Raw genomic sequence first — 72,089 nt, forward strand, 5'->3', positions numbered from 1 at the left:
TACTCATTTGCACACACACAAATGTCTCGGGTTAATCCTAGACAATGAGTTCAATTGGAAACAACATTTTCAACACTTACGTCACAGGGCCGACGTATACATCAAGGTTACTCACCAGAATTGGGGAGCGTATCAGGTTACATCTATATCATTGTACAGAGCAACAATTCGGTCGTATATGGATTATGGGACGAACCTCTTCGAAACAGCATCCGTCACTACTCTGGCACAACTCAATACTTTACAATTTCAAGCCTTACGTATCTATCTGGGTGTGATAAAACTACTTCGACAAATGCCCTCCTAGTAGAACCGAGTGAATCTCCGTTGATAGTACGGCAACTAATTTTGGCTCAAAAATACCTTCTCAAAAAAGTAGCACTTTTAGATAAACCGCTTGTCCAAAAAAGTGCAATAACTCTACGAATATCACTTAATGCGACGTCCTATAAATCGTCTAAAACCAGCGCTATATTAAGCCTAGGAAACACTACACGTATATCGAGACTCCTGAGAAACCTCACACCACCTCCTTTCATATTTTCCCTAGCCAGCATAATTTTCACACCTCAAATCATTACCCCAACCGCTCCAAATTACAGCCGAGCAAAGAATGCCCAAGAATGCACAGCGCCGGTCGCGAAAAATTGCGGTGTATCCTTTCCGCGAGAAACATTAGTACATACGGGGATGGATCCAAGACCCAGCATGGTGTCGGAGCTGGGTTTTTGTCTAATTCACACGTCACTGAGCAATACCGATTACATAACACATTTTCAATTTACTCACCTGAATTATTTGCCATTCGGCAAGCCCTCCCCTCATGTTTTTCTAAAGCTACCGTTCACACCGATGCCCTGGATGTGTTACAATCTCTATCTTCTCTAACTTCTCCCCAAATTGATGTTTATAATATTAAGCATCTCCTCTACGCTGGAACAATAAGGGGTGGACGAAGTCTTGGTTCAGGAGTACAAGATGAAAATAAATAAGTCCAAAACAAAAGTAATGGAGTGCTGTCGAACGAATGCAGGTGATGCAGGAAATATTAGATTAGGAAATGAAGTCTTAAAAGAAGTAGACGAATATTGTTGCTTGTGAAGTAAAATAACTAACGATGGCAGAAGTAAGGAGGACATAAAATGCAGACTAGCACAAGCAAGGAAGAGCTTTCTTAAGGAAAGAAATTTGCTCACTTGAAACATTGATATACGAATTAGAAAGATGTTTTTGAAGACTTTCGTGTGGAGCGTGGCATTGTATGAAAGTGAAACATGGACGATAACTAGCTCAGAAAGAAAGAGAATACAAGCTTTTGAAATGTGGCGTTACAGAAGAATCCTGAAAGTGAGATGGATAGATCGAATAACAAATGCAAAGATACTGAATCAAATTGGCGAGAGGAGATCGATTTGGCTAAATTTGACGAGAAGAAGGGATAGATTGATAGGACACATCTTAAGACACCCAGGACTTGTGCAGTTCGTTTTTGAAGGAAGTGTAGGTGGTAAGAACCGTAAGGATAGACCAAGGTATGAATATGACAAGCAGATTAGAGCAGATGTAGGATGCAGTAGTTACGTAGAAATGAAAACGTTAGTATAGGATAGGGTGGCTTGGACAGCTGCATCAAACAAGTCTATGGACTGATGACTCAAACAACAAAATCAATATCAGATTTGTGTTAATATGTCAACCATTCATTTCAAGGTAAAGCTACTTTTTGGTGAGAGGGTATGGTTGAGGATGTACTCAATAACATGGTATTCCATAATAGAATAGAATAGAATAGAATAGAATAGAATAGAATAGAATAGAATAGAATAGAATAGAATAGAATAGAATACTCCCGTCTCCCATTTCCGGATAGCCTGAAACTGGGGAGAGAGCATTCGTTTATTTCAAGTCATTAAGTTTGGTACATGACTTACATTTCCTTCTAAAATTTCTTTGACTATTACTATATTAAATATAATTTATTTTGTCCTAGACGTTAACAATATTATATAGTCTAGGACAACATGTATCTTCCCCTTTCTTAGCTTATTTAATACAACAATTACTATATTACTACGTTTGATAGTAACTAAACCTACTAGTGGTACTAACTCATTAACTATAATATAAACTAGCGACCTACTACTACTGTCAGGCCGCGCCATCACCCCTGGTGAGAGAAAAGCCACCATCCCTGTGATGGCTCGACCGGCCCCACCCATGGGGCCCAAAAGATGAACCCCCGCTACCTCCACCAGATGACAGTGCAGCTCTCTTACCATTCGATTTGCGGCCGGCCACTTGGGGCTGGAACCGCTCTCGTCCTGTTCCCCGCCTCTCTCATTCCTCATCCCACATATATCTCCATCCTTCTTTGGGGTAGGCTCGTCCTACTCCACCCTGTTACGAGCATGCCTTCCTCTCCTTTATATATTTCCTATACATAAGTAGTGAGAAAGCAGCACAAGCCCTCATTTACACCACTAAGTCCCCCCAAAATATTTATTTCTCCGTATGTCAGTTCCCCAACATACTAACAATAGCGGTACTTTTAGTTAGTGCTAATCTCTTTTCATATCTTTCTGCCACATGCTTCTTAAAATACAAAAAACTTAGCTATTCTTCCTGGGGCGATCCATTCTTTATTTAACAATTTAGCTATTGTATAAAATTCCTTCTCTCTTTCTACTTTTAATTTATAATCATCACCAAAATATTTAGTTCTCAGTGCATTAGTTCCCTTACATGTCCTCAATAAATGAGCCTCTTCCATTATTTCTCCACAGAATAAACAATGATTTTCATTTTGGTTCGCTCTCAGTCACTTATTTTTATATAACCACATTAGCCACCACAACACACCTCTTAGTTCTCTATTTGGGATTTCTTTCTTATTGGCATGTTTGAATAATTCCACAAAATTCTGCTAGTGTTCTTTAGGTTTCGCATTCTGCCCTAATCATCTGTTTCTCTATGTCCCTCACTCTAATGGTTAATTTTTTAATGAATCTCTACTCTTTACTGTCCATCTCTTTGTCCCAATATTATCTCATTCCTATTTTATCTAGCATACTTTTCACTTTCGATAGCCAAAGATCATCATCTAAGTGTTTCATCTGGTGTTGGCATGCTAGATTCAATATTTCCCACCCCTCTCCCCTTCTTAATCTTAACCAATATTTTACTACTTTCCTGCTTATATCTGCTTATATGCTGATATCGTCACATATACTTCTAGCTCCACTATTTGCTGTGCATCCTGGTAGACCCATTATTATTTTACAGAATTTATTACCCATTACATCTAGTTCTTTTATATCTACTTCGATACCCTGTATTTCTACACCATACAGTGATCTTGATGCCACAAGAGCATTAAAATATTTTTTTGTAGCTTGTATTCCATATTTGGCATCTTCATTTCTAAAGACCTTATATTTGATAGGGCGGCCCGTCCTTTCAATTTGGCACGTCTTATCTGTTCCTTCCACATACCGTTCGATGTTATTATGATTCCTAGATATTCTAATTTATTTACAACTTCTAATTCATCACCTTCTAACCACCGGTGCCGTTCGTTTCTCTTTAATATATTTCCTCTTTTACAAACCATTACTTTAGTTTTCTTGATATTTATTTTCAAATTCCATGTACTACAGTATTCGGCCGTTTTCTTCACTATTTTGCATACCGATTGTCGTTAGTAAGAGCAGCAGGATGTCGTCTGCGAAGACTAGGCCAGGAATTTCTTTGTTGTTTAAGCAAGGGCTTGTCCTACCCCTTTTCCCTGACATCCATTTCATCATTAATAAAAAGCAAAAACAGAATTGGTGATAGTTTACATCCCTGCTTAAGTCCAATATTCGAGTGTATCCTGCCTACCATTAGATTTTCCTTAACTTTAATCGAGCATGTAACTTCTGCGTATAATTCTTCTATGGCTTTAATCATTTTATTTGACATCCCTATTCCAGCCAGCTTCGCAACGACCGCCCGTCTGCTAACCGAATCAAAAGCTTTTTGTAGGTCTATTGCTGCAACATATAATCTACCACCTTTCCTCCTTATGTATTTATCCATTAATGTTTTAATTATAAATATATTGTCTGTAGTTCTCATTCTTTTCCTGAATCCTGATTGGTACACTGAGAGTATAGAGTAATCTTCTACCCATTTCATAATTCTTTTAGCTAAAATACCGGTGTAAATCTTACTGTTTGTATCCAACAAGGTAGTACCCCTATAGTTGTTCGTGTTCGATCTTTCCCCTTTCTTTTATATATCGGGCAAATTACTCCTTCCTGCCAAGATCTGGGAATTTTTCTGCCATCAAAGATTTTGTTAAATATTTTAGTTATTATTTCGTGCATCTGTCTGTTATTTCCTATCTCTTTCCAAAATTCATACGTAATTCCATTAGCAGCACCTGATTTTCCGCCCTTCGCTATTTTCAATGTATCTAGTACCACATCTCTGGTTATTATATTGTCTAGTACAGACAGAGGAAACTCCACATGTCGCAGTATACCAGTCTCATTTTCCTTCCTTTCGCATGTGTCTTTACCCCCTAATAACCCCTTAAAATACGTTAACTACTCCTCATTGGATATGCTTACTTTATTACAGCTGTTATAATCTTTACATATTGTGCTAATTCTTTTCCATACTTTCTTAGTTTCATTTTCTGTACAGTACTTATGTAATAATTTTGTCTCTTTGTCCTGCCAGTTCGTTTTCTTTCGCTTATTAAATCTCTATATTCCTTCCTCTTTTAACAAAAATCTGCTCGTAAATCCTGACATCCCTCATTTCTGTACATTTTCAATGCCTTGATCACTTGATTTTTCTTTTCTTTACACTCCTCATTATACCATACATTTTGTTTATATTGCCTTCCCTTACAACCATTTTTAACAGCTACTCCTATTGATCTTTCATGCATTCTTATTGCTTTATCTATGTTATTATCCTCTATCATATACTCAATACCTATCTTCAAAATTTCAAAGGTTTTACCCCTATAGTAGTCCCTAAATTCCTCTCTCTGTTCCTCACTCCACCTGTATCTTAATAATTTTTCTGTTCGTAGTTGAAATATTGTTTACCTTCTCGTTTACCTTCATCTCTCAGTAATCGAATAGCAACTGGTAAATGATGAGACGCTGTCCAATTTTTTACCTGAATGTCCTTAATATACATTAAAGCCTCTCTAGAAGCAACACCAAGTCTTTAACATTCCCTCCTGATTCGACTATGTATGTTAGGTTACCTGATTCGTCCCCGCGACCAGCCCCCATTCCTCTATTGCACACATTTCCAGTCATTTCTCTCCATTTTTGTTACACTCTTTGTCCTTGCTTCTCCTTCTTTCTATTAATATTTCGTCAGTTTCTTTATCGTATAATGGATTATTTACGCCAACCCTTGCGCTGAAATCACCCATTATAATTATTCCCGCTTCTTCACTTCCTAACTTAATCTGGTTTACAACATCAATAAGCTCTTCAAACAAGTTTTTCTTCTCAAACGGTGACACTGATAGGTGGTTGTAACAAAACCAATGAAAATCTCCCTCCCACTCTGGTTTCCTTTCTTTACTTTTACCCAAATCCTTTCTTCACATCCCGATTCCCATAGCTATACTTGCTTACAAATTTCGTCTTTTACAATCACTTATATCCCTCCCGGGTAACGAAAATTCAGACATATTTTATGTTTCGTTCTACTCCAGACCTATAAACCTAGTATTTGCACATTTTTGAGAGGCGACAACCAATTCTCAACTATCCCAATAATCTCACTATCTCTCATTAGATCTATAAATTAATCATTTCCCAGTTTGCTTAATATACACTCGATATTTATTAATCCCACGACCCAGTCTAGTTATTTGATCGTGGGTATATCTGATGTCGCCAAGGCCTTACTTCTCGTCATTCGTGCTTTTTCTAACTGTATAATGGATCCACTTGGGGAGCTAACTATTTCCCCTTTTAACCCCCTAGCTACCTCAGACCTTGTCAACACTTTTTTGCCCAAATGTCTTTCAAATTTCACGCTGGCTTACGTTTCTTTTCTTTTCTCCCTTGATGTCTTGCCTCCTAGGGACCACCTCTTCTTCTTGAGTTAATCTCCTGAGTTGGTGATGCCTGGTTTCGATCACCGCGTCATATAGTTCACTGTCCCTGCTTAGTTGGTTGCCACACACACTTGCTGACTCGGATCTATTGCTGTCACTCACTAGACCGCTGGCCTTCCTCATAGCTGACGCATCAGGGCAATGTCCCAACTCGCGGAGCTGACTAACAGTCCATATACTACTCCAAGAATCGGCCGCTATTATAAGTCTGCTTCCACGGATAAATGCCTTTAGGCTCGAGTGCCGCCCCTTCCCTCGATGAAAACGTAATATTCGCATATTTTCACTTTCTTCTTGGTCCAATTCTTTCTTAATCCATATTTTTGTGCCCTTCAAGTTTTTGGTGTTTCCAAAATTTTTCGAGCCTTCAAATTAGATACCATACCTACTTTTACTATTTTTTCCATATTCCTTCCTAATCTAAAGGCACTATCGATATCACTCTCGTTGCACTCGACCCTCAAACTCTCCCTGATTAGGGAAAGTATTCTGTCTAACATATCGTTAAAGTTCTCTCTTTCTGTTTCTACCAGCCCGTAGATTATTATGTTTCTCTTCCTCTCTTCCTTCGCTCGTGTCTTTTCCTTTTCTTCGAGGTTCCTTAACCTTTCTTCTAGCTCCAGTACTTTCGTCCTCATTCCATCTATTTCGTTTTTATTCTGCAGTACGCTTTCTTTGATATCCTTCAGTTCTGATTGTATGAATGTCTTCAAATCCTTGAAATCATTTTATCTTCCGTTAACATTTCCTTGGTCTTCTCCGCTTGGCATTCTTGCATGGCCTCCTTGAGCTTCTAAATATCTTCTCATGACAGCCCAGGGCCAGGATTTAGCTCCAGTCCACCGATCACTAGTAGCACCATCACCACAACTAATGAAAATACTATTTGTGTAATGCTGAAACTCTTTTTCACAATTTGAGATGATTTCACCTTCCATCTTCCCTGCCATCTGCCAATAGTACACCTGTATTGATCAACTGAAACTCCCATGTTAGCACACCCCTATACTTTTCACACGTTCAGCACTACGTCCGTTCACCTCGCGAGCTGAATTGCAACAGTATTCCATACTAACTAGGGGTATCAGATCATGATTTACAACATATTACGTACATGAAAATTAAAATATATGAATTATAATCTATTGGGAATGGAAGTAGTACAACTGCATTATAATCGTCATAAGAGGTGAGGGGTTGGGATAGGATAGGTGATAGAGAGGGAATAGGATGGAAGGGGGAGGAAGGGAGGAGTTGTGGTGTGCATAACCGCATGTGCGTTACTGCGGCGGAAGTCACTTCTCTGCGCTCGCTATCAGTTATTAATAGTAACGTATTGCACACAAAGCGCATTGCGGCACCATCCCTCATTCGGGACTTAAAGTACAATGTCCATCAGGCTTGCAACAGAAATTTATTATTGAGTTTCACCCCTATCCTATTATATCCTCTTTGATCAAGGCTGAACGCATACAAACATACTTCACAAACTCAAAACTTGTAAAATAACAAACAACTTTCATCTTACAATGTAATGTCACTTTATTGCAAATCTTGTTCTGTATTCACAAAATTACGCAAGCGTGATATTACAAGCTACCAGTTGTGCCTCAAAACTTCCGAACCCTTCACAAAAAAGATAGGTTAGAAACTCAACATGGTGCAGCCTGAACGGTGTCACAATGCACTACACATTTACACAATGTTTGCCCATGTCAGCGTATTTAATAATAATAATAATAATAATAATAATAATAATAATAATAATAATAATAATAATAATAATAATGATAATAATAATAATAATAATAATAATAATAATAATAATCATAATCATCATCATCATCATCATCATCATCATCATCACCATCACTCGAATGAGAATTACGTTTTAGTGTATTTCACACTTTGCTATGCTCAGTCAGTGTTTTTGGTCTGTTTTAACATTTTACGAGGTAGTAACTATTGCACACATCATTACACAATGAAGAAACACAGTTATCCGCTCGGTTGTGGAATTTTGCTATACACTTATTTTTTGGTAGAATACATGTATTGCATTTAAGCGATTAGAAAGACTGTGAACGCAATATAATTGATCAAGTTCGCCATTCCACAACAACACAGAATCTTCAATAGTAAGCAGATAAAAACGATACATATTCGAACGATCGTAGTCGCCACTGCTTACTATAGGCTATCCATTTAGCTATTGATGGTAGTGATTTTTTTTTTGCTAGGGGCTTTACGTCGCACCGACACAGATAGTTCTTATGGCGACGATGGGATAGGAAAGGCCTAGGAGTTGGAAGGAAGCGGCCGTGGCCTTAATTAAGGTACAGCCCCAGCATTTTCCTGGTGTAAAAATGGGAAACCACGGAAAACCATCTTCAGGGCTGCCGATAGTGGGATTCGAACCTACTATCTCCCGGATGCAAGCTCACAGCCGCGCGCCTCTACGCGCACGGCCAACTCGCTCGGTGGTAATGATTACTTCACATTCGAGATCAAATTTTTTAAATGTTTATTAAGTTTTCTTTACAATTTTATTCCTGGCATAAAAGACACGCCCTAGATTCATGTTATAAAAACTTATAAACTACTTCTATAACGCGGATAAATATGGTATGTCCATTTCATCTGGCAGAAAAACAAATTTCCAGATTGTTTTCTTAATTCCCTGAAATCCCAGGTTTTCCATATGGGTGGACACCCCATTCTTAAACATTTCAAAAAACATATTCCATTAGACATTTATATTTTTAAAATTTATGCAAAATTTTAATTTTACATTTTATATTTAAAGCTATGCTACTCAAGAAACTTATTGTTCACATGAATGGTTAACCCATGAAAAGGATGAAATATTATGGATAAAATTAGTTTGTGATAACATGAGGGAGGTGGGAATTATAGGAACATATAGGCCTGGAAGAGAGGAAAGAGACATGGAAATATTTGAGAAAATAATAGATTATAATCATAAAAACAATAATAATAATGATATGGTAATGATTGAGGGAGATCTAAACTTGCCTGAAGTTGAATGGAATGGAGCTGCAAGTGAAGCCTATGAACAGAAATTGGCAAATAAGTTAATTTGGGAGGGAGGATTTACACAAGTAGTACAAGAACCGACTCGCCTCAATAACTTGCTAGATGTATTCTTGGTTAAACCATGGGAAATTGATGATAAAACTGAGGTAATTGAAGGAATAGGTGACCATAAGGCTGTAATAATGGATGTAGGACTCGTACCAAAAATGCTAAATAAGAGGGTCACACAAGACAAGAAATTATACAGAAAAACTAAACTTGATGAATTTGGGACTTACCTTAAATCACAATTCAGTAGTTGGATAAGTGAAGGGCGTAATGTGGATACACTTTGGGATGAATTTAAAGGAATCATTTGGGAAGGAGAGAAGAGATTTGTACCTGTTAAGAAGGGTAAAATGACCTCAGACCCTGTTTAATATACAAGGGAAATAAGAAAATTAAAAAGAAAATGTAGATTAGTAAACAGGAAAATTAAAGAGTGTAGGGAGAATAGAGAAACTAGAAAACAGCTAGTGAGAGAATTGAATAGAGTGAAAAAGGAAGCAAAAGACAATTATATGAATGGCATACTTCTAGAGGGTAATGACCACAAAGGGAAATGGAAAAAGCTGTATTCATATATTAGGAATCAAAAAGGAAAACGAATCCAAATTCCTACAATGGTGGGAGAATGGGGTGAACACTATTCAACAGATACTGAGAAAGCAAATCAATTTAGTAGGGAATTCAGAGATTCAGTACAAGGTTATCAGGAGTTGGAAACAGTAACAGAAGATAGAGAGGGAGAGACACATAGGGAAACAAGAAGCATCTCATTCACAAATGAAGGTATTTTCAGAGAAATCCAACTGCTTCAGCAAGGAAAAGCAGGAGAAAGTGATCAAATTACTGGGGAGGTATTAAAGACAATGGGGTGGTATATAGTGCCTTATTTAAAATTTATCTTTGACTATGTCATAAATAATAGTGTAACACCAAAGGAATGGAAGGAATCTATAATAATACCAATTTATAAAGGAAAGGGTGATAATAGGAAACCAGAGAACTACAGACCAATCAGCCTGACCAGTATAGTTTGTAAAATACTGGAGAGTTTAATAGCAAAGTACATCAGAGTGATATTTGATGACATGGGCGCCCGCAGGATCTTTTCCAGGGGGGGGGGGCACATTAACAATTTTCTTGAATATAAAACCAATATAACGTCAGCAACATTAAATTGTTTACAGAATTTTCCAGTTATAACAGATGCTAGATGACTGTCAGTAAGTTCAGTTTATGAAACAATCTGGTATGATATTAAACAATTGAACATCAACATGTTTAGAATTCCAGGGGGGCAAGTGCCCCCCTTGCCCCCCCTTGTGTGCTCCCATGTTTGATGATAAAAATTGGTTCATGAGGAGCCAGTATGGATTTAGAAATAAATTTTCTTGTGAGGCACAACTGGTGAGATTTCAGCAGGACATATCAGATCAGTTGGATTCAGGAGGCCAGTTAGATTGCATAGCCATAGATCTTTCTTTATTTTTTTTGCTAGGGGCTTTATGTCGCACCGACACAGATAGGTCTAATGGTGACGAAGCCATAGATCTTTCCAAGGCCTTTGATAGAGTGGAACATGGAATATTATTAAAGAAATTGGTGGGAATATAATTGGACGTAAGAGGTACAGTTGGATAAGAACGTTTCTAAATTCAAGGGTTCAGAAAGTCAAAGTAGGAAATAATATATCACAGGAAGAGAAAGTTGGGAAGGGAATTGCAAAGGGTAGTATAGTCGGTCCGTTACTTTTTTTAATATATTCATATGATTTATTGAACAATGCAGATAACATAAATGTTTATAGGGAAATAAATAAATAAATAAATAACATTGAGGATTGTTCTGAATTACAAAGGGACCTTGAAAGTATCCAACAATGGGTTGAAGAAAATAATATGAAGGTTAATGGAGGCAAATCAACTGTTACAAGTTTTACAAACAGGAGCTTTAAAACTGAATTTGAATATACTTTGGATGAGGTAGTTATCCGAAAAGATGGCAAGTGCAAATACTTAGGTGTGAGATTTGAAAGTAATTTGCACTGGAAAGGTCATGTTGATGACACTGTTGGGAAAGCATACAGATCGTTACATGTCATAATGAGGCTACTTAAAGGATGGAACAAGGAAATAAAAGAAAAAAGTTACTTAAGTATGGTTCGTCCATTATTAGAATATGCAACCATTGTTTGGGATCCTCACCAAGAATACCTAATAAAAGAAATAGATAGTGTGCAGAGGAAAGCAGCAAGATTTGTAACACGAGATTTCAGGAGAAAATGTAGTGTATCAGAAATGTTAGAGGAACTTGTGTGGGAAACTTTAAGTAAGAGAAGTGAGAAGTCTAGACTTATAGGATTATGTAGAGTATATAAAGGAGAAGAAGCATGGGGAGAAATCCGTGAGAGGCTTCAGTTGGAAAATAATTATATCGGCAGAACTGACCCCAACTATAAAATTAGAAGGAATTTTAGCAGAAGCGATAGGGGTAAATTTTCATTCATTGGGAAGGGTGTGAAGGAGTGGAACAGTTTACCAGTGGTAGTGTTTGATCCTTTTCCAAAATCTGTACAGATATTCAAGAAGAGAATAAACAGCAACAGAGAAAATAAATGAAGTGTTAGAGGGCATTCGACAAGTGCAGGTTATTGTAAATAAAAAATGTGTGTGAATGAATTAATTCCATCCCCTGGTCTAAGGAGTTTGAACAGCCAAAGTATGGGACTGCCTGTAGGGGTGAAGTACAGTGGGGACTTCGAGTGCCCTGGGACCGCTACGGTGGCTGCGAACGCCCTTCAGGAACTCTGAAAAGTGGTGGCAAAAGGGGCTCTTGTTAAGACGCAACAGGTCGTTATGCTACTTAAGTTCCAAAATGGGTAAAGAAATAAATCAGTTTAATAAGTGCAATGTAAATGTTAATCTTATACCAGCTGTATAGTGTTATTTGAAGTAATTCCACATACTGTATATGATTTGACTATGTTTGTAAGTATAGGAGATATTTTAAGTAGAATTTAGTAAACAATATAAATTTATTAAGGATGTGCTGTGTGTTTAATAGAAAAATTTGTTAGCGTAAATTCTATGAAATTTGTATTCTAGGAAAATTGTCTTCTTCTCTTGTTAATTTAAAATTTAGTGCTTGACAATAATGCATTTTAGTGTACCATTTGCCACCGAGGTAGGCACCTCATTTGCAAATAAAGAGACTTTGATTTGATTTGATTTGATGGTTTATTGTAGACAGTCTTTTGCAATATGCCAAAAATGCAGGTAACAGATTTGGCAGATTCTGATAGTAAGCGTCTCATGTGGTTGATAAGATCGGGATGAGGAGTTTGAAAAAGTTATTTTGATTGGGGGAAAATGGTTTAAAAGAATGTAAACAGCCTTTGGGAAGGGTTTAGAGCATTTGTTGAGGTTTGTGAGAACAGGTAGGTATCTTTAAGTATCTTTAAAGTGGTAAAGAATATTGAAAACACACTACATTATAAGAGAGAATTACATATATTAATACGGAGGTGCAGGCTAGAAAGGAGTGGTTGCGGAAGTAAGGAGAGTTTGAACAACCTTATCAGAAATTTCAAAATAGCTACGGAAATCATGATGGCAAGCGTAGTAGGCAGTCACATGTCATTTTAGCAAAAAGTGAAATGTGTATGTACGTACTTCAATGTAGAAGCTGGTTCCAGGAACAACATTCTAGGAATCATTAATACACAAGGGGAGTGTGAGAAATTACAGAAAGCAGAAGTATTTAGTCAGCAGTATGTAAGGATAGTTGGATATGAGGTAGAGGAAGTGACTGGTACTAGTGTAGTAATAAACTAATGAAACATCCCCATGATAACAAAGATATTTACAAAAAGATATAAAAGTTGATAACTAGAAAAACAGCTGGAATTGGTAAGATTTCTGGGAATATACTAAAGGCAATGTGTTGGGATATCTGAAGTACATATTTGGTTACTGTTTACATGAGGGAGTTACACCAAATGAATGGATATATGTTAAATTAGCCCCTGCAAACAAAGGCACGTGTGGCAAACAGGGTATAATTCAAGTATATGAGACCCTCACTAGGAAGACTTGATCATTGTTGGCTGCTACTCAATTCTGGTTTTACAATTCTCCTGCTTACAATCCAGAGCTCTTTGTGCTCGTACTTTTGATTAGGGAAAAGCCAGCTGTAATATGAAACATGCAATCACACAGGCCCCATTCAATGGATGGGGGAGGACGAGGCTGCACATGACACAGTATGCGTAACTGTCCTTAAACCTTTTCATACCCGCAACGTTCTTGCTCAAACAGTTCAACAGCAATAGATGTGGTTTGGCACCAAAGCAGGTGTGTCCCAGGTGTGAGGATTGATATTTATGACCTTCAAGGTTCCTCTACGCTGGTCTTTATAATGCTTCAAAATGGGCTCTTGTGCCTGAGGAAATCTCACCATGAAGGAATTGGCGAGGAAAACTTGTGTCGCTCATACAGCACATATGCTCAGTCCATTAGCCAATGATACAGGCTACCACATTGTTCTTGCACTCTTTCTCAAGAATTGCAAGATTTGAGTCAAGATCCTCCAATTTCATATTTTTAAGATTGAAAAAGTTTCTGATGATGAAAACGTTAAAGTTTCTTGATATCACGGTGGAATAGGGTCCAGTTTTCAGATCCACAGAGCAATGTTGTGATGATGACTGCTTTATACAGCATGATTTTGGTATGAACTGTTAGGTCTTTGTCCTTAAAGACCCGCTAGGATAGCCAACTACATGCCAAATGAAAGGTATGGACGCTTTTTTCCACATCCTCTTCTGAGGTACTTGCCAATTTTCCCAGATTGAAAGTATTAGTATGAAGTCTTGTCTTTAAGGATATGTCTCTCCTTGAATAAGCTCTCATGGAACTTTGTGAAGTTCAGGTACTTTTCTACGTTTTAATTTGTTAATAGCCTCACCGAATACCTAGTTATGACAGAGGCATTGCCATCCATGTCTGCGGGGGCTGTTGAGGCGCATCTCTGAGGAAGACCTTAGCTGAGGTAGAGTTACGATTTAAAAGAATGAAGTGATGTTGTTTCCAGCACTTCAGTATGTCCTTGCTATCAGTAAAGGTGGCAGCACTATCGGCTATTTTAGCGTTCTTACTGAAGAACTAATTGGTCCATGTCGTTCTTTAATCCTTGGATATACACTGACGGACAGAGCAAATGCAACACCAAGAAGGAGTGGTCAGAACTTTATGCCAATTGCAGGGTAGACTGACGTCACTGAGGTATGCTCATGATGTGAAATGCGCCGCTGTGCTGCGCACGTAGCGAACGATAAATGGGACACGGCGTTGGCGAATGGCCCACTTCGTACCGTGATTTCTCAGCCGACAGTCATTGTAGAACGTGTTGTCGTGTGCCACAGGACACGTGTATAGCTAAGAATGCCAGGCCGCCGTCAACGGAGGCATTTCCAGCAGACAGACGACTTTACGAGGGGTATGGTGATCGGGCTGAGAAGGGCAGGTTGGTCGCTTCGTCAAATCGCAGCCGATACCCATAGGGATGTGTCCACGGTGCAGCGCCTGTGGCGAAGATGGTTGGCGCAGGGACATGTGGCACGTGCGAGGGGTCCAGGCCCAGCCCGAGTGACGTCAGCACGCGAGGATCGGCGCATCCGCCGCCAAGCGGTGGCAGCCCCGCACGCCACGTCAACCGCCATTCTTCAGCATGTGCAAGACACCCTGGCTGTTCCAATATCGACCAGAACAATTTCCCGTCGATTGGTTGAAGGAAGCCTGCACTCCCGGCGTCCGCTCAGAAGACTACCATTGACTCCACAGCATAGACGTGCACGCCTGGCATGGTGCCGGGCTAGAGCGACTTGGATGAGGGAATGGCGGAACGTCGTGTTCTCCGATGAGTCACGCTTCTGTTCTGTCAGTGATAGTCACCGCAGACGAGTGTGGCGTCGGCGTGGAGAAAGGTCAAATCCGGCAGTAACTGTAGAGCGCCCTACCGCTAGACAACGCGGCATCATGGTTTGGGGCGCTATTGCGTATGATTCCACGTCACCTCTAGTGCGTATTCAAGGCACGTTAAATGCCCACCGCTACGTGCAGCATGTGCTGCGGCCGGTGGCACTCCCGTACCTTCAGGGGCTCCCCAATGCTCTGTTTCAGCAGGATAATGCCCGCCCACACACTGCTCGCATCTCCCAACAGGCTCTACGAGGTGTACAGATGCTTCCGTGGCCAGCGTACTCTCCGGATCTCTCACCAATCGAACACGTGTGGGATCTCATTGGACGCCGTTTGCGAACTCTGCCCCAGCCTCGTACGGACGACCAACTGTGGCAAATGGTTGACAGAGAATGGAGAACCATCCCTCAGGACTCCATCCGCACTCTTATTGACTCTGTACCTCGACGTGTTTCTGCGTGCATCGCCGCTCGCGGTGGTCCTACATCCTACTGAGTCGATGCCGTGCGCATTGTGTAACCTGCATATCGGTTTGAAATAAACATCAATTATTCGTCCGTGCCGTCTCTGTTTTTTCCCCAACTTTCATCCCTCTCGAACCACACCTCCTTGGTGTTGCATTGTCACTGTCAGTCAGTGTAAGTATCGCAGGTCTCTGACGTTGAATGATCTTTGAACTTTGTAATGTTATGGACTCGCCATTCATCCGCCAACCAACGTAGTACGTCACCGCATCGTCTTTCACAATTATCGGTAATGAATATGAACACAGTCCACGCTGGCAGCATCTGAACTGAACACCAGACTCCGTACATAAAATTTTGTCTTGTCATGGATTGTAAATGTCACGAGAAAACGCACTTCCAACAAATCAGTAACCTGCAGATGGAACATACATGAACACTTGATATTAAACAGTATAAATCAGATGATGATAGTGAAAGTTCTACTGCCATGTTGTGTTTATTTAATACAGCTTAACTACAAGAGAGTGTGGTTGCCTAACATGTCAAATTTCATTAATATCAGGTTTCTGTAACTTATTTCCTGTGGCTATAATTCTACCAACATGAAGAAAGCCCTTATGAATTTAGATTTGGTTGTTATTTAATTTTTACCCTAATGTAGTTTCACTACATGCTACATAGTACCAGTATTTCGCTTATCTTCATATATGTTCTCCATTTAATTCTTCAGTAATTCTACTTATTACCTAGTGATATATACCAGAATAAATGGTTTCCCCATGAATGGTTTATATAAGACTTAAATCCTAGCGTTTAGGTCTGGCATTATTCTAGAATTTGCCCGGCCGAGTCGGGGATTTTAATCTTCATTGGATAATTCCAATGGCCCGGGGGACGGGTGTTTGTGCTGTCCCAAACATCCCTGCAACTCACACACCACACATAACACTATCCTCCACCACAATAACACGCAGTTACCTCCACATGGCAGATGCCGCCCACCCTCTTCGGAGGGTCTGCCTTACAAGGGCTGCACTCGGCTAGAAATAGCCACACGAAATTAGTAGTAGTAGTAGTAGTAATACTAAATTTCCTGCTTTTGCTATACTAGCTAGTGATACTCAATGTGCCTTGCAGTCGCTACATTTAATGATGCTCTTCCGTTTCAAGAAAGTAACTTAAATCATTCCGATTTTCTCCTTGAAAATACTCAAGGTCCAAATTCCTGGGTATGTTCTTTAATAGAATGCACACACTTTAATCTTAATCAGAATCAAAATAATACTTCTACGCGACACAAAATGGAGTCTGCTAATAAGAAACATGAATTTCATTTGCAAGAGAATATTTTCCAGACGAAATCAACTCCGGTAATCCATTCTATGAAAACCGGATCCTAACATACCTCTCTACTCGTCACAGCCTTCAAAACAAACTCACTTGATGCACAACCCTTCATGTTCTCTTCGTAAGTTTTCGTTTCTTGATTTCCTTAATTTTCATATTTTCAAAAGTCATTAAATCAAATACCAGAACTGTCTGGTATTGATCCTAGATCTTTAGTAGTATGGTCACTCTATGTCAAATTAATTTAATAAAATTGACTTAGTCCCATTTTTGTATATCATTAGTTTGTCCTATCCTAAAACATTGTCCAACTTCAGTATTTTTTGGCTTGCGAACATTTATCGGCTTCCTGACTGGCCACAGGTTTTTGTACACTTCTGTACAGTACAACCATTTATTAACATATGAATTTCGCTTCAACTTCAGTCAGGAATTTATAAGGCGGCATCAGCTTCCTTCTGAAACAGCTTACAACTATTTCGATTCTGTCATCACTTATAGCGATGTTCTGGCTATAGTTTCACAGCCTCAAGACTATCTAACATCCATCCGTTTATTTTACGTGGGTCCTCCCCATCGCATTACCACAGGTTTCAGGAGTACCTCTGGCTCAACCTCAAAGACATTACCGACCTACGGTTCTGCAAGTTGTACTTGCGCCTTGCAGTACGTACCCATGGCCGGTAGGTAGTAATGTTCGGTCTTTGAATGTTAAAAGCTTAGCGTAAAATCGTGAAAAATCGTATATATATTCAACTATGGCAATCCACATCACATATGACTGTTACGCTATTAGCCCCAGTTAAGAATTGCTGGTACATCTAATACACTGAACGTATGTTGAACATAAAAGCTTGAAATTTTCTTCACCAAACGAAAACGAAAAATAATTCATGCAGTAGAGAGTTAAGAATGATGAACCCAGTAAAAAACTAAACCTAGTAATACTTTTCCACCTGGAATTTATTCTGCTTCGATTCCCACCTAACCCTCAAAAACCGATTGTATTTAAGTTTTAGGTACCATTACCTGCTCATTGTGGTAATACCCGTATTTTCATGATATTAGATGGTTTGTCATAATTTCTAAGTCTTTAGTCATGGAGGAAATTAACTTCGAATATTATTGTCAATCTCCTTCAAGACCAATCTTCTTTCTAATTGAAATCCCTAAAACATTGGTCTCTGACAATGCAATGATTTTCACCTCTCCGAATTTCCACGATTTGTGCTCCTTAGGCATCAAAAAGGTATTCACAGCCCCATACAATCCGAAAAGTAACCTTGATGAGCGATACCACCTCAGTATTAAAATTGTATTATCTATCTTCTATTCGGACCAGCAAAAGTACTGGGACACTAAGGGCCGGTTATGAGTCCGGTTTTTAAAAGTCTATAACTAAGATAATCTAGGATAAATTTAAACCAGGGTTTTAAAATGAATTGCTAGGTCAGTTTTTAGTTCTGGGTGAAGTTATGACGGACTAACCTAAATCCCCTTCTAAATGTAACCTCAAACTAGTTTAGTTCAGGACTAAGAGCAGAGATGGAGTTAAATTTTACTGTTTGCTAGCTCATTCTGAGGAGAAACAAGTGATTGCAATATTGTGTAGCACATATGAATTCATTATTTGTATCCTGTTTGTGGTGTTCGTGTCTGTGCTTTTATTCGGCGTGAAAACATGTCTCAAAATGGAAAATGCAACTAAGAACCAATCTTTGCAAGTCTGAAGAAGAGTACTTAACCGTACTAGTATAAAAAGGCGCATGTTGAAAGCAAATTACACGACAAGAAAAAAGAAGACGTTAGGAATGGAACATGTGAAAAAAATTGCACAGAGTTCAATTCCAACTCAGAAAACATGAACATTCCGGAATTTTCATCAAGTAAATGATTTATTAATATGGCAATTAAATGGTTGAAATAATTTTCATACAAGATGGAAAGTTAGAATATAAAGGTTCATTTTAGAATCAATGCATTCATTTTTTTAATTAAGCCAGCGCTGACTTATATGAGATGTTATGAATAATGATTGATTTTAAACACCGATGAAGGAATTTTAAGATAATTTCAGTTCTCTATTCTTTCATTCATGAGTAATTTAATAAATTTCTTCTTTTAACTTGTTTTTATTAAGTGAGTTATGATTTGTAGATGTTAGCTGTAGATTGACTTAGTTATTAAGATACTGTTCATTTGATTTGCTTCGAGTCTTTCGATAAATGAATGATTTATTTGAAAATGCGATAGGATGGATACGTTCATCAGTATTTATCGCGTGCGGTCCCCGTCTTCTCTTGGAACTCACGTTAAACCATTTTTACGAAGAATTGCCCTGAGAGAACATCACCTACCGGAAAATTTTTACTGGGTCGTACTTGGACGCGGGAAGGGCGCACCACTTATAAAAGATAGCGCATATCGTACTTGGCAAGAGGATCGACACTAAACTGTCAAGAATAAAGGAAGAATGTATCATCACCTACAACCTCACATCCCTCCCAAACCTTGGTACATGAGAGGGTCATATTCCCGTCGCCGCATCCCAAATATTATTCGTTTGTGTTTCAATCATGCCCTCACACCTCAAAACATAGTTTTCACATTACCAATCTGCCTAACTGCTTATATGGTGCCCGAGATGGGGATGCCAACAATTTATTCGTTCAATGTCCTATATATTCTTCCGCTCGTCGAATGTTTTGGTACTGCCTTGCGCGGCTTAAACACCCTTGTCCAACCAGTGTTTCCAGATTGTTTCATAATCCGAACCCTGCAATTATTATACGATCGATAGGTTTATTGATGATTCCAAACTTGTTTAGTAGACTTCAATATCACATTAAAATTTCTGAAGGTCATACGCTCCCACTTCAACTAGTGTGTTCTGTAATTATTTTTGTGATTTTTGACACAATCTTATTGGTGTGCCTATGCATACGAGATTTAATATGTGATGTGGTGTTAGTAGTCTACATCTTTTGTGGGAGTCTATCCCATAAATCAAGACGTATAACTGGGAGAAATATAGGAGCCAATAACCTTCACCAAGAAGAAGAAGAGGAAGAACACAAAGAATCAAAGTTACTGACATACAATCCCTTTTAGAAAGTGATGATGATGATGATGAAGAATGTAGCTCTTTCAGTGATATTAGTAGTAGTATGAGTAGTGCTAATAAAGGTACTTATGAACATCAATAATTTACTTCTCGCAACCCAGTACTCACTACATTCGGCTGCGCGCGGAACTACTGTCGTTTGTTTACATGCTCGCGGCATTTTCGTGATGGATGATGTCTAGCGCTGCTCAATCCTGCCAACCTCTGAACTTAGGAACTAATGTTTCAGTTGTGCTCTGATAGCTGGCGGTGGTCATTATTGTTACACGATTCGAAGCGGCCCTAGGCCACTAGTTTCGTGTGGAAACATGTTTGGTCTGGACTGGGTCTTGCCGTGCGCACGTTAGGACAGGATCTGGACTGGTTCTTGCCGTACGGACGGTCAGGATAGGATCTGGACAAGAACATTGGTCTGGACGGTTAGGAGTCGCGAAACGGCCCTAGGCCTCTAGTTTAGTGTGAAAACACGATTGGTTCATATTGTTTCCTTTACATGGTGTTCTTGTTTGTGCATTTATTAAGCGGGGTTAGATAGCGCAATGTGTTTTTCAGCATTAATGGCAATGGCATCACATTCTCTTCACGTTGACCAGTAAGAATGAAAGTAACTATCTTAGCCATGGGCGATGGTGGATGCTGCTCTTTATTAGATTATAAAAGTAAATGTACTTCTGGGAGCGGTATGGTGGGTTCCTAGGCATCGCAATGAATACATCTCTCCTCTAAAAGGAAGTCCAAGTAAGATTTGCATTTTTTTCACTTCCTTATAATGTTATAAACGTTGGACTGAATAGAATTCGTCACCAAGAACCTGGGAAACTACTTGTAAAACTGAAGAATACTTGCCTAGCCTTCTCGATACAACGGCATTCACACCACGAACCGCGGAAGAGGGAATATTAGTTATTTTTAGCATCACGGGTCCATAGAGAGTCCGCCTGCTGTGCATGGTCATCTTTTTCTGCTTCCTCTTCGATTTTCACGTCATTTTTTTCCTCAGGGTAAAATTTTACATCCCGCAGCCCAAAGTTTATAATATTAAACAAACGACAGTCGTTCCGCGCGCAGCTGAATATAGTGAGTAATGGTCTGCGAGAAGTCAAGTACTGATCCATAATGAGCTACTAACGGTTTATGCTGATATGCAGGTTTCTTCATTTTTCTGACGACGGCTTCACTGATGGGCTCCGAAAGATAAGGCCTACCATAAATTATTTAGAAACTAAATTTATGCGAATTTACAACATGGGACGTGAGGTAGCTGTTGATGAGAGCCTTATCAAATTCCGTGGTCACCTGAGTTGTGTTCAATTCAAACCTTCCAAACGGGCCAGGTTTGAGATAAAACTGTACAAATCTTGCGAGAGTGGGACAGTCTACTGCTATGCATTTAGGATTTATACAGAGGATGACAAGGCCCTGAGCCCTGATCTTCCAATTAGTGAATCAGCTGTATTGGAGTTAGTACAGCCCATTATGAATGCAGGTCATGTAGTGTACTTGGTTAACAGGTATTCATCACCCCAGCTTTTTCATAACCTACTAGAAGTACGTTTGCATGCTGTTTGCACTGTGAGGATAAACAGAAAAAAACATGCCACCAAACTTCAAGACATTTCATCTAAATACAGGGAAGGCAGTGGCTCGGAGTAGTAGGAACATACTGGCAGTAAAATGGAAGGACCGTAGATATGTATGTGTGCTGTCTACAATGCATACCGACATTTCTATGCAACAGACGAAGAAGAGGAGGAAACGTAGCGACGGTGGTGAGCAGATGATTGAGAAGCCTCTTCCGATCATAACCTACAACAATGGCATGCCTGGAGTGGACAGGCAAGGTCAAGTAATTGCTAGCTTTTCTGTAATGCGCATAATATAGTAAAGATTTACCAGAAACTATTCTTCTATACGTCGGACATGACCTTATTCAACTCATATGTGGTGTACCAGAATAATGTTGTGAAAAAGATGCACTAGAGTGATTTTAGAGTAGATGTAGCTGAAGGATTTATCAACAGTGTCAGTCTTCCATAGCGGATAATTTCGGGGAGACCTTCACTGGCTGATGACACCGTTAGGTTGCAATCCAGGAATATGGCTCATTTTCCTATTCCTATTCCACCCACTGCAACAAAGCAGCTCACCTCCAGAGCTTGTCAAGTTTGCACAAAACACAAGAAGAGAGCTGAAGTTACGTGGTTGTGCCAAAAATGCCAGGTTCCACTACATTTGGAAGTGTGTTTTCAGGCTTACCACACACATTTGAAATACTGAGGAAAATGTTAGGAGTGATGCAGGATTTATTAACTCATAATTTGTTGTATTCTTGTATAATTAACTCCCTAATGCTTTCGCAAATAATAAATTTATCACCGAGTGAAGCATCACTGTATTTCCATCAAAATAATCCCAGTTCCAATGCACTTTCAAAACAAAATATATGGAGGGCTGCATGGGTTAATACATCAGATGGTCAAAGGTAAAAGGTGTGAAGGCAGAAAAGCCCAACTATCTTGCTGTGAACCGACTGTGGAGGGTATTGAGGTTATTCGCAGAAGTTTACAGACTCAACAATAAAAGTTATAACACTTTATAACATTAGTGATTACGAGGAGGGGGGTGTATGTGTGGAAGGGAGTATTATTGGGCGTTAGATTTCTAATATATTTAAATGATATAAGTACAGAAATGGAATCACATATAAGGTTTTTTGCAGATAATATTATACTGCTTGGAGTAGTTACAGTATCGTGAGAGAATGCAAAGAGGCCTCAACAAATTTGATGGATGCTTACCGGGGTGAAAAGTTAGGTTGTTTCACCATGATGAAGAATCCTCTCAATCTTAATTACTGCACTAATGGAGTAAAATATATCATAGGAATCACTGTAAGTACTTAGGTGTTAAAATAACAAAAGCTCTTTTTTGGGGTAATCCTATTCACACGGATGCAAATAACCTGTTCGTGTGCAATTTATTACTATTAAACCATGTATAAGACTCCTGTGCATATATCTGTTATAGATATTTACTGAATTGCTTACAGAGACCAGTATGGTTCGCCCATTATTGGAATATGCAAACAGTGTTTGGGATCCTCACCAGGAATACCTAATAAAATAAAATGATGGTGTGCAGAGGAAAATAGCAAGATTTGTAACGGGAGATTTCAGGTGATAGGGTAGTGTATCAGAAATGTTACAGAAACTTGGGTGGGAAGCTTTAAGTAAGGAAAGGACCAAAACTAGACTTACAGGATTATATAGAGCCTATACAGGAGAGAAAGCATGGGGATATATCCATGGGGGCTTCAGTTGGATAATAATTATATCGGCATGGCTGGTCACAAGTATAAAATTAGACGGGTTTTTAACAGAAATGATTGGGGCAAATTTTTATTCATTGGGAAGGGCGTGAACGAGTGGAACAGTTTACCTGGGGAAGTGTTTGATCATTTTCCAAAATCTGTACAGATATTCAAGAAAAGAATAAACGACAACAGAGAAAATAAATGCTAGAGGGCATCCGACCTGTGTAGGTTATTGCAATAAAGAATTTATGTGAATAAATTAATTCCATCCTCTTGTCTATGGAAACTGGACAGCTGAAGTAGGTGACTGCCTGTAGGGGTTAAGTACAGTGATGACTTCGAGGGCCCTGGGAGCGCTACGGTATCTGTGAAGGCCCTTGAGGTGCTCTGAAAAGCAGTGGCAAAAGGGGCTTTGGCTAAGACGCAGCAGGTCGTTATGCACGTTAGGTACGAAAATGAGTAAAAAAAAAGCAATGTACATTTAAATATCACAGCAATATTTTATAGTATTTTTTGAAGTGATTCCACATACTGTATACGAGTTGATTATGTGCATAAGTACAGAAGATATTGTGAGTAGAATTTTGTAAATAATATAAATTTATTAAGGATGAGCTGTGTGTTTAATAGAAAATATGAGAATGTAAATTGTATAATAGTGTATTTGAGGAAATATGTCTTATTTTATTTTTAACTTAAAATGTAGTTGTTGAGAATAATGTTTTTGTGCATCAGTTTTCACCGAGGCAGAGAACTCATTTGCAAATAAAGTATTTTGATTTGATTTGATTTGAACCTTGTGTAAGCGTTGTATAGCAGCGAGAAACGAAAAAGAAATGAGTGATCAATGAATAATTATTATAGTGGGATTTACATTCTACTCTATATGTGCTACCACGTGGCTTCTCGAAAGGTTTTTGTCCCAGATAAACACTAAAAGCAATCATAAAGGCGGTGAACGTGATGATGATGTTTAAAATGGCCTATCATCTAGGTCAACGGCCCATAATACGTCAGCGAACGGCAGGAAGACATTCTTACGTCTTGGAAAGAGTATATACCTGCAGTATAGTAAAAGAGTATACTCTGGATTAACCTGGCTAATGACCGGGACGAAAGGCATCAATGATCGGAAAACACTGATAATCCAAAAGCATGTGTTTATTGCAAGGAAAATGCCCTCTTAATTGTTTTAAAAATACAGTACCGTACCATATAAAGTAGAATATAATACATTTATAAAGATAACTCACCCACATTATTGCGCTCTGAAGATGTCTGTAATGGTTGTCTGCTTTTGGTTGGTCATCATATTCCTTACCTCGAGACGTATATTGCGTGTGGCAATAATGCCACCATATTCAAACCCCCCTTGTCCGATATAATCCAACAGTGTATCTATAAACTGTAGAGCTACAGAATGACGAATACAATCGTAACCTTTTGTTTCTTCAATCTCACTTTGATGCAAGTGTGTAGTGGACAAATATAACTTCGTAACAATTCCCTAAACCTATCAGTAAATATTAAAAATATCGAGGTGGATTAGTAGGTATTATTATTACTTGTGGCTATGAAGTTGTTTACGTCTTCTATTATTATTATTATTATTATTATTATTATTATTATTATTATTATTATTATTATTATTATTATTATTATTACATCTACGTACTTCTGCTGTGTATATTAATACGACTTTATTTAATGTAAGACCCCCATTGCACTAAACCACTTGGCCTACCAAGCGACCGCTGTTCAGCCCGAAGGCCTGCAGATTACGAGGTGTCAGCAGGGCGAATTCTCTCGGCCGTTATTCTTTGTTCTCTAGACTGGGTTATTTAATGTAAGAACATATAATTAATAGTATACAATTTATTATTACCTGTAAATATGATGTATACATCCGACGAAGTGCTGTGCAACATAGGGTAATGGTCTAGAAAAACGCACCTTTGCTACTCGAGTTTTACAGAATGTTATTGGAGACTCGAGAAGATACAAGAAACCATGTTGTGTCATACTTTTCTAGAAGCCTGGCTAGGCACGGTGTACGAAGAGACAGTCTTCGGAGTTGAGTAGAGTAGCTGTGAGTGTGAGTCGTTAGTCGAATGCACTCATGTTGTAATTTTGTTGGGTTGGTAGTTGGTTGACATGATAATATGGCAGTCAAGTGTTTTATTCAAAATGTTGGTTCATTAATGTGTGTGAATAATGTGCATATAATTTGTAAATAAAACAGCGCACACAATTGACAGCATCACGTGTGTGAATACAATAACTTAAACCATCAACATCACTATCATTTCCAGCAGACACATTGGTAATGTTTTCATCGCTTAATTGTTGAAAGTCTTATTCACACGAGTCACTCAAACACCATTCAGTTAAGTTATCCTCGTCAATTTCTTTGAACCCTTCATCTTTCTTAGCATGAGCAAGAATTTCTTGAGAACTGCCTTCTTTGAGGATATCCTGTTCTATTCGCGGGAAAATTTTCCTCCATTAGCGGGATATGGTGGTTTTACTTTTCCCAAAGCTGTTGCAACTCGATGTACTGCATCCAATAATGTATATTGTTTCCAGACGTTTGAGAGAGGAACAACAATTTCTTTCATAAAATTTTTTCAAGAATTTGGATCAAGTGTTGCTTCACAGATGCAATAATGCCCTGATCCATAGGCCGTATCAGTGCTTGATGCAAGTGTAATGGACTAGTAAAGCTTGAAAGCAATTCTCTAAATCCATGGGTAAATAGTGGAAATATCGAGCTCGATTAGTAGGCGTTATTATTATTATTATTATTATTATTATTATTATTATTATTATTTACATATATATGTAGGACATTATTTGGTATAAAATGTTGTCGTATCATTTCTTATTTGTGTGCTGTATGATCTGTCTTGTGTAACAAAACATTTGAGGTTATGTCATGATACGTCTGCTGGAGGTATATTTATAAAACTTTATTTAATAAAAACACATAATTAATAGTATATAAATAATTATTACCTGTAAATATGACGTGTAAATCCGACAAAATGTTGTGCAACACAGTGTGCAACACAGAACAACGCACCTTTTGTCACTCGAGTTCTATAGAATGGTTTATCCATTTGTACATAGGGTACATAGGTTATTGGAGACTCGAGAAGATACGAGAAAACATGCTGTGTCATACTTTTTTAGTAGCCTGGCCACGCAAGGTATATAAAGAGACAGTCTTGGGAGTTGAGTTGAATTATTACTGGGGAGCTGTTAGTAAGTGTGTGAACTCATATTATGAGTTAATAGTTTTGGTGTGTTGGTAGATGGTTGACATGCTAATTTTTCAATCTTTTTCTTTTACTTCTTCGAATCAGTTCAAGATGACAATTTATTAGTGTGAGTGTATAATGTGTATATAATTTGTAAATAAAACAGTGAACACAATTGACCGCATTTCGTGTGTGCATCTTTGTGATTACGATATGCTGTCACATTCGGAGGAAAAATTTGGCAACAATGAGCCCATTGTCTAAAGTTAACTAACTTTCATTTGGATGTGATGGTGTGTTATTCGTAAGCAGCACTGCAATCTGTGGTAATCCTTTGTTTTTAAGAAATGTTCTTACTTCCGGTATGAAATGTTCTTGAAAGCAATTGAGGAATATTTCCCTAGTCATATTGCAATAGACAATAGGCATGGTTTTGGCTTAAGTCCCCTTGAATGAATGGGGCTTCTTGGCTTTCCAAACCGTTACAACCTTCATTTTGTGGTTTCCGGAGGCATTTCCACAACACATTATTGTAACGCGTTCTTTTGCTGAATTGTGTCCACGAGCAGACTTTTCCTTTTGTGATGCAAGAGTTTTTGTAGCAAGACATTTCCAAATTAGTCCTGACTTATCAGCATTATAAATTTGATCAGGAAAAATTTCCTCTTCTATACATTTCTTAAAGCTGCTGCAAAATGATGCATATGCTTCTGTATTTGCACTAAGACGCTCTCCTTTCACCCTTAAATGACGGATAACACGGCGCTGTTTAAATCTAGAAAGCCACCATGATGAATTGTTAAAATCACCCTGTAAGTCTAGAGCTTTATGAAAAACTGGCTTTCTTGGAGCACATGGCACCCGAAATCTGTATTTCTTCTGCTCTCTTCTAGTTAAATCATTTCAGGAGTGCAGAATCATGCTCCCAATAAGGTGACTTCATACTTTTCCGTTTTATAGGGCCAGAATCATCACAGCAACCCACTGTGATGGCTATGAGTTTTTGTTGATTGCTTTTTATGTCTCGCAGAGTTTGCAATCCTATTCCGTAATCACTGGATAATTTGCTAGAAGAGACTCCATTATCTATTTTCTGAATGAGATTTATTTTTTGTTTGATTGTTAATACTACTCGTTTACGTTTTATACCAGACATTTTTCACACCACAAGGTACTATACCTTACTGTACGATATGACAATTTGTTAACAGCTGTTGACCATTTAAACGGATCCCTCAATTGAATCCAGACAGCACTTGTTCCAGCAACCTTGAAATAATCCTGCCCCACTTCCTTACGGAACTAACACTTGATGTAAGTGTAATGGACTAGTGTAACTAGAAAACAATTCTCTTAACCCATTGGTAGATAGTGAAAATATCGAGCTCGATTAGTAGGTGTTATTATTATTATTATTATTATTATTATTATTATTATTATTATTATTATTATTATTATTATTATTTGTGAGGCGTGGCTCTGAAGTTATTTACGTCTATTAGTGTTATTATTTCACAGTACAGCCTAAGTCACTGACGAGCGCAGATGTGTTGATTGGAGGGTAACGGGAGAACGAGAGGGGAGCGCAGGTTTGGAGTGCAGGAAAGAAGTGAAGAGTTTATTGACAATGATTGGTGTGGAGCAATACAGGGCGATCATAGGATGATGGAAGGGAAGAAGGAAGAAAGAAGTGAAACCAGGAGGGTGTAGAATGGACAGGAAGAACGAAAGGAGAGTTAATGCTGACAGCGGCGGTGATTATAGTAATGCTACGCATTGGGGAGTCGACCTGAACCCAGGTCCGATTTCCAGTGTAAATATGAGTTGGGAAGACGTGGAAACAATCAAAAGGGGTAGTAAAAGAGGCGGTTGTTGAAGTCTGCCACTTTGAGAAACTCAAAAATATGATACAGGACCAAAAGAGGGAGTTCGACAATATGAGGAGATGGTTCCGAGAAAGGGCAGAGGACACAACATCCCAAGTGAGGAAAAATGCCGAAGAAATTGCAGCATTAAGGGAGAAAATAGGGCGATTAGAAGAGGAGACGCAGAAGTGGAAGCCAGTATTCTAAATCGCAGGAAGAAATGCCTATTTATATATGCAGCATTAAGGGAGAAAATAGGGCGATTAGAAGAGGAGACGCGGAAACTTAAAACAGAAGTGGAAGCCAGTATTCTAAATCGCAGGAAGAAATGCCTATTTATATATGGTGTGCCTGAGGAGAGGAGGAAGGACAAAGTGCTCACAATTTATAAAGTGGTGGACATAATTCAGGGGAAAATGGAAATCAATTTTAGTGAAGTGGACATAGACGATGTGCAGAGAGGAGGGAAAGTTAAGGGTAACAGGCCTATTAAAGTTCAACTGCATTCTACGTTGATGGCCGATATTGTGATTGGAAATGCGGGCAACACGCAGAGAGAAAAATATGGATTAAGAGGGACGTTGGAATTGAAGCGATCAGGAACCTCAAGAAACATATGATACGAGCTTAATTTCAAAGATTGAGAGCAGTTATCAGGGGACAGGAACTAGTAGTTTCAAACGGCAGCTGGAATAAGATCTGGACTGTGAATAAATTTATGGACCTAGAAGGGAAGATAATGATGATGCTTGTTGTTTTAAGGGGCCTAACACAGAAGGTCATCGGCCACAGAAGAGAAGATAAAACAAGAGGAAGTAACAGAGAGGAGTATAGTCATTAGTGGGAGAGACAGGTTATAGGCAGTAATATTGGAAAAGAAGGGGAAGGCAGTAAGGTAAATACCAATAGAAACACTGAGCTGAGCTAAGGAAGACAGGGAGAGGCCCTAAGTGAAAATGTGATCATAAACAGGGATAAGGAAGGAGTAGTGGATAATGGGGCGAGAATAGGAAGGTCCAGGGATACAGATGTGGTCACAGCTAGAGGCAAGGGAAGTCAGCAGAGTGATAGCAGTGAAGAAACTGAGGCTCAGAGGATAAAGGAATGTTCAGAGGTAACCAGGAAGAGAGTAGAGCTGTTCATGAACGGAGGGAGGAGCAGAAGCTTAAGAGACATGTGGGGAATAAGAAGAAATGCGGAGGGTATTGTAACAAGAATCAAAAACGCTAATAAAGTGAGCTGGAAGTAAAAGAATTGTCGCAGAAGGTAGGGTAACAACATAAGGAGTGAGAGTGGTATCTTTATATTAGTTGTGAAAGGTGTAAATTGGTTTGTAGTGTGTAAGTCGAAATTAGCAAGTTGTATTTGGTGAGTGGTGAATTATTATAGTAAATTACAAGCGATACAAGAGTATGGTATTAGAGGGAATAGATATGTTGATCGTGATTTTGAATAATATAAGTAAGTAATTGGTTGTTAAGAGGCTTAGGAGTTCGGTGTTGTATTGTAGTTGGTGTTTGGATGGTGAAATTATTGGTGAAATGTGATGTGAAATTGTAATAGGTAATAAGTTGTACATTTATTAAAGAGTTTGGGAGCAGTGTAATTAAATGGTTCTTTAGTGATATGAGAGAGCGATTATAGTAAGAGGGGGTAAGTGCATATTTGAGGTGCTTTGGGTTGTTAAGATGTAATTGCATATGAAATGCCTAGTGTCTTGAATGTGTATAAATTGTTAATGAGTTAAGAGTAAAAAAGCCATTTAATGGTAAAAGTGTAAATTGGTTTGTAGTGTGTAAGTCGAAATTAGCAAGTTGTATTTGGTTGTAGTGTGAGTGGTGAATTATTATAGTAAGTTACAATGGATACAAGAGTACGGTATTAGAGGGAATAGAGATGTTGATCATGATTTTGAAGAGTGTAAGTAAGTGATCTAAGAGATAGGAAGTCATATAACTGTAAATTAATATAGATTTTGAGAGTGGTGTAATTGGTTGTTACGGCGAGTGTGCTATTACATAGATGTGGTGGTATGGTGGAGAAAACAGTGCAGGTATTATAGTATTTGAGAGAAGAGGCTTAGGAGTTCGGTGTTGTATTGTGGTTGGTGTTCGGATGGTGAAATTATAGGTGAAACGTGATGTGGAGTTGTGTTTGAGGATAGGTAATAAAGTGGTACATTTACTGAAAGAGTTTCAGAGCAGTGTAATTAAATGGTTATTCCGAAGGGGTAGATTTAGTGATATGGAGGAGCGATTATAGTAAGTGGTGGTATGTGCATATTTGAGTTGCCTTGGGTTGTTAAGAGGTAATCGTATATGAAATGCCCAGTGTCTTGAATGTGCATAAGCCGGGCTGAGTGTCTCAGACGGTTAAGGTGCTGGCCTTCTAACCCCAACTTGGCAGGTTCGATCCTGGCTCAGTCCGGTGGTATTTGAAGGTGTTCAAATACGACAGCCTCGTGTCGGTAGATTTACAGGCACGTAAAAGAATTCCTGCGGGACTAAATTCCGGCACCTCGGCGTGTCCGAAGACCGTAAAAGTAGTTAGTGGGACGTAAAGCAAATAACATTATTAATATTTATCATTGAATGTGTATAAATTGTTAGTAAGTTAAGAGTGAAGAAGTCATTTCATGATAATTTTAATGTAGAGTTGGGAGTGATGTAATCGGGCTGTTACGGTAAGTGTGCAATTAGGCAGATGTGTGTGGAGAAAAGTGTCGAGGTAAGTGTATGTGAAATGTCTAGTGTTCTGTGTTGATAGTATAATGATAAATGATACGAGGAAGTAATTTAGTGCGTGTATTAACCGTAAATGTGCTGAGAGTGAGGAAGTCATTTAATTGTTATTGAAGGTCGAGTTTGGGAGTGGTGTAATTGGTTTGCAACAGTAAGGGTGTTATTAGGTATATGTGGTGGAAGGGTGGAGAAAATTGTGAAGGTATTGTGGTATTCAACTGCCTATGTTTAGTTGAAGAAATGGAAACGTAGGATGGCTTTCTTGTAGCGCAATTGAGTATAAAGTGGATCCCGATGTCTGTGTAGTAAATTTAATCCTTAGTGTGGGGAATGGTACTGAGTAATGTTTTTACGCTTAGTATTTTGTTGAAAAGTTGGATTGTTTCCTTGTGGCGCAATTGAGTATGGAGTTAGAGTTCTAAGTAGTACAGTGCTTGTGTGGTAAAAAAATAGGACAGCTCAGCAGATTGAGTAAGTATAGTGAAGACATTAAGTAATTTAAATGGTAGAGGACTGCCTTGTGTAAACAGAAAAGTCAGCGCGCTCAGCGGAAAACGTGATCTTGCCAGGGTACACCAGGAGTGGAATTCTGTTGTCAGACTGGCCTACTCAGGCAAGCAAATCTGGGACATGGGTTATGTTAAAAAAACCTAGCGCGTGCGCAGCCTTTCCAAGTCCTCATGTTATTAGCATCCGTTGCTCACTGGCATTTAAGTTTGCCCTTATCAGTAGTGCATTTCATTTTAGTTTACCTTATTGATTTTGTCATTTTAATTTTGCCTGTTTGTCATTGTTCATCTCATATGCCGTTTGCCGCAATGCCATGGCCAATGGACCTCCGAGAAGGAGTTGTTCAAGGGCCATATATCAGTATCAGTTGTTCATTCCATTCTAGTTTTTCTGGCTTATAGGCTGGCTATTACTATTTTCTCATTTAACAGGTCAAATGGATATTTATTACTGTAGATCTGGAGGAAAATAATAAAGAATACTATTACTACTACTACTTTTTTGCTAGTGGCTTTACGTCGCACCGACACAGATAGGTTTTATGGCGACGACGGTATAGGAAAGGACTAGGAGTTGGAAGGAGCGGCCGTAGCCTTGTTTAAGGTACAACCCCAGCATTTTCCTGGTGTGAAAATGGGAAACCACGGCAAACCATCTTCAGGGCTGCCGACAGTGGGTTTCGAACCCACTATCTCGCAGATGCAAGCTAACAGCCGTGCGCCTCTAAACGCACGGCCAACTCGCCCGGTACTACTACCACTACTACTAGTATTACTATTATTTACGTAGTTATGTACGGACTTTATTTGGTATAAATCGTGGTCGTATCATTTATTATTTGTGTGTTGTATGATCTGTCTTGTGTAGCAAAAGATGTGAGGTTATGTCACGACACGTCTTTTGTACGCATATTAATACGAGTTTATTTAATGTAAGAACACGTAATTAATGATATACAATTTTTTATTATTATTACCTGTAAATGTGATGTGTAGGTCCAATATAATTTTGTGCAACACAGGTGGTAGTCTAGAACAACGCATCCCTGTCGCTAGAGCTTTATAGAACATTCTATCCATTTGTACATAGGCCATTGGAGACTAGAGAAGATACGAGAAAAAAATGTTGCGCCGTTCTTCTCTAGAAGCCTGGCCAGGCAAGGTATATAAAGAGACAGTCTTGGGAGTAGAGCTGTTAGTGAGAGTTGACTTGTTAGTGAAAGTCGTTAATCGAGTGTGTGAACTCGTGTTGTGATTTTGTTGCTTTGGTAATCACTTGACATGCTAATGTAGCAGTCAAGTGTTTATAAAGATGGCGGTTCATTAATGTGTGTGTTTAATGTGCATATAATTTGTAAATCGTACCTGTACCTTCCCCTACTACCTGTACCGCTCCACAAACTATGAGTATTAGTAATATGGCACCAAAACAGGCAAATATTCTGCACCAGAAAAAGCACTACCTACAGCAAGAAATTCACAAAATTATATTTTTATACTACAAAATGCAGGGAGAGAAGCGCATATTTCACACGTTATCTATCCTTTAAGGGGTCGAATAGCATATATGTTGGCCTTATATGATTTGCCTTTTACAGTAGAATGCAAGGAGCATGGTTCTTAAAAAATATGAGTTGCAATTATTTATCCGAGAAACTTTTTCTAATATAATAATTATTCAGGAAACATGGTTTTCAAATTCTACGATATTTCATCTCCCTGGTTTTACTCTTGGACGTCAAGATGGACCGGGTAGTGCTGGTGTAGCGATTTTCATTAAAATAACTTATCATACCACATTTTACCTCTCATTTATCAAATACTCCCCACCATTTGGCATAAGCATTACGCACAATAATGTTCACTTGATTAATATATATTGTCCTCCAGAGGTTTATATCACTGCAAATCAATAGTCACATTTTTTGTCAATTTAATGCTTGCGATAACGTTACTTCTTCGGCGATTTTTTTTTGCTATTTGCTTTACGTCGCACTGACACAGATAGGTCTTATGGCGACGATGGGATAGGAAAGGCCTAGGAGTTGGAAGGAAGCGGCCGTGGCCTTAATTATGGTACAGCCCCGGCATTTGCCTGGTGTGAAAATGGGAAATCACGGAAAAACATCTTCAAGGCTGCCAACAGTGGGACTCGAACCCACTATCTCCCGATTACTGGATACTGGCCGCACTTAAGCGACTGCAGCTATCGAACTCGGTTTCGGCGAATTTAATTGCCACCATACTTTATTTGTGAGGTGAGCATGATACTATAAGGGGACTGCATCTTCTTTCCGCGACTCAGCAGCATGATTTTATAATATTAAACGACGGATCTCCTGTAGGTGAGCTGTCGGTCTCTGCCAGGGGTAACATAACCACGATACCACATATTAGTTAAAACAATGGTTGAAACAACTTCCCAACATCTCTGTACACGATCACTCTCATAGTACACAGCTTACTAGTCGTAACTCACGTACAAGTACCATCCAACTGTTCACATATTCAGTAACTGTTTCTCTACTCCTGCTACAACCAAGGGTCATGTAAGAGAAACAGATCAGTCACTCCTGTATAACCAAGATCGCTGAGAAAACAGGTCATGGAAACTATAGCGGCACCTTTATCTTTGCCAAATACCACGATAGTACCTCGTAATAAACTGGATAATGACTGTTACTTTGTTAAAATTTTAATTGTGATAGGGTTAATGATTGCATTTCGCTGGGAAAGTATTATCACAAGCTTTTCTCCTCTTTTACTTGGAAAGTACATTTAAATGACCGTATTTGTATGTTGGCATTACTTTTCTTACGCTGGCCTGTATCGTTGTTTCAACATTCGCATTTAATGTAAATTTAAATCAAATCAAAATCTCTTTATTTGCAAATGAAGTGTCTACCTCGGTGGCGAATGGTACATTAAAATACATTATTGTCAAGCACTATATATTAAATTAACAAAGGAAGAAAATGTTCCTATAATACAATATTATACAATTTACGCTAACAGTTTTTTTCTATTAAACACACAGCTCATCCTTAATAAATGTATATTGTTTACAACATTCTACTTATAATATCTCCTGTACTACTTACATATAGAGTCAACTGATGTACAGTATGTGGAATTACTTCAAATGATACTATACAACTGGTTTAAGATTAAAATTTACATTGCATTTATTTACTTATTTTTTACCCATTCTGGAACCTAATTAGCATAACGGCCTGCTGCGTCTTAACCAGAGCCCCTTTTACCACCACTTTTCAGAGTTCCTGCAGGGCCTTCACAGCTACCGTAGCGTCCCAGGGCACTCGAAGACCCCACTGTACTTCACCGCTATAGGCAGTCCCCTACTTTGGCTGTCCAAACTCGTTAGACCAGGGGATGAAATTAATTCATTCGCACATATTTTTTATTTACAATAAGGTAGGTCGAATGCCCTGTAACACTTCATTTATTTTGTTGCTGTTTATTCTCTTCTTGAATATCTGTACAGATTTTGGAAAAGGATCAAACACTACCCCTGGTAAACTGTTCCACTCCTTCACACCCTTCCCAATGAATGAAAATTTACCCCAATCGATTCTGCTAAAATTCCTTCTAATTTTATATTTGTGGTCAGTCCTGCCGATAATATTATTTTCCAACTGAAGCCTCTCACGGATTTCTCCCCATGCTTCTTCTCCTGTATAGGTTCTATATAATCCTATAAGTCTAGTTTTCTTCCTTCTCTTACGTAACGTTTCCCACCAAAGTTCCTTTAACATTTCTGATACACTACTCTTTCTCCTGAAATCCCCTGTTACAAATCTTGCTGCTTTCCTCTGCACACTATCTATTTCTTTTATTATGTATTCTTGGTGAGGATCCCAAACACTGCTTGCATATTCCAATAATGGACGAACCATACTTAAGTAACTTTTTTCTTTTAATTCTTTGTTGCATCCTGTAAGTAGCCTCATTATGACATGTAACGATCTGTATGCTTCCCCATCAATGTCATCAACATGACCCTTCCAATGCAAATTACTTTTAAATCTCACACCTCACCCATCCTACACCAAATTTAGCTCCTTCAAGAACTCTTGAACGGCTTCATCATCTTCGCCAACGATCCTGAAATCTATTACGACATCACCGTCCACCTGGAGAACGAAAACGTTCATTATTTTGTCTGCAGGAAAATGGTCGAGGTTGATGATACAGCGGTCCAAGCCTCTCCTACCGTCAACCACACAGCCAACCAAGCTCTCTTTTCCCGATTACCTCCTAAAATCTCCAGACCCACCCAGTCCGACATCACGCTCGCTCCCGACCTACAGATTCCACCTCCTTCACTCACACCCCCACTCACAGACACTCCACCATCTACCGAGCCCGGAAGTGAGACTCCATTAATCTCCCAACCGGGCACGGTCACACAAAACAGACATACTCAAACTGGGAGCAGGCGTAACAAACCTGCCTCCCAGGTTAAACCTTCACCAACACCCAACACCTCCAAAACATCTACACACCCCCTCCCCTCCACCCTCATTACACAGTGCTACAATTGCCTGAAACTGGGACACTCTGCGGCTTCATGTCCAGAGGCTACTAAATGCAACAGATGTGGTGGCCCACACCGCCACACTGTCTGCACAATACCCAAGGCACAAGCGAGGTGCGCCAACTGCGAAGGCAGTCACGCAGTCTCATACCCTGGCTGCCCTTACCTCAAACAGGCAATCCCCCTACCCTGCTCAACCTGCTCCTTATCCAGTTACTTACGTCCCTCAACCAGACCATGCCAAGTCGCCAGTTAATTATCAACTAATCCCCCCCTGCTCAAGCAGCACCCTGCACCAAGATGTTTAACTCCTCACCCCGTATTACACCATCACCCACACAGACTGCCCTAACCTTCCTCCTAATAATTATGTAAAATCCCACTACTATATTATGACAGCAACATTGGGCGTGGTCACCTATTGGATGGGTGACCACCCACCTGATGCCGCTCCCCCTTTCCGTTGGCCTCTATTAACTAGAGAACCAACGTCACTCCCCAACCCCCGCCCTATCAGGGCACCCTCCTCAGGCCATATTATGGTCAGTTCGATCCCCCACACAGATCCACTCCACACATCCATTATGTCACTACCACCTTAACTAAGAAATAGCACTCAAGGCCTATACTGGTCGACGGGCTATAACCATCATTGGTCCCTCGGGACCTCTGATAATAGTGGCTATTCATTTGCACTTGCCACCTTTTGGGATGACTACCTCATCCAAAGTATATTCAAATTCAGTTTTAAATCCCCTGTTTGTAAAAGTTGTAACAGTTGAATTGCCTCCATTAACCTTCATATTATTTTCTTCAACCCATTGTTGGATACTTTCAAGGTCCCTTTGTAATTCTGAACAATTCTGAATGTTATTTATTTCCCTATAAACAATTATGTCATCTGCATACAATCTTATTTTTGAGGTTATATTGTTCCCTAAATCATAGGCGTATATTAAGAAAAGTAACGGACCGACTATACTACCCTGTGCAATTCCCTACCAAACTTTCTCTTCCTGAGATACATTATTTCCTACTTTGACTTTTATCCAACGTGTAACCTTTACGTCCAATCATATTCCCTCCAATTTCTTTAATAATATTGCATGTTCCACTCTATCAAAGGCTTCGGAAAGATCTATGGCTATGCAATCTGACCTCCTGAATCCAACTGATCTGATATGTCCTGCTGAAATCCCACCAGTTGTGCCTCACAAGAAAATTTCTTTCTAAATCCATACTGGCTACACATGAACCAATTTTATCATCACATATCCCTCTGATGTACTTTGATATTAAACTCTCCAGTATTTTACAAACTATACTGGTTAGGCTGATTGGTCTGTAGTTCTCTGGTTTCCTTTTATCACCCTTTCCTTTATAAATTGGTATTATTATAGATTCCTTCCATTCCTTTGGTATTACAAAATTATTTATGAAGTAGTCAAAGAGAAATTTTAAATAAGGCACTATGTACCACCCCATTGTCTTTAACACCTCCGCAGTAATTTGTTCACTTCCTGCTGATTTTCCTTGCTGAAGCAGTTGGATTTCTCTGGAAATATCTTCATTTGTGAATGAGAAGCTTCTTGTTTCCCTCTGTGTCTCTCCATCTCTATCTTCTGTTTCGGTTTCCAACTCCTGACAATCATCCACTGAATCTCTGAATTCCCTACTAAATAGGTTTGCTTTTTCAGTATCAGCTAAATAGTCTTCACCCCCTTCTCCCACCATTGTAGGAATTTGGATTCCTTTTCCTTTTTGATCCCTAATATATGAATACAGCTTTTTCCATTTCCCTTTGTGGTCATTGCCCTCTTGAAGTATGCCATTCATATAATTTCTCTTGCTTGCTTTTTCACTCTATTCAGTTTCCTCATTAGCTGTTTTCTAGTTTCTCTATTCTCCCTACCCTCTTTGATTTTCCTGTTTACTATTCTACATTTTCTTTTTAATTTTCTCATTTCCCTTGTATAATAAACAGGGTCTGAGGTCATTTTACCCTTCTTAACAGGTACAAATCTCTTCTCTCCTTCCCAAATGATTCCTTTAAATTTAGCCCAAACTGTATCCACATTAAACCCTACACTTATCCAACTGAATTGTGATTTAAGGTAAGTCCCAAATTCATCAAATTTAGATTTTCTGTACAAATTCTTGTCTTATGTAACCCTTTTAAGCCTTTTTGGTAAGAGTCCTACATCCATTATTAGTGCCTTATGGTCTCCTATTCCTTCAATTACCTCAGTTTTATCAACAATTTCCCATGGTTTAACCAAGTATACATCTAGTAAGTTACTGAGATGAGTCTTTTCTTGTACTACTTGTGTAAATCCTCCCTCCTAAATTAACTTATTTGCCAGTTTCTTTTCATGGGCTTCACTTGCAGCTTCATTCCATTCAACTTCAGGCAAAATTATATCTCCCCCAATTATTACCATATCATTATTATTGTTTTTATGAGTATAATCTATTATTTTCTCAAATATTTCCATGCCTCTTTCCTCTCTTCCAGGCCTATATGTTCCTATAATTCCCACCTCCTTCATATTATCTCAAACTAATTTTATCCCTAATATTTCATCCCTTTCATCGGTAAACCATTCATGTGAACAATAAGTTTTCTTCACCAGAATAAACAACCCCCTTCCCTTTTTATCTCTTCGGTTTCCACGATAGACTCTGTACCCTTCTGGAAATACTTCTCTATTACCCACCCCTTCTCTCAACCACGATTCCACTCCTATCACCACATCAATCTCATAAGATTCCATCAATGTACCGAATTTTAATTGTTTATTTACTACACTCTGACAGTTTACCAAGAGCAATCTCAGACCTCCTTCCTCCCTAAAACTTGACTGTTGCAATTCGGTAACTTGAAATACCTTACTGTCTTGAGTTTCATTTTCCAGTTGACTGAGCCAGCTTGAAGTACAGCTGGCTCTTTCTACTAGTTTTCCTGATCAGTATTATAACTCAAGGGAGTTGCCTGATTTACAGTACGTACCTTAAGATTAATAAAATCTAGAACAATATTTGTTGTGTTTCGTTTACCGAAATTGTTTAGATGAAGGCCATCCATTAAATAAGAAATTTATCATTGGTTTCTGAAAATGTTAATACAATTTATATACCACAAAACGCCCATACTTACCTAAATCATATCTCACATAACCTCATTCTTTTTTTCGTTCGTTTGTTGAACCCTTCCCGCGGCTTTTACATACTGGACTGGAAAAAAGGAGAAGGAAAGGAAGAAGTAAAACACAGCATAATGGACACAGTTTATAGTTTGAATTTATTTATTAAAAACAACAGATAAGCACATAAACATGCACACGCGCGCACATACACACACAAGCACATGTTTACTCGCAACAGCTAGTTCAATGTGAGAGAATTTCATGATGATAATATTATTTCTTCACACAAAGAACGCGTATAATTCTAATTTCAATCCACACTCTCAAAAACAAGTAAAACTTGAAAAAATAGAGCTGGAATGAAGAAACTTCATCTTGCACCAGCATCAAGCAGGCTACTGACATCAAATAAAATCACAAAAGTAACTCTAAATAGATATAATAAGACAGCACCAAAAGCAAATATTTGCACACTACGAACAAACTAGAGGGGACAACGAACGGGTTGCCAAATATTGGAACACACGGCAAGACCTGAATTTTTCGGGGAATCTTGTAAAGTATTTTACTATTGTGTGGAAGAATGTGAAAAGGGAGTTCAATTAATTCCTAAACATCATGTCAGTCAAGCAAAAGTTTTCTGTGGAGACCATTTCATTCCACTTGGCTGTCGTGAAAAATTCTCGAGCTCGCCCTGTATCAATAAACACATTCCAGGTGACACAAGACACAAGGTGATTACAAGACTAATCAACTATATCTTCGTACATCAAGCATAAGATTACAATACTGATCCCCTATCTATTTATTTTTCTTCTCCTCAAGATAGTGCTACAGTCACACGTGTTATACTAGTCCACACGAACGTACGTCTGGCAATGATTACAAGATTGATCCTCAAGCTATTTATTCTTCTCCTCTTCAAGATTTAAAAACTTTTAAAAATAGTGTAATATTCACAGGAGTTATACTACTCCACACGAACTTACGTGTGGTAACGATTAGTAGATAGTTTCCTCGATATATTCATTCTTCTCTTCAAGATTAGAGAAATTTTTAAAACACAGTGTCACAGTCACACATGTTATACTGCTCCACACGAACTTACGTCTGGTGAAAAAGCTATACATTATTGGTTATTTATCTGTGCATTGTTTTATCTGTTTTTAAGTGATCGGCTGATTATGGTGCGGAATTTGGGTCGAAACCGGTACCGTTTATGATCAACTAGTGATGTAACCTTACACTACTATGTTTATATGTATTGAAAAGGTGGAACCATTAGATCATTTTATTAATTTTAATTCTGCAGCACTGGCGAGACCTTTTTCCGTTTCATCCATCTCTTGACTTTATCATCTGTAATGGAAACAAAGGAATAAAAATTAATGTTCAGTGTACCAACGCAAAAGACAAGTATTAAAATAAAGACATGCATTCATTTCGTAATCATGAAGTGAGCCTAGAAATGTTAGTGCATGGATGATCCTTTAGAATTTTTTGATGATACACACACCACTATCTGACCTGTGGTGACCTAAGTATCTGTACACGTAGGGTGGCGTGCACCAACCAAGAGTAAGTTCTACTTCCGTAGTAAAGTACTCTTGAAGTCAGCATTCGGCGACTTTCATATGAGAGTAAATTACTTCCGAAGTATTTTAGTCCTTTCAGATACTCTTGGACTAAATTACTACAAGAGTAAAATGTTGAAGAGCACCATATTGTAGTATATGACTAAAGAAGTAAATAACGCACGAATATAGGTTAGAATTTACTCTCACGTCGTGCATTGGGTAAGCTAAGTTTAGACCGGTTAACTACTGATAACATCGTGCCGTATATGAGAGGAAAAACGTTTCAAACGTGTTTACGGATTAGTTAGATTATATTGACGATCTCGACGCAGAAAACCGACGGGAAATGTAATAGTGCGTAGACCTACAGTGCGTGAAAGGCGAGAGCTCTATCGGAAAGAGCTTCAGGAACGTTTTTGGTCTTAGGAAGGAATCCTTCACTTTCCTTCTAAATTTACTTGGAGATTACTTACAGCTGAATTCCTGTCTTAATTTTGTTTTATCTCTCAAATTACAGTTGCTGGGTGCCCTACGAATGTTTCGTACCGGAACATTTCAATATAGTTGTCGGTGATCTAATTAACGTTTACCGCACAACTCCTGGCCGTATCTTTCATCGCGTGGTCAAAGCACAAGTGAGGCTAAGAGGGAGGAACACCTGCAAATGATGATTATTTTCGGAAAATAAAAGGATATTCTTCACAATGGCAGGTTTCCACACATCGTGGGTGCAATTGACTGTCAGTGCACGCATATTCCCATTTTTGCCCTCTCGGTGACAACGGCGAACTTTTCAGAAATCGGAAGAGGTATATACTTTTTTCAATTTGCTTAACGTCGCACCGGCACAGATATATCTTATGGCAACGATAGCGTAGGAATGGTCTAGGGATTGGGAAGCGTCCGTGGACTTAAGGTACAGACCCAGCATTTGCTGTTGTGAAAAAGGGAAAATTTCGCTGTGGATGTAGGCGATCTGCACGAAGAGACCACCATCAGTTTTAATTTTCCTGCGTGACCACGACTTTCTGCTTTCCTTCCACTTCACTTTTAAGTCCTTCAACAGAATCTTAACTTGCTCTTCACTGCGTTTTCCGTCACTCGAAGTAATGAATTCTTCTGTCGCGGCTTTCTATGAATTTCTTTTCTTATCCAGCATTTTTATGTTGTGTTTCTTACACCCTATATCCTTTGCATAGATCGTGATTATATCTGTTAACAAGCATTTATCTTTTTCGCTTACGTATTTCCCCCGTTTCATATCGCACATAACCTTATCCATTTAGATTTCTTTAAAGATACACAAACACAACACTACTCCGCGAGTAACGAACGCTACTTCTATAGTAGTAACTAAAAGAGTAAATTGTACTTCAACTCTCCGATGTTACTTCCGGAGTAAATAACTCCCGTAGTAATTTACATCTGTAGTATGGACTTCTTTAGTAAACGCTACTTCCGTAGTAATTTACTCCACGATGGTGCACGCCACCCCTAGGAAAGCCATATTACATAGAAAGTGAACTCGGGTCTGGAGACAAATAAGGGCACAGAATCTTCCCGTCAACAAAATTAGACAGGAGAACATGGATATCATTAATAAAATTTACAAGCAATAGACAGTAAGAAGGTTTAGGATCATTATACCCAGTAAGATTTTCACTGGCATTTTGGAAGGGAAGGAGCAATCAATGGCTGAGACTGGCTTCGGTGGTGGGGTCATGTGAAGCGAATGGACAATAGGTTACACAGGAGAATAACTGACTCTGTCGTGGAGAGTAAGAGAATTAGAGGAAGATCAAGACGATTATAATTACAGTCAGCTTTTTTGCTAGTGGCTTTACTTCGCACCAGCACAGATACGTCCTATGGCGACGATGGGATAGGAAAGGCCTAAAAGTTGGAAGGAAGCGGCCGTGGCCATAATTAAGGTACAGCCCCAGCATTTGCCTGGTGTGAAAATGGGGAAACAACGGACAACCATCTTCAGGGCTGCCGACATTGGGATTCGAACCCAATGTCTCCCGGATGCAAGTTCACAGCCGCGCGCCTCTAACCGCACGGCCAACTCTCACGGTGCAGTCAGTTTGTAATGATTTAAAGATAAGATGCATGGAAATAAACAAGGCCACAGTGCTAGTTACAAATACAGGATTGTGGAGATGTTTAAAATTAACTGAGGCTTGCAGAAGGAGCACTGAAAGGCATAACAGTCTTCTTTCTTTTGCTAGTGGCTTTACGTTACACCGACACAGATACGTCTTATGGCGACGATGGGATGGGAAAGACGTAGGGGTTGGAAGGAAGCGGCTTTAATTAAGGTACAGCCCCAGCATTTGCCTGATGTGAAAATGGGAAACCACGGAAAACCATCTTCAGGGCTTCCGACGGTGGGATTCGAACCCACTATCTCCCGGATGCATAACAGTCTATAATGAAGATTAATGTAAGTATGAGTTACAGTATGTTTCTCTCATTGTGGCCTCCTGCTTTCATGACAACTGTTCTTGAATCTCGATTACGGTACACCAACCGAACATCCCCAGTTCACATGTGGGCGCTGTCAAATTCTATTAAGACATATTCATTACGGTGCAAGGAGGGAGTAGAGGTGCGTAAACACTGGGTTTTTGTACTATTATCTGACATATATGACACTGAAGAGTACTATATTATGACCTTTCAATGATGTGGTAGTCGTATGTTAAGCAATAATTGGAAGTCATAAGTAAACAGATTTAAGCAAATAGCACAGAAGTAATGTGAATCGCCGGTATATGGCTAGTTTTAGATGTTCATCGTATACGAAAGCCAATACAACTCGCAAATTTATGGTGGACCTTACGGTTGGAAATTGTAAAATCAAGCTCCGAACCCCGTGGTGTACGGAAAATTGAGTGAAGGATAATTCTGATACAAGCAGATGTCGATAAGGAGTAATTAAATCAACAACTGAGAAGAGGAAAGGTCAGACATGGTATTTAGTCCGGAAAGCATTAGAGGAGGCCATGGATCAACTTGGAATCATGCACGGTCAATCATCTAGAAGGCGTACGATGTGACGTGTTACATGTTACATGTGTTGAGTAAATAATTGCAGGATGTTTTTCTTTGTGAGGTTCTGTGAATATGAAAGAGCGATTGCGGTGACAAGTTCCTCAAATGTCAAAGTCAGGTGTAATGAAGTTGTAATATGGTAGCTATGTGAACTATGAAAAGTGAATCATTTATTGTTGTAAGATAATGAAAATAGAATTTTGTTTTTCCTACAATACATGTATGAAGAAAGCATTCAGTACGCAGATAGTGAGCATAGCTCTTAAAATTGAGAAAGTCTATTGAGTTTGAAGGGCTATACAGCATTAATAAGACCAATATTTGTTTACACAACATTGATATATGCAGGCAGGTCTTAAATAATGAAAGTGGAATTGTAAAATACGTATGAACTCTGTTTAACGACTTTTGTACGAGTGTCATGTTTGGAGCCAGTAATATTGTCTACGATCATGAACCAAGGCAATAATAAAATGGAAATGCGTGCTTAAACTGGCAAGCTCCCTGATGGATCCGGACTCTACTGAAATGTCCGAGATAACATGAACAGATGACCAGGATACCACTACTTGCATGATGGGATGAACGACTGGATCGTCAAACGTTGAGTAACCGTACATTGTCTTATCTTGCTCTATTTGTTTATTGTAGAAATAGATGTTAATATCACGCAGGTGATTTTAAAAGAGGTTACTTGAATAACCTAACGGGTAAGTTCGGTTAATTTAGTGAAATGTTGTCCGGCTGCTCATATGATAGAATTCCACTTGTCGTCAGTAACTATTATAGTTAGGCAGGATCTCGTTCGTTCATTCGTTCGTTGCTCCTGCACTGATGGAAATAATCGTGGAAGTGAATTGTAAGATAGTCTTGAGTGCTACAGGTAAGTTTCCGGTGACATGTGTGCGTAATATAATTAGTGCTGTGATCCTTTATTGTGAATAATTCCGTAAAGTGTTATTATGTAATTATTCGGTAAGAATTGTGTGATGTCCGTATGCATGAAATTAAGGCTCTCCGGTTGCTTTGCTTGTTTATTCAATTAATGTTTGTTTGATGCGGTGCATATTATGATGGTATGAGGCGAGTGTAGGATCGTCTGAAGTTATTTGGTGCGAGATGATTAATAAATGAGATTTATTGAATTGTTTATTACAGTGGTAGATTGATTCTTCGAGACGAACAATGTGATAGGATGGTGTTATTGAATGACATGTCTCGCCGCGTATGTTGAGTAATGGATAAACGAGCGATATATTTAATGCTGGAATTGTAAGCGTTTTCGAAGAGATTTCTGATGAGGGCGTATGAATTGTCACGGTTCGAGTTTGGGCAAAACATAAATAGTGGAACAGACGAGCGGATTTGTAGGTAGGATCTTCGATAAGTATTACACCTGAACTGTAGATGGAATTATTTGTTACCAATGTCACCTGTGATTGTGAATTAGTATTTATAGCACTGCTTGAAGTAGCTATTTATGCATTAGCATTATTTTCAGCGTTATGGAGAGGAGTTGACGCAGCGCTGACTTTCCGCCATTGGATTATTTTATCATGTCGGTAGTTAGTAGTTGATTTCAGGTGCAGCTATGCGGAGCATCCAGGTGTATGACGGCATATGATCATGTAGTTACTGAATAATTATATTATGATGGTTCATTAGAGACAATTCTATATTTCATTGAAGGACCGTTAGGAAATTCAAGTTGCCAATAGCTTTACCCCCAAGGCTGGGACTGTTCAAGAATGGAGGACGTCAGCGGCGGTAACTAAAACTCGAACAGGCGTATTTATAGGAAGTACAGTTCGATCATCTACATCTAGTAACCGAAAACCATTTATAGGCATTTCGTTGTATGGAAGTATATATGAGTCAAATTCGTAAGGGGTAGTAAAGTCTGTATATTCATAACTTCAATATCATTGATGGCCTACAGTTTTTACTGTAATGAGAGGGTCTATTGATTCATCAAGAATATAAAGAAGTCGAAGCGATGGTAGAGCAATGAAAATAAGTGCAATTGCAGAGAGAATTGTTCAGATTACTTCAATTGTTTGTCCTTCAAGTAAGTAACGATGTGTGAATTTATTAAACAATAAACTTCCTATAATATAAGCTACTAAAATAGTAATTATTAATAAAATAAAAAGTGTATGATAATGGAAGAAAATTTATTATTTATTTAGTATATAAGTACGTTTGACTTCCAATCAAAAAGATTGATTTATTCAAAATAAATAATCTGAATTATATTTATTATCTCATCATGCACAATTACTCTTTCATCAATCGTTATAACTTTGGCCTCAATCCTCTCTAAAAAAAGCCATTAATGACCGAGAAAAGGCTTCCCCTTTTGAGTGTGGATTTGATCCTAAAAGTTCAGCCCGACTTCCCCTCTCCTTACGATTCTTCCTAATTGCTGTAATTCTTCTTATTTTTGATGTAGAAATTGTCTTGCTTCTCCCTGTCATCATTATTATAAATAACTAGTTAGATATTTTGAGAATGAAACAGATAGAACAGGGAAGACAAGATGCGGATATAAGTGAATTATAGTTGAATGAACTAACAAGTTAAAAAGAGGTGAAAGACTCGATTAACTAATTTCCAAAGTATTTAATAATTTATTTAAATGAAGTATTGAAAGGTGTAATGAGTTATTGTGATATTTGAATTTAATGTTGGACAATTCTTTCAAGAAGGACTTTGATTGAACAGAGTGCGATAGGGTTTGCATAAAAATATCTTCCAAACGTGTTGCTTGTTCAGATCATTATAATTATATTTAATTTAGATTGTTTATTAAAATTTAATGCCCTTCCAAATTTTTATTGTAGTTATCATTTCTTGTCTGATATATAATGTAATGAGATGTGAGGTAGAATCATCAGTTCCTGATTAATTATTGAGGTTGTGACCGCTTTTTCGTCGAAGGGCCATGCCCTTGAGTGGAGTCTTGCGCAAACCACTGAATTCTAGTCGAGGCCTATTGAAGATCATTATTTCGAATCCTACGCGACCACGAACGGTCACAATATATATGACTAGGAGAGCACAGGGTAACCATGTCTACTTAGTGACTAGGGCGTGATGACATCATAGGGGGTTAGAGACAGTGAATAAATATATAAAAGTCCAAATTTTCGCTACTGCGCATGCGCAAATAATTTAGTTATTTAATATTCCATCGTGGACAAGAGAAATGATTGTGATGTCATACACCCCTCTGTTCCTCTATAGACAGCACATGAGGTACACCTGCGAGAACGTGACATAAGCCATGGCCACCAACCCTTCCTCGCGGAAGGAAGGGGGCGTAACACCCTCGGTACTTATGTGCTTGGGGTCATCTAAATATGCAAATATTCGTGGCTCGTAATGGATTATTGAAAAAGTGCATAACCAAGGCGTATAAACATTGTGAAAAATTTAAGTAAATCTATCTACTTTCTTCGTCAATAAACAGGTAAGTATTGGCGTTAGGGATTGAAGGAAATCGCCAACTGGTAATGTACGTTAGGCTGGTACTTTTTATGCGCATTTGTAGATCGAGAATGGAGGGACGGTTACCTGCAGTCATTACCACGTGGTAGCGATAGTGTCATTACAGTCAGTTCAAGTTTTGATATTTATTTAATTAATGGCTCGTATACGCACATTAGAGTAGCTGGATTAGATGTGGCGGAAGTAATGGAGCAGGAAAAGTAAATGACAGAAAGGAGTGGAGGAGGTTTGTTAACCACACCCGGGCGACTGGAGTGGGACATTGATGATGATGATGATATGCACATTATGCGGTATTGTGTGAGAGAATAGGAAATGCAACGAAATACTAAAAAATATGATATCTAGAAATGTGACATTATAACAGAGAAATAAGTAACCTTGTTCATCCGGATGTCCAATGCAGCTTCGCTTCCTTTTCCCCATAGCCAGTATTGGACTGCAATCAGCTGTAGGATATATATACAGCTTCACAACTTAATAGGATTGTTCCTACTTCTAACATGAAATTCATGATAAATAGCCCAGATAATTTGTGTAATATGAATTTAAGAATAGGGTATTGTCATAACGATAGTGATGTCACGCTATCTTCCTACTGAACCGTTTTCCACCCAGGGTGTTAACTGACAGTAGTTCATGTTTGACTTGACTGAATGGAATAACATCACATCCTGTTGTATCTCAGCCAATGGAAATGGTACTAAGTGCTTAAGCTATGGAGACTGGCGCATGGAAAATTACATTAGGTTATAAAAGTGTATGTACTTAAGGGGGTAGGCAGATGGGTACTTGGCTGTTAAAGTGAACACATCTCTCCTCTAAAAGGTATTCCACATAAAATCTGCACTACGTCCCTGGATGTTGCGGTAAACATGTCTCTCCTCTACAAGGTACTCCACATAAGAATGCACTACGTATTTCAAATACATTATAATGCTATAAAACTTAGGCCACATTTATTTTTACCATAGGCAGTGTGCCATCCCACTTTGTGTGCTATATATACTGACTATACAGTTTTGGTGAACTTACCTTTTCATCTCTACTCAGCATATGTTTTCGCGTTTAATCTTTCACTACCTCCCGCTGATATTCGTCTTGTCGCCATGTTTGATGCTCACCTGTTTCCCGCGCTGACGTCATACGTCACCTGCTCAGCTGTTTGTCACAAGACATTCTCTAGAATGATCTCTCCGCCTATATATTCTCGCCGCCCTGCCTAATTCGGCAAGTTGAATCGAGAACTGGAAAGGAGCACAAGACCTCGTTCAGGCATGAAATTTTCTCTGCCCATCACTTCGTTGCTGCTACCCTGCGATGAGAGATATGGAGACTTTCTTATTCAAATTTTATTGCTAACCTTTCTTTCTACGGGCACCTTGGCGGGAGTTGGGGGAGTGATCTATGCTTTGTGGACAATCAAAACATTCGTGCTAAGAACTTACCTTTATTCGTGTCAAATTGCAACCATAGAACTGGATGGCCGTCTACCATAACCTCGTACACTTCGCGTTGTGTTCTTTGGTATCCTATTTCTCCCATCCTGACCCTTATTACCATAAGTTGGACTAGCTTTGTATCTCGTATAAGACTACCCGTCATATTTCACATTTTTATGTGTACTTGTATTATTATGGAACGTGTGATCCTAAGCATGTACCATGATCCCTTGGAACTAATTTCCTATTCATGTTTTACATTTTACGGCACACTCGTGTTGATATGGAACTTGTTATAAACATCGTACTTTCTAAGTATGCGCTATGATCCCTTTGATCAACTTTCCTAACGTCTTATCTATATAAATAAAATTGTAGGGGGTCCGCTGTCTGTAATTTCTTTTGTTTTGCCAATTTTTCAGATATTTATCCGTTTTAGGTTAACTCAAGACCGAATCGGTGGTTTTGACGTTTCGTTTCTGTTTGTCTGTTTGTCTGTTCCACCATCACGTCGAAACGGCTGGATAGATCTCAACCAAACTTCATATTTAGAGTATACTCATCCCGGGGAAGGTTTCGATATGCATATCATTTTAAAATCTTTGAATACACGGGGGGGTTTATAGGAAAACCACAAAGGTTTTTCCACCATCACGTCGAAACGGCTGGATAGATCTCAACCAAACTTCATATTTAGAGTATACTCATCCCGGGGAACGTTTCGATATGCATATCATTTCAAAATATTTGAAAAGACGGGGGTTTTATAGGAAAACCACAACCGTTTTCCTCCATTTTCTCTTATACTATTGATTTTCTGTAAACTCTGTGGACCGTATGTGAAAGGTCCCTTCATTATAAACAACTTTCGTTATGTTCATAATTTACCTTACTCTTCAAATGACGGAGAAATTTACTATTTTCTGCCGATACCGTGCTCTGCATTGAGTGACCGACAGACCGACAACGAATATATGGGTTACCATGGCAACGTCTCTGACTGCTTGCCAGCAAGGAAGTAACGTATTGCCATTTTCCTCATCATTCTTTTAAATTCGTGGTTGTTCCTTGGGTAGAAAGCAAGAGAGTCGTCAATCGGCCATTCGGCGGGATATTGGCGGTATATCATTGGAGGTTAAAACCGTCCTCGAATAGCTTAAGTAATAACACAAATATTCATCTACTTATCTGATTACCTAACAATCCCTACGCCTAAATTTCTCTTCGATTACCGCTTCCTTATATCCATAACTCACACTAGCATAATTTATTGAGGGACATTTGATTTTCCAATACATTAACTTGGCATTTACATATTTGTCGTTATCCGGCTGTCCTCAGTTATAATCCATTTTCTATTACTTTCAACTTTCTTAACTGTATTATTTTCTTCCTTAATTACGCCGTATGTACTCGAGTGCTACAAACTACTGGATGTATTTCCACCAAGACTCATATTTAGAATACACCTGTCCTTGATAGGTTTTAGGTCAAATATTGTTTCTAAATCCCTGAACTGACTGGGGGTTTATACGAAACCGAAACAGTGATTTTGCACTTCCACAAAATATACACAACCAACGTTAATTTAAATCAACCTGCCTTGGTAGAAATTAATTTCTAAACCTTTTTTCTCATGTGCATCATTTCGATACGAGGATTAATAATGGAGATATCATTAACGGACCGTTTTCCTGTACAAGTCCCATCGGACTTAACTCACGAGCGGGTGCGTGTAAAGCGTATTCCTTACAACTTGAAAACTACTGAAGACATTCGAACCAAAATTTACATTTAGCAATCACCTGTCCAAAGGTAGGTTTTAAATGTAAATAACATTTCATGTTCCGGAATGGACTGGCGGTTTATAGGGAACCGAAATGGTGATTTTACTCTTCCACAATATATACAGAACAAGACCAACCTGACTGGAAATCGACCAAACGTGATGGAATTCCACCTCTAAACCTTTTTTCATGTGCATTTTTTCGTCAGGAGGATTAATAAGGGAGATATCATGAATGGTCAGTTTTGCAGGTTAAGTCCAGCGGACATAGCCCAAAAGGTGTTTTACATGGAGCAGATTCCTTATCTATATAAATCAAATCGTAACGACTGTGTGCCTCTACACTGACTATTTTGGCGAAATTTTCGTACAGCTTTCCGTTTAAGGGGTAATAATGACCATCTGCATAATTTTTGGTTTAGTTTCCTGAAAGTCCTAATTTTTACCCGCCTAGCCCAAAATCCAGATTGCGGCATAATCTGCCAGAAGAAAAAGAAGATAATTGAAATTTGACAAAATTATACGTTTTAGCCTGTAACGAACGGAAAACATCCAAGATCATTAAATTTTTCACTTTTTATCCCCGAAGAATATAGAAATATGCAGGCAATTTTAATGATGGTGCAGACCTTCGGAAATTCCCATCACATAACAGATTGCACAACCTCCGTTCAAATTGGAATGATACACAACTTTGGTCTTATGACTTTTAGCCACATCTGTATCCCTTTTACGTTTGATTTTTCTCTATTAATCGATGTTAAGTCAATTTGGAATTTTCACATGCATAATTCATACTTTCAATTACTTATATGAAATTCAGAATCATCAAACTCTTAACGAAAATTGGCCCACCCAGTACCCATATGTGAGCCAAATGCTATGTATGTAGCTGTCACATAATTATCCGAAAAGTAATGTAATGTGAGATAATCTTACAAAAACGTTACCCTGTTCCACGTTTCTAACTCAATCTGACCCAAGAATAGATGACATATCATAGGACCAGCCATTTAGGCCACTAAATCCGGCGTGTCTTATGGTATAACCCTTTGTCGATATGACGTACGTTTAGTAGCAGTTAATCTGTAAATGAAGGTCTTCAATATTGTAAATACGCATATACTTTCGTATGTCGATCTATATATATTCACTGATGTCGATTTGTAGCGATCGAGAAAGGGTGGGTCTGCTATTGTAATCAGTACTCCCCACACCGACTTTGACTGGCAGTAGGAAAGGGTTCCTTCTCCAACTCCTGTGTAACTGTCATTAGTAAGGAAGGCCTATAATTGTAATGAGTAGTTCCCTTCTCGATTTGAGTTGCAGAAGGCAAGTGAGCATGCAGTTTTGTTTAAAACTCCCCTACCCGATTGTGTTTGGCAGTAGGTAAGGGTGCCCGCCATTATAAAGAAATGCCCTCATCTAAAATGTGACTGGCATTAGGCATAGTGGCCTGCTAATTTTGATGGAAACACACCAACTTGGTGTGACTGGCAGTAAGCTGGCTGGAAGTAGGAAAATGGGCCCGCCTTATAATGATAACTGCACAACTCAATTTCGAGTGATGATAGGGTAATTGCCTGCCATTATAATAAAAACTCCTCAACTGTAATCTGTCTGGAAGTAGGAAAGGGGGCTACCATTTTAAGGAAAACTCCCCAAATCGATTCTGTCCGCGTAGTAAGCAATGGGGCCTGCAATTATAATGTGAACTTCCCAACTCGATTGTGAATGGCAGTAGGCAAGTGAGCCTGCCGTTAAATCACAAATCCATAACAAACACTTTACATTGGAAACAACGTACGGGGACCTCCCCATGCTCTTTCTCGGATAACGCTAAGAGACATGCAATTTTAAAACAATATTATTTAATGCAATGTACACTATTTACTTCGATATTCGAATACAATGTAGAATACCGTAGCGAAGCACGGGTATATTCGCTAGTCTTAACTAATTTCCTTCTAACCTATTTCTTTTTTAAAATATGTACTTGGAGTTGTTCATAATGTTCTTCCTCTATATCACGTATTTATCCAACAGTGAATCTATTTAGCACATGTTTACCCTTAGGGTTGCTGTTAGGTTTACTTATTATATTTGGAAAATCTATTATTCATCAAAAAGTTCTAAATATATTAAACTACCTACTTCAAGTTGGTACCCCTGTAAATTAGCAGCCATGTCTTCAGAATTCATTTATATCGTAAATTCACTGATATATATTTGTACATTCCATTCTCATTGTACAGTTTTTTAATTAGTAGTCTATTCCTCTTGAATTGTTTATGATCTGCGTTAATATACAATTATTTGTACTTTCCATTTTCTCAATCTTGCCTAACATTAATTAATCTCTATTTCTACTGTATAACTTATTCTATTTATAAAAAGATTATAGTTCTGCCAATTGTCTTCGCTAGAGTATATATTGTTATCTTTCCGCTGGTTCGAAAATAAAGAAAAAATAAATATACATGTTATTTTGAAAACCCTATTATCTTCTTTCACCTTTATGCTTATCGGTCCTGAAGGTCCTCTTTTTCTGAGCCCCTCTCACTATTCCACTGCGCACTGATATACATTTACTGGGACCTTATTGGTAATTAGTCTTCGTTTACATTAGCTTCACCTCCTTCGTGACGTTACTAATTCATAGCACGATGTCGTGTATACATATCCCTAAAATTAAGACGTAATATCAGCCCCGACAACACTGTTTGCCGTAGGATACAGCGTGTGATGTCAACGTGGTTACTGCACCAGTTCCATAATTTTTCAAATAGCATCAAGGTCATGACGGATCACTGGGTGTTATATTCGAAATAGCTCAAGAGGCATTTTTAGAAATAATGAAACATCCGAGTCATAAAGACGTTCTCTTACAAATTACAAGACTATCTACTTGACTTAATCCTAGACCTGTACCCTATCTTTTCAATTGAGAACCTCTTCAGGAACAGGTCCTTAAACTGATGCAAATGAAAGGAAAACATTCATAATGTTGATTAATTACTTTGCAAATAGCCTAATTCATGTATGAAAAACTTTCGATACCAGTCACCACAGATTTGAAGAGAGAGAGGGATATTATAATAATGCTATTTTTTTTTACGTCCCACTAAGTACCTTTTGGTTTTCGGAGACATTGAGATGTCAGAATTTTGTCCCACAGCAGGTCTTTTACATGCCAGTGACACAAGGCTGACATATTTGAACACCTTCAAATACCACCAGACTGAGCCAGGATCGAACCTGCCAAGTTGGGCTCAGAAGGCCAACGCTCTACTGTCTGAGACACTGAACCCAGCAGGGATATTATATTTCTGCCCTATAGGTATATAAGTTATACAATAATTGCCCATTAGGTATTTGAAACCCAGGATTCAATTTTCCTCTTCTGACACAAAAAGTTACTCTTAAATACCCCAATGGACCACTGGGTGCTGAATTCAATGTTTGACGTTAATGCAAAGAACTGAGTGGATTTACTTCAGGGAAAATCCTATTGCTGCCTCTCTAGCAGTTCATTTGAATCAAAAATACATTCAGGAATGATGCGCTTGTGAACGGTTGGCTTTTGACAGAGCTCTTGCATTATTGTAGTGAAAAAGTAGATAAAACCTATTGAAATTATTTAAATTTTGTGTGTGTTCGTTCCAATTAGTGCTATTTGTATATTGCTGTTTAGTGCTTGTTGGTAGAAATTGGGAGTAGTGTTATTTATTTGAACTTTATAACAAGTAACTAATTTGGTGTTCAGTAGATTACGTTTTCTAGGTTAAGTAGGCTATCTAGGTGTACTTTGTTTCGAATTTGGGTTTAGGAAATACTTTAGGTAATGATATTAACTTTTAAAACAATATTTTTAAATATCTGTAGGTTCGTTGGTATTATACTTACAAAGGCAGATTATCATAAGGAGTTGTAACTCATTGTAATTTCCGCCGCTACTTTTCCGATATTTCGTACAGATATCCGTTCAAACTATCACGAAGGTAATAACTTATTACATAAAATAACACGATAAGCCTGTAAACATCGATTTAAAGAGAAGTTAAAGAGAATTCACGGTAATTTCACTGGATAATTACGGTACTTAACAGTTTTTTGGATTGTTGACGATTGTTGCTACATACACATGATAGTAGTGTAAATAAATACAAAGTCAGCTGATTCATTATTCCGATAATTTGTAGTCTTAGATCCCTGCATACTTTGTACTTTCCACCTTCGTTTATTCTCAAGTAAAAGTTAATAATCAAATTCCTATATCCCAATAATATTGCACTTCAAGCCCCCGGCGTGGTTTTGACAGAAATTATAGTAGACAACCCATTATTCTCAGGATTTAAGGACACGTTTATTCTCCGTCACGCGTAGTAGGGAAAATAATACTAAGCCACCAGCGGTAAACCACACTTCAGCTGAAAATTTTAGTGTAGATACACTGTAGTATAGATGCAGTATATTTAGATGGTGCCGTTTCTTGCCTGCCATATTCGTGTGTTATCTTACGTGTGTATCTATTAGAGCGTAGTACTAAAAATAATTTGTCTAAGCATTTAGCTTTGTTGGTATTCTTTGAGTACAGTAGTTCTTGCAAATTTCATTTCTGTTTGTGCTTAGTAGTGACATACGGTACCGGTATCGTAATTAGGATACGTGTGAAAGTACTTTAAAAATCACTGTAGTGTACTGTACAGTAGTATACGAGTAATATCGTATTAGAATTTAGTGTGCTTATTTTATTATTGTAAAGTATTTGTGTAGTACTGGTGTAGTAAAGGTATCCGTAGAAACTCTTACTAAAATTCTGTTGTAATTAGGATAGGCTTAATTGCAGTTTGGAATTGTATAGTTCTTGTGTATTACTTTCGACATTCAGCAATTAACAGCAGCTTTTACCTTGTTAGGGGTTGTAGGATAAAAAATAGGGTACGACTAAGTGGTACTGTAGTGTAGTCGTATATTAATTACCTTATTGTTATGTGTTCTTTGAGTACTAACACAGACAATGTATCCCTCCGTTCATTTATTTTTTGCAAATAAGTTATTTTAATTTTATTTTCATTTTTTCCGTAAATAATGGCTAAGGAGCGCGATTGTATGAACTGTGGGTGTGGCGAGGCATTGAGGGGTATGAGGGAGGAGTTGGAGAGTTTGAGGGAGATAATTAGGATTCTCACAGAAGACAGGAAGGAAGATAGGACTCCCTCAAACAATGTACAGGTTATAGTAGGTGTACAAGAGGGAGGGGAAGGAAAGGGGGAGTTGTAGAAGTCTGGTCGTCTAATGTTCTAAGGGGAAGGAGATTGCAGGCTAAGGGCTCTATTCAGGATCAGAATTCAGGACAGGTGTCTGTGCGGAATCGGTACGAGTCACTCCAGGTAGAATAACAGAGGGAAGATGAGGGACAGGGAACTGTTGCTGAGAAGGGTGGAAGTAGGAGGAAGGGAAAAGGTGGGAAAGGGAGATTTAGCGTAGAGGATAGGAAAAGACAGGTGGACCAGGGTCATGAGAAGGAGAAAAGGGAGGAGGAAGTAGCTTCTGCAGCTATCAGGAAAGGTAGGGCTGACCAGGAGGGGAGGGGATCAAATGAGGTGGGTAGGGTTGAGGCTCTGGTCATGGGGATTCCATCGTTAGACACGTGGGGAAAGAGTGCGGAGGAAAGGGATCCAGGGTAGAATGTTATCCAGGAATTAGGTTGAGGCAGATGTTGAGGAAAGTAGAAAAGAGGGAGGAGGGGAAGGAGAAGGTGGTAGTTTTTCGAGTTGGTACCAACAACGTAAGGCAAGCTGATATAAGTACCAACATAGTTGGAGATGTGTGGGATCTGGTAAATGCAGCACGGGTGAAGTTTAAGAAAGCGGATACTGTTATTAGTGGAATACTGTGTAGGAGGGATACTGACTGGAGGGTGATTGGGGATTTAAATGAGACTATGGAGTGGGTATGTTGGAAACTGGTTGTGACATTTCTAGATCCTAATGGGTGGGTACGAGATAGGAATCTGCGCTCAGATGGCCTTCACTTAAACCGCAGTGGAACGTGTAAGTTAGGAAATTTGTTTGGAAGTGTAATAGGGAGGTACATTCAGGGAAACGGGATGGCCTAGGGAGCGGTGATAAGGGAACAGGGAACTGGAAATCAAGTAGGGGTGACATAAAATTGTTAGTGTTGAACTGTAGAAGTATTGTAAAGAAAGGAATAGAATTAAGTAATTTAATAGATATATATTTACCAGATATTGTAATAGCTGAGAAATGATATAATGGATGCAGGAATATTCTCACGGCACTGTAGTGTGTATCGTAGAGATAGGATAGGAATGGTGGGATGGGAAGTATTCATTCCAGTGAAGGAAGACTTTGTAAGCTACGAAAAAGTTAAAGATGGGACACATGAAATACTAGTGTAAGGCTCATTTCTAAAGACAATAGGCAACTTGATATATTTGGAGTGTACAGATCGGGAAAGGGTAGCACTGACGCGGATTCGGAATTTTTGATAGGATAGTCGGCTATGTGGGAAACGACATGGAAAGAAATGTGATTGTAGCGGGAGATCTGAATTTGCCAGATGTCAATTGGGAAGGAAATGCGAACGACAGGAAGCATGACCAACAAATGGCAAATAAGTTAATATGGGAAGGACAGCTGATTCAGAAAGTGATGGAACCAACCAGAGGGAAAAATATCCTGGATGTCGTGCTGATAAAACCAGATGAGCTCTATAGGGAAACTGAAGTAATGGATGGTATTAGTGATCATGAAGCTGTTTTGTGGTAGTTAAAAATAAATGTGATAGAAAGGAAGGTCTTAAAAGTAGGACTATTAGGCAGTACCATATGGCTGATAAAGCAGGCGCGAGGCAGTTTCTAAAAAGTAAATATGATCGGTGGAAAACGGTAAATAAAAATGTAAACAGACTCTGGGGTGGGTTTAAAGAATTCGTTGAGGAATGCAAAAACAGGTTTGTACCTTTAAGGGTGGTAAGGAATGGTAAAGACCCACCTTATTATAATAGAGAAATAAAGAGACTAAGGAGGAGGTGCAGACTGGAAAGAAACAGAGTTAGAAATGGCTGTGGAATTAAGGACAAATTGAAAGAACTTACTAGAAAATAGAATCTAGCAAAGAAGGCAGCTATGGATAACATGATGGCAAGCATAATTGGCAGTCATACAAATTTTAGTGAAAAATGGAAGGGTGTGTATAGGTATTTTAAGGCAGAAACAGGTTCCAAGAAGGACATTCCTGGAATAATTAATGAAAAAGGGGAGGGTGTATGTGAGGATCTTCAAAACGCAGAAGTATTCAGTCAGCAGTATGTAAAGATTGTTTGTTACAAGGATAATGTCGAGATAGAGGAGGAGACTAATGCTAAAGAAGTATTAAAATTCACATATGATAACAATGACATTTACAATAAGATACTAAAGTTGAAAACTAGAAAAGCGGCTGGAATTGATCAGATTTCTGGGGATATACTAAAGACAATGGGTTGGGATATAGTACAATATCTGAAGTACTTATTTGATTATTGTTTGGTCGGAGGAGCTATACCAGATGAATGGAGAGTTGCTATAGTGAGCCCTGGGCATAAAGGAAAGGGTGATAGACATAAAGCTGAAAATTACAGGCCAGTAAGTTTGACGTGCATTGTATGTAAGCTTTGGGAAGGTATTATTTCTGATTATATCAGACATGTTTGTGAAATTAATAACTGGTTCGATAGAAGGCGGTTCGGTTTTAGGAAAGGTTATTCCACTGAAGCTCAACTTGTAGGATTCCAGCAAGATATAGCAGATATCTTGGATTCTGGAGGTCAAATGGACTGTATCGCGATTGACATGTCTAAAGCATTTGATAGGGTGGATCATCGGAGACTACTGGCAAAAATATGTGCAATTGGACTAGACAAAAGAGTGACTGAATGGGTTGCTATATTTCTAGAAAATAGATCTCAGAGAATTAGAGTAGGTGAAGCTTTATCTGACCCTGTAATAATTAAGAGGGGAATTCCTCTAGGCATTATTATCGGACCTTTATGTTTTCTTATATATAAAAATGATATGAGTAAAGGAGTGGAATCGGAGGTAAGGCTTTTTGCGGATGATGTTATTCTCTATAAAGTGATAAATAAGTTACAAGATTGTGAACAAACTGCAGCGTGACCTCGAAAATGTTGTGAAATGGACAGCAGGCAATGGTATGTTGATAAACGGGGTTAAAAGTCAGGTTGTGAGTTTCACAAATAGGAAAAGTCCTCTCAGTTTTAATTACTGCGTTGATGGGGTGAAAGTTCCTTTTGGGGATCATTGTAAGTATCTAGGTGTTAACATAGGGAAAGATCTTCATTGGGGTAATCACATAAATGGGATTGTAAATAAAGGGTACAGATCTCTGCACATGGTTATGATGGTGTTTAGGGGTTGTAGTAAGGATGTAAAGGAGAGGGCATATACGTCTCTAGTAAGACCCAAACTAGAGTATGGTTCCAGTGTATGGCACCCTCACCAGGATTACCTGATTCAAGAACTGGAAAAAATCTAAAGAAAAGCAGCTCGATTTGTTTGGGTGATTTCCGACAAAAGAGTAGCGTTACTAAAATGTTGCAAGTTTGGGTTGGGAAGAATTGAGAGAAAGAAGAAGAGCTGCTCGACTAAGTGGTATGTTCCGAGCTGTCAGCGGAGAGATGGCGTGGAATGACATTAGTAGACGAATAAGTTTGAGTGGCGTTTATAAACGTAGGAAAGATCACACTATGAAGATAAAGTTGGAATTCAAGAGGACAAACTGGGGCAAATATTCATATATAGGAAGGGGAGTTAGGGATTGGAATAACTTACCAAAGGAGACGTTCAATACATTTCCAATTTCTTTGAAATCATTTAGGAAAAGGCTAGGAAAACAACATATAGGGAATCTGCCACCTGGCTGACTGCCCTAAATGCAGATCAGTATTTATTGATTGATTGATAGATATTGATTGAACTAATCCTGTTAAAACAAAATGTCGAGAGCAGTAACACAAGCGTCAATAACCCACTAGTCATTTCAACATTTTTAGACAAGGCTACATTAAATGCTCACACCCTTAATAAAATGTTGTCCCTGGAAGTTCATACAGGGAATCACAGTACGGATAACAATCAAATGACCATAGTTCCTGCTCCTTCTGATGTACATTGAAACTTACTCTCAGTGGAAGATAGCTGGGAATCTTCTCCCTGTGTGAAACTGGCATTGAGGACAGCAAATCCAGTACGATGTTAGGCAGATACAGTATATGTCCTATAAAATAAAGATAACACATCAAACGAACTTCAGTACAAAAACAAAGAATCCAGATGTAATTACACTGCTGAATCATACATACCCTGCAGCCTTTTCTGCATATCGGAGGGTCCTGGAGTCGATGAAACCACTTCATTGAATGATTTCTCCCTACATTCAGAAGAAAGTTGAAGATGACAATGTTCTCCTCTGCTTCCACAGAGATATCTCATGTCATAAATCTTCTTCACAGGGAGCTACCATAATTCCCTATTTCCACAATTTTGTACCCATGTGCGCCACCTAAGAAAAATATACTTCAAGATAGTAGCCTACATTCTTGTCTTCAGGTAATTTATCAGAATTATTTTCAATTCGGTGTACGAAATAACTTGAGCCCTGAATCGACTTCGAAATTCTTCCTAAATTGTATCTTAAATAAAACTAACCTATAATAGCAGAGTCCCTTGGAAATCTAAAAAGCGCCGTACTTTTTAACCTGTAAGCGTATTCCTGACCTGACACAACACACCGTTTATGATGTGGCAAACTGGATCAAAAATCTCGTCCAATGCGAAAGAATCTCAAGAAAGTTTTCATTTAACAAGCACTATCGCTTGCCGTACTACCAAGTTCCCTTTGCGCGCAACAATAACGGTGTTGTGTTATGAATTTGCCATACCGCGCGCAACTGCATGTGTAATGCCAGCCACGGCCTGCTAAATTAACCGTGCAAAAGGGAATTTTAGTTTTCACTAGTTGGCGGAGGTAGATGGACCCATCTCGGAAATGCTTGGGACGCCCCCCATGAAGTGTCACCCCCCTGGCTGCTAATGGTGCCTCCTACTTCTGACACACATTAATATAGGTACACAGCTGATCCAAGGAGTCTATACATTTTCACCGAATAAATGCCTCTACCAAAGAGTATACAATATGAGGGAACACTGACCCTCAATATCTCCAATTCGAATCTCACCACCCGGTGCACCTCTCAGTGCCGTGGATTTTACATAATGTCGCTCCCATACGGTTTCTATAACCACATGGTAAGTACTTTTGGACACGCATTCTAGCGATCATTACCCAATATTTATTACACATGGTATCGGAGAACCCCGCTTAACGCAGAGAGTGACTCAGCCCACTAGTAATGTCCGCTCATTTCACAACTTCGATAAGCAAACTTACTGGACATTCCTTCACGATCAACTCAGTAATTTAGAGAATTCTCCCCTCACGTACGTTTTACTTAATTCTATCCTTAATCACTATATTCATATTTTTCATCCTTGCAAACCTTGTGTACCCACGTACAGTATTTACGCCCTTTTCAGCATATACACTGGTGGGATAGTGTGTGCCACCTATTAGTATTAAGAAGAAAAATTTCATTTCAAAAATATCGAAAATAAATTATATTTCAAAATTATTTATGTTCAAAGCGACATATTGCTAGAGTGAAACATATATTTCATGAAAAAAGACGGATAGCCTGGAGAGCCTTTATATCATCTCTGAATTCACACATATCCACTGTCTGTTTGTGGAACGCAATTAGATCTCTTACGCGTGCTGCCCCAAATAGCACACATTGCCCCGTACCTAGAGACAATGCGCGATACTGAGCGAGATATCGAGAGACAGCTATTGGAGCTCTCTCTAGCGAGTAGACCTGGAAACTACTGATTCTGTCATAAGAGCACGTGTATTTGTGTGTGAAGTTTTTGGTGTTATTTATAATTTTTCAGTGAGTTGACATAATTAAATAGTAGCGTGTGTCATTCCTTGATATCTCCTCTCAACATGAGGGGAAAGGTATGTGCTTTGTTTGGCTGCAGTAACTATGAGTAGAGAAGAATGCGGTGCCTTTCTTTCGCTACCCTCGTGACAAGAAAATGTAAGTAATATTGTGTTTGCATATATATTCTTCCAGTGACAAAGAGATTTTTATAGTACTTCATAATCTTCTGACCTGCTCGACCCATATTTTAACTGGCTTAAAATATAATACGCATATTTTATTGTATAGTGCAGCAATTAACTTCCAATACCGATGTGGTGTTGTAGGTGTGATCTGTGGGTTTTGAAATGTCACAGAAGTGATTTGGATAAGGTGTACGGGAAAGAAGGGACGTTACACTCATATAAGAATTATAAGATCTGTTCAGATCATTTCCAGGCCAGCGACTTTAATAATCCTCGACTATACAGCCAAGGGTATGTTACATTTTTACTCTAATTGTACGTAAATATTCCTCAAAGTATGGATATCGACAACATTTTCATACTTTTCTTTCTTTTATCCCTCTTCTCAGATTAAAGCCGGGATTTTATAGGTTTTCTTTCCGTTAGTAGCCTTCATGTTAAGAGGAAAATTGTCCAGCTTTTAAATGTTAATTCATTGCATCATGTGTATAAGGAATGTGCCGAAATTTTTATTGACAAGTGCCTTAATGTGACGATACAATGTTTTTAAATGAGAAAAAAGACAAATCTAACCGTAAAAGTTCAAGCAGGAATGCTAAAACAAAAAAGTAATGCATAAATGAAAGATCAACCCATTTAGACATCTTGTTTATATGTGTAATTTCAGTCTTTAAATAATAACCTTTTAAATAATTCTTCATTCATTTACCCAGAATTGCTTTAGCAACTTCGAAGTTAATATCTCATAATACTTTATTTCTAGACGTAATTTATTTACCTATTTTCGTATATGCATTTCCATTGATATTTGAATTTAGCGCGACTTTTCAGGCCAAGTCACTAGGGGCGCCACCGTCGAATTGTCTCCCATTTTATCAAGGCTAAATCCGTAAGTGTCGCGTATTGGGTCTACTGTATTTGGCCAGACTATACCGTCCCCTTCCCATTTCATCTTCCTGTTTCCAAACCTCATCAGCATACCACATTACTACAACCTATTCACCTCAATGAATTAATTCAGACTCTTGCATCTACTACTAGTTCTTCCCCAGGCCCCGACTCAAGTACAGTACATATATAATGCTTCATCTATTGCCCTATTCGGCCCAAAAGGTAATGCTTTCATATTTTAATTATATTTTAGCTCCCGATCATATTCCCTGACAATGGAACATATTTTATCTAGTACCGATATTTAAACCTGATAAGACGCCCAATGCTGACCCTGCGCATTATAGGGGAATTGTACTAGGTTCGTGCGTAAGAAAAACCTTCTTTAAATACTCTTAAATGGCTTGTCTGGAGTATGGATTATTGTAACCTGATTCCGAAATCGCAATATTCATACTTCAAAGGACGAAGCACACAAGACCCAATTAATATCCTAATCGTTGACGTTTTGTTAGCTCGACATCGAAAACATAGCACGATCGCCTTTTTTTGGATTTCAACGGTGCATATGACTCGGTATCATTACGTTTGCAATGGGAAGAACTTGCTCCAGCAGGCTTTTCGAATAGGTTTATATCGCTCTTATATCAGTTACATATCGTACCCTTATCATTAAATCGCCACATGCTCCCTTGGCCGGTCGACAGTCTTTGCATGGCTTAACACAGGGAGACGTTTTAAGTGGTGTTCTGTTTGCTTTGTATATGCGCGAATTAGAACGGATAACCTCACCATACGCGAGAGTCTTGACTTATGCCCATTATTTTGCAATATACAGTATATTTCCCACGACAGCATACCTGAGTTCAGGAGGATCATAGCCAGAGTAATATGTGACGTAATTAGGTGCTTAGATAACCATGGTTTAAATCTCTCAATTCCCAAATGCACAGCAATGATTTTTACTCATAAGAGGACGTATGATCACTCTCCATTAATTCTCGATTAATATGTAGTTCTGTTCTCTACCCAACATATATATCTTATTATCATACTCGATCATAAGCATGTGTGAAAACAGCATGTAGTGCGATTCGGCAAAAAACGAATGGGTACTTTAAAATCCTTCGGACTAGTGATGGGCAGTCTGAGACGATGTCTCGAGATTTCTCGAGACTAGCGCAGGTATTATTTCTCGCGAGAAATCTCGAGAGCGTCGTTCCCATATTGTGCGGCGAGCAGCGTGTCGTAGGCCTACAGGTAGTCGGAGCTGAATGTTGTTTGTTCCGAATATGCGAATAGCCAACCACGGGCCTTCTCATTTTCGTAAATACGTGTCAACAAGCGACTAGGGCGTTCATTTCTACCGAGGTCTATTTTGACGCAGTATAACATAATTATAAAGGATACGCATTCGGGCATTGTATGCACTGGTAGGTACACGAATGAGTGGTTTAAGTACAAAGCCCGACGGCTACTGTAGGTACACGTAACTGGACACTAGAGGCGTGCATTATTCGAACTCGAGACGAGGCAAGGTGCGCCTTGCTGCATATGCAACCACCATTACGCATGAGTGGAATGTGCAATCTAAATTGCTTCAGTTTGCTCCAATTCTTTCGACAGGCAGGTGCGCATCGTTATCAGACCCCACATTCAATAACATATGACCACTGCTTGTGTTTATCGATATTTTTGGTGACGAAGGAAATAATTACTCACAATGCTATAGAGTATTCGCGTCATAATTAGGTAGGTAATTGGATATATGACGGTGCAATGTGAACTGTGTCTAATTGCACGCGACAACTTGAAGACGATGTCCGAAACTCAACGTAAGTCGTGGATGTCGGTTATTTTTAAGAGATGTCACATAGCACAGCCCACTGTGTTGCGTATTGAAAAGAATTAAAATACATCGGCAGATATACTTCTGGGATGATCCGGCACTTAAAAACTCATAATATCAATGAAGAGGAATCGTCACAGAATACCTCCGGCCCGGTCTGAATCACAAGAAACTACCCTGCCGACAACGATTGTGAGGCATCCAGACAGGTTTACATCCTAATAACAATTATTAACAAATTATACGGGTTGTTCAGGTAAGAAGTCCACCTGACATAACTCGTGAACAGTTTAAGTTACTGGCATTCTGTATTCACTTTCGTTAATGGTAAGGAGCTCATAGTTCAACATGCAATGCTTTCCTAGAATTTTGACAAAATTTGTCGTCACACACGTTTCCATGTGAGAACTGCTGATGAAAACTATCAAGCTTACACTCGTAGTTACTAGGACGTCGCACAGCTCGCAGCACACGAGAATCGGTCTCGAGAGCGTTGCCCATCACGCCTGTTACACGTTCCACTCATGTGTAATGGGGGTTGCGTATGTAGCAAAGCACATCTTCCCCGTCTCAGGTTCGAATAATGCACGCCTCTAGTACCCAAGTAGGTGTACATCCTATCTACAGTTATTCACAAATTATGCATTGTTATTCATTTAAGATGTCTACCTCAAATGAGCCGTGAACAGTTTAAGATACTGACATTCGGTTTTCACTTTCGTTAATGTTATTAAGGGCTTCATAGTTGAACATGCAGTACTTTTCCAGGCTTTTGACAAAATGTATTGGCTCACACGTTTTCATAAGAGAACGGCATTTCACGCAATAACTACCAATGATATACTATCAAGTTTACAGTCGTAGTTACTGGTACCGGTACGTCGCACAGCTTGCGCTACAGGAGGATCGGTCTCGGGATTCTCGCAAGAGTCTCGAGATCTGCGACGTTAGTCTCGAGAGTCTCGAGCGAGAGCTCTGCCCATCACTACTTCGGACAGTTAGGCGTAGAAGCTGGGGAGCAGATCCACCATCGGCCTTATCGCTTTACCGTGCTACGGTGCGATCTATATTGGATGATTGTGCCTTTTTATAGATAAGGTTGCACCCTCCACTTTAGCACATTTAAATACCATTCAATATCAAGCGCTACGAGTCTGTATAGGAGCACTAAAACTTCTCTCACGAACACTTTACTGGTCGAAACGAGCGAATATCCTCTGTGGATACGAAGATATCTTGCTTGTAAGTACCTCCTAAAGAAATTTGCTTTAGCGCAGTCACCATTAATTCAAAAATTAAAACTCCTGCACGAGTACTATACACACCATCTCCCTCGAATGAACGAACTCTGCCATATATCAAGCATACAAAATGTTGAGAACACAGAGCGATACGATTTTACGTTTGTCTAAACTTCCCGTGTATTCCTTTCCTTACAATTGCCTAATTTTCCAATCCATTATCATGCTATCCACTGTAACAAATTTTTTGCCATCAGCACAAAATTCTTTTTGTAGCCCATCTGAGTCAAAAAGAGTAAACATTTCTTTCTCTGATATTGAGGTAAGCATTTACACTGATGAATCCAAGTCCGGGCAAGGCGTCGGAGCGGCATGCTATATTTCCATTTTCAATACAATTGAAACGTTTCATTTACCAAACAATTTTTCCATATTTTCTGCGGAATTATTTGCGATTAGACAGGCTCTTATTCATGCTAAGCAACATTCTTATAAGAGTAATATGTACATGGATGCTAAAAGTGTACTACAAGGTGAACCTCTCACAAGACATCTTACAATTGGTATTTATACAATGTGTAATACTGGTATCAACTTGAACAATCTGGAGTGTACATCAGTGGCGTATACTGAGGGCTACCAAGGCTATCAGTGAAGCCCACACCTCAAATTCGAGCGATGGAAATCTAAAGCACATTATATTGTAAGCATCTGACACATTGTTCCATTTGCAAACCTTGAAAGCAATGAGAAAACACGTCGCACGTATTTCTGAGAACAAGGCTTCGGAGACTGGTATTGCAGCCCAGACTCTCGTCCCTTCCCATCGACTCGCCTCACGCGGCTTGCTGCTGTCTGCCTACAGGTGCGGGGACCGGCGGAGGATAGCTGTGCTAGGCTTCGGTCCGTCAGATCGCCACTGCTATCACCATGCGTTACTCATCGTATATACTTCCTCACCTCATCCTTCTGTCTTAAATATATAGATAAAGGAGTGCTGGTATTTCACTCTTTTACTTCTACATCCTTGTAGGAAGACATTGCAGGGCTGCTGTTATAGGAGTAATATAGTTTTCTTTTTATTGGTAGATCTGCTAAAATGAAACGCAATCTTTCAGGTTTAGTGTTCTCTTTTGTTGGTTGGAATCGAACCCGTGATCATGGGTCGGACACTACTACTGATCTTCCGAGGAAGATAATTAACCATTGAACGATGGGTACGACCGCTGTAAAATTCAACATTGTTATTTAACGATTATGATGATGTTGTTAATAATAATAATACAGTAATAATGGTGCATGGCATCTGCATAGGCTTGGTGGTGACCTAATAAGGATAAAATGAATGGCGAAGACGTCATAAACACCCAGTTCCCAAGCCAGGGAAATTAACAGTATGAGGGGGTTGATTCTGAAAATTGAACCCGGGGCCGGCGGACCAAAGGCACGCATTCTATCCATTTAACCTCAAAGCTGGACTTCAATTTGCTAAACCTTAGGCTACCAATTCGATTGATGAGGTGTTGAGTATTGGCGGTAGGAGAGGTCAGGGCAGTAGCTTGTGAAGCAGCCTTGACAATACAGCGGGCAGCTCCGTTGGCTGTTGGATGCAGCTCAAAATGCTTAAGGCTTGATGTTCCCTAAACCAACTATCGAAAAGGGGTAGCCTAAGTCTAGTGGTAGCCCACGTCTTGATACCAGCATACGCCGCTGGTGTACATAACATTACTGTTGATTCCGGTCATTCAGGCTTTCCCGGCAATGAGGGAGCTGATGTTGCGGCTAAGGAGGCGGGTAATCAACTCACTGAACCAAATCTAGTAGCACTTCTTCCCCTCGATTTCCTTCCTGTAATCAATGATGCAGCCTGTCTTTCTTGGCAAGATGAATGGTAGCATTCTACTCGTACGAAAGGCAAATTTTAAAATTAAATCCAGTCTACAATTCCCCATAAACCCTGGTATTTTTATGGGTCATATACTCGTCAGCATATCGCGAATATCATACGTCTCCGTTTCAATCACGCGCTTACACCGCAGTATAGGTACCGCTTCCACCTTTCTAACCTCCCTTCATGTGTGTGCGGACACCCCACTGGAGACAGCAACCACATTTTGTTTCAGTGTCCAGAATTTGCTTCTTCTGCTCGTCAATTTATGACTCGTTTAGTGAATTTGTCTATTCCCCTTCCTACCAGTGTCTCATGTTTACTATCAGCACTCACTTCTACCCTAATCGACATATTTAATAAGTTTATTGATGACTCAAAGTTAGTTGTAATGATAAGCTGTTCATATTTTCGGACTTTTATACTATGCTTCTCCTTTCCAATGTGAACTGTGTTCAGCTATATACGTGTGACTAAGTTCAAGAACTATAATTGCGTGCGCGGTACTTCTATTATTCGACACTATTGGATGTTCTACATATCTCACATTGTAAATAGAAGGTATAAAAAGGACTTACCTTCTCAAGACACGTGTTTTCAACACACAGAGATAGTGACGGTGATATTCATAGAACCCGAACCCCCTCTCAAGGAGAAGAATAATAATTTGTAAATAAAATAGTATACACAATTGACAGCATCTGATGCGAGCGTCTTTGTGATTACGATATACTCTGCTATTACAAAAGAAGACAGGAGAATACAAGAAGTCGTCGACCTGTCACAAAGTACCGTACTAAAAATAACATGCCTCCATCGGGTCTACACTGCAAAAATAGGTATGGAAAAAAAGGGAGTACAATGCAAAATATGTAAGAAAAATACTGTAAATTCAAACTTATTCAATCTTAATTACATTACTCTTAGTAAGGCGAAAATATTTAGGGTAACCCACAAAACCGGATAATCCACGTCCGGATAATTTATAGTTTACTGTACAATGCGTTAAGGAAAGTATGCGACACTTATACAGGGCTTATTCAATGTATGACAATACAAGTGTTAAACAACTGTATACAGACTTTACATTAGCAGGATTGACGAGTTACACATCTTTTCATATGATAATGTGGTTATTTCAGGGTTGTAGTAAGTATGTAGGCTAGAGGAGAAAAATGGGGGTTGGATAGAGGAAGATGGAAAGGTGCCATAAACATTCCATCCCAACGGAAACGGCTGATGGTAAGAAGGCTCAAGGAAAGCAGCACTATGTTTCACGGTGATAAAAAACAAAAGAGCAGTGAATTATAGTGGAAGCCATTTCTCTTCAGTTTTGACTTAGTTACCGTAATCTATAACTGTGAGGTTATTTAATCTGTTGGAAACTAATTCACGATACAATACATTTAGAAAATAACCATAAAGGAGAACATTAAATAATAGATTATACCAGAAAAAGAAATGTATTTTAAAAGGATAAACTGGGGTAAATAGTCATTTATAAGAAGAGGAATCATTTAACAAAAGGTTAGGAAAACAATTCGTAGGGAATCTGCTATGTGTGGATAGCCATAATTTCAAATTAGTGAGGAATGATTGATGACAAACAATGGAGGGAATTTATTATATTATTAAAAACCCTGGAATATACAAAATCCTTATGGCTTACCTGTGAAGTGGGGCAATAACTTGTACTTTTCAAGGTACTGCAGAGTTCCTGCAGACATATTTGTACATTTCTCCCCAAGGTTGTAGAAATATACACCACCTTGACCTGAATAAAATGAGGAGGATTATGAACAATTTGTAGTTAATAACGAGCCATACCGATTGGTATGACAACACTGCAAATAAATATTATGTACACTCACTCAAAAGAAGAATGAGCACATGGTACTGTATGTTCCTCACATTTAATATTTTACCAGGCTTCATTTTAATTATTATCAAAATGTTATTCGCCAGCCATGTAGAGACAAACCACGTGGATGCCCACACCCACTATTATATCTGTTTGTTCAATTGTTTGAGAAAAGTGTACCTGCAAAGAACTTTCAAAATACCATGCCTCCATTCATTTCTCAAGTGACTGTAAATCTCATTCCAATTTAGATCATCATACTCCTCTACACACTAACTACAGGAATTTATCATAATCATACTAAAAGCTAATAAAACTTGTAGCATTCTTCGTGAACTGTGTTAATTACAAATGCAGGGTCATTTGAAATTCTAATTCTCATTAAGAACCATATCAATCTCTAACTTTCCCTTTGAACATAACCAGTAAAAGGGCTTTAGTTTGCATCTACTCAGCACTTCTTTTATAAAATACACCATGAAGTATATAAGGTAGCCGCAATATTACTCCTCAACTAACATTATACATCGATGTAATTGCAGCTGCAGGAAATTTCAAACCTCAAAAGACAACTGGTTCTCTTTTCTCAAATAACTTCACCCCTCATTTCCCATTTCTGTTGCTCTCCACGTCTTCCTTCCATTTATCCGCAACTGTATATTCTGTACGTCGTTATGCTACTTAGGTTCCAGAATGGGTAAAGGAAAAAAAAAGTGAATAAATGCAATGTAAATTTTAATCTTATACCAGTTGTACAGTATCATTTGAAGTAATTCCACATACTGTATATCAGTTGACTATATTTGTAAGTAGTACAGGAGATATTATAAGTAGAATTTTGTAAACAATATAAATTTATTAAGGATGAGCTGTGTGTTTAATAGAAAAAATTGTTAGCGTAAGTCGTAAAATATTGTATTATAGGAAAATTTTCTCCTCTTGTTAATTTAATATTTAGTGCTTGACAATAATGTATTTTAGTGTACCATTTGCCACCGAGGTAGATACCTCATTTGCAAATAATTTTTTTAATTTTTTTTATTTTTATTTCAAATCCTTTCATTAAATCACAACACTAGCTCTGCAGTTGACACTTATTACTATGTTATTTGATTCCTCATAATATCTATCCATCTCATCTTCTTCATTTGTGCATTCTTATGATGTAGGCCTGTACAATGAGACAGTACTATCCATATTTCCTGCAACTACCCAATGCACTCTTATGACTCATTCATTTCTATGACTAACAAACTGTGTTTCCCTCATCAATAGTCCTACTCTGCACTCTCTCCTAACATAAACATCAAAATTACAGTGGGAGTGTGATCAAATTATACAATAGAAATTCACTGGCTAGAAAATGAAACAAAATGTATAACAAAAAGGAGTTCTTTGCAAGTGCGACTAATCAGAAGCTATTAAAAGGTGCAAAAAAGTTGTGAGAAATAAATACAAAAATATACGACCGTGGAACAGGACTACATAGCAATCTTCCATTCTGATTGCCAATCAATCATTTTTAGATCCAAGAAGATTTACCTAATGCTAAAACTATCATATGTAAGGATGACAAAAACTTAGGAAAGCAAACAGGATAAGCACAATGAGAGGTCAGTTGCAGAAGACAGAGCAACAGAAAGAAGATGAATCTGTCCAGATGGTTCCCCTCAACGAGTACTGATACATGCCCTCATTATGAACCTCGGATGCGAAATGAACTTGTCATGGGCTGAGATGAACTGAGACAGATGAAGTGACAGTACATCTTTTGTTAAATGTGGCAGTGCATAAAGTAGGGGAGATTGTCCTTGACCTTTTGTGTTTTAATATTATTTGTCTTTATCCCCTCTATCTGTTGCTCCCTCCTTCCACACTCATGTCATTTTTCCTAAATGAGTCCCTATCGTTCAATGTCCGACTTCTTAGCTGAATGGTCAGCAATGAGGTCTTTGTTTCAAGGGGGTCCCAGGTTCGATTTCCAGCCGGATAAGGGATTTTAATATATAAATACATTATAATTACAGAGCATTATGCCTTCAGCATTCAGTCTGCAAGCCCCTGTCAATTATTTCATGGATTAAGTTTAGTTTTTTTTTAGGTCTTCGTGGGATAAGTGTATATTAAAGGCTCTTTATATCATGCTATAGTAGGCTGCTTTTTTATGGGTGTTGGGATGAGTGGAAGCTTATTTTATTGCGTTTGAAGTTTGTGTAGGTTTCCTGTAT

This window comes from Anabrus simplex, chromosome 2 (assembly GCF_040414725.1).
Source record: "Anabrus simplex isolate iqAnaSimp1 chromosome 2, ASM4041472v1, whole genome shotgun sequence".
Classification (NCBI taxonomy): Eukaryota; Metazoa; Arthropoda; class Insecta; order Orthoptera; family Tettigoniidae; genus Anabrus; species Anabrus simplex.